Raw genomic sequence first — 72,089 nt, 5'->3', positions numbered from 1 at the left:
GTCACTGGATAGGGTAGTTAAGGTATAACTGATAACAGCAAAGGCGTCAGCCTCTTCCAGGGGGAATGCAGTAAGTGGCTTTATTCATACCCACACACTCTGAGGGGGAGTGGGAAATGATTTAAGTGGTGTCCTCCCCGCCATCATTTACCAGTTAGTCTTAATTCAGTCCTCCTGCAGCTCTCAAGCATTAAGCTCTAAGTATCATGAACAGAAGATCATTATACTCCAGGATTACACATCCTTTGCCTCCACCTCCTCCTCTGCTCATTCCCCAGGTAGTGAGGTATAAACAAGGTCTTCAGTAGCAGCGGGGGGTTGGACCTGGACTCTTATCTCACTCCTCTCTTTAATTCACTGTGTGACCATAGGAAATCATTAGACCTTTCTGAACCTCCTTTTCTTCAACTGCTAAATCCAGGACTTGGATCTGAAAATTCTTGAAAGAAGGTCTTGCTCTAAAGTTCTAAGGCGGGAACCTCCTTGGTGGCTCAGAGGCTAAGACTCTCCCAATGCAGGGGACCCAGGTTCAATCCCTGGTTAGGGAGCTAGATTCCACACGCCACAATTAAAGATACCACATGTGCTGCCGCTAAGCTCCAGTGCAGCCAAAGAAAGAAATAGGAAAGTTCCAAGGAGTCGGCTGCCTGGTTCCAGAGATACTTGGCTGCGCCCAGGTGTTAGCAACCTGTATCCATCCCAAGAGCACTTAGCTCTGTAGGGATGAGGATACAGCTCTTCAAGAGGGTTCCCACAGTAGGACCTGAACGTTCACATTCACTCTGGAGAGCGCATTTGTTCATCCAGACAGTCTGCATGGGGCTCTTACCATGAACAGAAGTGGATGTGTAGCAGAGGGCTTGTAGCCTGGCTGTGCTTCTCACACACTGTGTGACCATGAGGAAGCCAGGTGACCTCTCTGAGCCTCTCTACTTCGCCTGTAAATTTGTCATAATGGTACACTTTAAAGCAGTGGTGAGTCTACAAATTTTATGACTATATTATTGATCTGATTGGAAGATGGCCTGAGGGACTTGCCTTGAACCCGTGATTCTGAAGTTAGCAAGCATGAGCGCAGGGCATGTGTTTAGATTGTTTATCTATTTGAGGCATCTAGAGTGAGAGCGTGGGTGTAGGTGATATGAGGCGGTGGGACTCAGGCTTTATCAAGTTACCCAACAGCACAGTCATTATTCACAGAGCCGCTGGGACACTTCAGTGTGATTCTCTATGCCTAAGTGCCTGGCATGTGTGCGAAGAAATTAAACAGCATGCTGGTTCTGAACTTGAGTCTGCTCTGTGTCAGCTCCAGGTGAAATACACATCACCCTAAAGTCCTCTGTCCTGCAACAAGGTCCAGGAGAGGAAGACAGCATTTCTGTAGGGGCAGCGTGAAAAGAAAATGATCCTCTCGGGAAATACTGTCTTATTCTTAAGATTTGAGGTAAATCACTGAGATCTTTGGAACATATCAGATGGTAGCTGCATGACTCCATCAGTCCTGTTTAAATATGCTTGCAAAGCTGAGGAGTCAGGATTTGCTTATCCTAGTCATGACAACATTTGGGAATTGACTTTGTGCCTGAAGGCTAGCAGGCCTTCAATAAGTGTTCAGTGAATCAATAGATGAGTTAGTGAATTAGTGTACAAATAGGGGGGGAAAAAAAACAGTCACGGACTATTTCATAAGACCACCTCTGGGAATTTTCCATTTCCACATATATACCCAATCCCCAGATTGGTCTATCTGAAGGGAAAAGTCCAGAATATTTTATTCCCATACATTTCTACATGCATAACCTCAAGAGAATGCTCAAAGTATTTTGTAAACTCATTTTTCTTCTGAAAGTGAAAGTGTTAGTCATGTTCAACTCTCTGTGACTCCATGGACTGTAGCCCACCAAACTCCTCTGTCCATGGGATTCTCCAGGCAAGAATACTGGAGTGGGTTGCCATTTTCTTCTCCAGGGGATCTTCCCAGTTCAGGGATCAAATCTGGGTCTTCTGCATTGAAGATAGGTTCTTTACTATCTGAGCCACCCATGGAAGCCTCATTTTTCTTCTAGCCTTGGCAAATTCTACTCTGGGGTTATAGATAGACAGACAGACAGACCATCCTCTGAAATCTAAGCATTTGTGGGAGTTAGCCCCACTATCCATTCACACCTTCCTCCTCAGTAACAGAGACCTGTTTTTTCAGTTTGGACATGTGCCTACATGGGACAAACACTACATTTTCCCACCTCCATTTCAACTAGGTATGGTCATGTGATAAGTTCTGCCCAATAGAATGTGAGCAGAAGTGGTGATGGCCACTTCCTGGAAACGTCCTTAACCAAAGGGAGCTGCCCTTGCCTTTTCTCTTTCCTCAGAAGTGCCAGCTGAAAAAATAACCATCTTGATGATTGAGATGAACTTGGGAATGAAGACTTGTGTAAAAGGTAAGAGATAGGAAGGTGGTCCCTAATATGGGTCCCTTAAGGCTTTCACCTCAAAGAGAAATAAACCTCAATTTGAAAAACAAAAACCATATTTTGGTGTTTTCTTTCCCACAAAGTCAAAACAAATCCTGACTTACATAGAATTGACACTTGGAAATTTTGGAAATGCTATTCATTACAATGTGCTCACAGAAAATGAACACAGGGCTAGAAAATGTTACTGGACAGAGTAAAGTATAACTTTACTCGTGGCAGTAATGAGCATGAGCTCTGGTCCAGCTTCTATCCCTACTTAGCTTGTTGACATTCAATAAACCACTTCCTTTCTAAAGCCTTTGTTTGCCCCTCAGCAGGAAATGGGTATTAAAAAAATATCTCCTCTACAAATTCACTCACCAACTCAATGGACATGAGTTTGAGCAAGCTCCAGGAGATGGTGAAGGACATAGAAGGCTGGCGTGCTGCAGTCCATGGGGTCGCAAAAAGTTGGCCACGACTGAGCGACTGAACAAAACAAATTTATTAGTCCATGATGATTTTTAGAAAAATACAGCATGAGCTCCTGTGTGAAATATCCTGTTGAGCTTAAAGATTTAAGGAAAGAAGAATCTGGTTGTAAACACTCAGTCAATATTTGCTGTGCACCTGACTCATGCCAGGTACTATGCTAAGTAATGGGAATACAGAGCTGACCCAAAGAGAGAGATTAGCAAATATTGATAAATAACTGTAAACAGAAAAAGTTTTGCATAGAAAAAAAGCATATAGCTTATGGAACCAGATGTCAGAGGGACATTACCTAGTTGTAGGAAGAAGAATCAGGAAAAAATACATGAGAAAGTGATATTTAAACTGAAATGTGAAGGCTGAATAGCAGGTGACTAGGTTGAAAGTAGGGAAGAAAGAAAGACACAGAAACATCTATCTTAAGTAAACTTTAAAGGTTCCTTAAGGACAAGTTGATTAAGATCATTGAGTCACACAAAGAGACTCAGATTTACTCTCTCCCAGGCCTGGCCCTGCTACAAACTTGATGCCTCCCAGCAAAATCTCCACCCAATCCTTAATACCCATGACTTCAGCTCTGGAAGGTATTTTTTCTTGAAGTTGCAACAGTGAGAATTTTTAGACTAGATGCTCTCCCTTTCACATATTACAGCAGTTTTAAACTTACTGCTGAATATACAAGGTAGACGGTGTTAGCCTCAATTCCAGGGCAGAAATGGAAACCTGGTGAACTTAAGTGGCATACTTGGGTGTAAGCGATGGGACCTGAATTTTTCCTCTCATCTTCTATTTCCTGGTCCAGTGTCTGCTCACCCCTGTCTTTCTAGTGTAGATACCATTTTCACACACAGGTGTGACTGTAAGGGAAAGAAATTAATTTATCCCTTTGAAAGGAAAATTTGCTACTTAATCCAACAATGCTAGTGAGAGAGATTAAAGTCAAATACTTTCTTCACTCCATTTAGGACCTGCTTCTAAGCCACACAAGAAAGTAAATAAAGACTTTAAATCCCCCTTTGGGTTTTGACCCCAAACATTATTACACAGCTTGATCAGAACCTTTATTCAACAGAATTGGCTCTACATGACACTTGTCTGTTACCAAAGAATCGACTCCACCCTCAGAGGATAAAGATTCAGCACCATAGGGAAGAAAGAACATTCTCAAAAGAATGTGCTATAAGCCCTGAAGGCAGTTCTGAGGAATGTCCAAACATGTTTTGAGCAATGGCATGCCCTCTGAATATCAGGGTTCACCTGGATGAGATCTTTAACTCTGATCAGCAGTTCTTCGAATGATTTGGTTCTGATATACAAAAATACATGGAATGATACACTTGTTAGTGTATCATTTATTAGTGTATCATTTAGTGGGAATTATATCTCAATAACATGATTTTTAAAGTGTAATCTCATTGGTTTGGGCTTTTGAGGTGACTCAGTGGATAAAGAATCTGCCTGCAATGCAGAAGATGCAGGGGACACAGGTTTGATCCCTGAGTTGGGAAAATCCCCTAGAGGAGGGCGTGGCAAACCCACTCCAATATGATTGCCTGGAGAATCTCATGGACAGAGGAAACTAGAGGGCTCCAGTCCATAGGGTCGCAAAGAGCCGGACATGACTAAAGCAACTGAGCATGCACGCATGCGCTCATTGGTTTTTCTGGTACATAATGTTACCACTTGGATAGTTGCTGGAAGGCTCAGAGGAGTAGCTTATACTTAACTGCCTATAGGTTGCAGTTAAGTTGAAAGTGAAACACTTGTCTGACACTGTGCAACCCCATGTACTATACGGTCCATGGAATTCTCCAGGCCAGAATACTGGAGTGGGTAGCCTTTCCCTTCTCCAGGAGATCTCCCCAACGCAGGGATCAAACCCAGGTCTCCCACATTGCAGGCAGATTCTTTACCAGCTGAGCCATAAGTGAAGCAGTTGGAGACACGTAAATCTACCATTACCTTGTTCCTTCCTGCTCATGGAACAGCTGGTGACCTCCCATCACCTCCTTTTCAGTTCCATGAGCTCATCACCTTCATTACTTCACAGGAGCCCAGGGACCTAGATAGAGCCTTCCTGTCTATCTTCAACAAAGATCTTTGCAATGAGAGATTTTACAAGAGAGGAATCTTCGTGTCATGGACCAGCTGCTTTGGAGTTTCCACGTGTTCACAGAAACTCACAAATCTCCCAAGGCTCCTCATGAAAACCATTTCCTCTAGAAGACTCCCTACAGCAGAGCTCAAGGAAGCTGCAGAAAACTCCAATGTGTGAGGGCAGCAAATGAGAAAAAAAAGGTTGGAGAGGTTAAAGCTAATTACTCTGGGGACTGTGTTTGCTCAATGGCCTGAGGTCTCTTAAAACTAGCAGCGGAGTTAACTCCTAATTGGGAGATTCAGTGAAAGGCATTCACACTTTTATATCCAAGGGAACATCCTTATTAGCAAAACACACTAATGATTGAGAGAAACTGGATGAGGAACGCAAGAGTCATGTACAAAGAATTTTACCTAAAACTAACCTAAACACACACACACACACACACACACACACACACACACACTTTACATGTCATTTTGACATTCATGCTATGCATAAAATTCTCTTTATTTTTTAATATATTCTTCCTTTCGTCCTCACTCCTTCTTTCTTTCCCCACTCTCTCGTTTACTCACTCGTCAAAGGGTGCCCCCAGTGCCAAACATGACAGAACAACACTGCCATAGTCCCTCCTCTCACATAATTTATGGTTATTGGGATATGGGCAGATTAAGAATCTAAAACATGGCAAAATTCCTTCTCACACTCCTTACTGCAAGTAGTCCAGCCTAGAGCCATATGCGAAGATGTGTCATTCCTGGGAAATGCCTCCTTTGGTCAAGATTAGATTGAATTTGGTCATCAACAAGTCTTGGGGTTTCCAGAGGCACCGCTGAAGCTTGGACAAGTCATAAATGCCCAGAGACCCAGGGAAATGCTAATTGTAAATATTCTTGGAATAGAACAGGAGGCCCCAGATCCCAGGAAGCTAGGTTTTCAGTATCTACCTGGTCACAAAGAATCCAGGTTTTCTTTAATTCCTCAGAAGCAGGAGAGGCTCAAACATCACAATGAATGATTTAGGAGCAGGAAATATGTCAACCTACCAATGATGCAGGGCCCCAAGATTACTGACACCTATCAGTAAGTAGGCGGCAACACTAAGTACTTTGGTGTTGACTCAAATGCCAGAGGCCCAAGTCACCCAGGAATAGCATTTCCAAGATTTAAAAAAAAAAAAAAAAATCATACATATTTGCGTTCATTTGGACTAAGTTCTACTGTGAGTAAAAGAGACCTAGAAAATTATTACTTAAGTAAAGAAAAAGTTAATTTCATTCTCAAATTTGAAAGCCTTAAGGTAAGGATTTCACAGCTGGTACACTGGCTTCCCTGGTAGCTCAGAGGCTAAAGTGTCTGCCTGCAATGCAGGAGACCTGGGTTCGATCCCTGAGTCGGGAAGATCCCCTGGAGAAGGAAATGGCAACCCACCCCAGTACTCTTGCCTGGAGAATCCCATGGAGGGAGGAGCCTGGTAGGCTACAGTCCATGGGGTCGCAAAGAGTCAGACACGACTGAGCGAATTCACTTCACACTGGCTTCCCATTATCAGCAACCAGGACCCTTCTCTATTTGGTTCTTCAATTCCCAAAATACCCTCATGATCCAAGTTTCTTTCTGAAATTAGCAATTCTAGGAATTTGTATTCTAGGAACTAAAGGGAATTAAACAGTTAAGGACATACCTCTTCTCTTTTAAAGAAAACTTCTGGAAGATGCCAATGCCACTACTGCTTATATAACATTGGTCAAAATTCAGTCACATGATCACATCTTGTTGTAAGGAAAGGTGGGAAATTTGGCCAGCGATACGCTCATGTAAATATTTGGACCTGTTGCTAAACGAAAAGGGAGACTGGATTATGAACTCTGCTACAGATAATCGCTGATAATGTGTTAGCAAAAAAAAAGCAAAAACAAAACTTTTAAGTTTCCTAAGCCTGGGAAGAAAAACTTCTGCCTCTCTGAGCCTTGGTTTCTCCAACTGTAAAATGATGATGAGATTACTGAGGTATCATCCATCTCATCTCTTTTTAAAACCTATTCAACACAGGCCGATTGTGCAGAGAACATTTTTTCCAATTCTGAGACTCTAAGTGTCTTCACAATGATCTGCAAAACCTGGCTCTTTTGGTGATAGGTGTCTCACCAGGATATGTCACATTCAGTGAGAAGACGGATCTCTCAAAGTGTGGCTGAGATAATGATAAGGACGAACAAGGTCCATTCAACTCCAGGTTAACTGCCAGTAAGCGGTCAACTCCCAGTTAAGCAGTTGACTTAAAAATCAGACAGAATTACATTGGTTCTTATTATTTTATTCTGAAACAGTTTCAGTGAGTAAAACTAAATCTTTTCATCCTATTGAAATACAACTGATCCCCTCTTTGGGGAGCCCACTGAGAACCCAGAAGGCAAGGAAAATGAACTTCATAGCATCTTATGCAACTTTCTCAAACACAGATGCTAATTCAGCTTCTGAAAATTTAAACCAATCTGTGTATGCACGCACATGATTACAAGGGGAGAGAAGCTTGTCTCAGAGAACTCTGTATGCCAAGATTTTTCTGGCAATTGACCAGGGAAATTATAATGTTCCTACTGTTGACCTAATATCTAGAATAAACTCTTTAGCTTTCACCTTCACTGCCCTTCAGTCACTGAACATACAGACCTGTCTCTTAGATAACACTAGCACCAAAAGCTAATCCAATTCTAATATATCAGATTCTGAAATGCATGTATTAATACAACCTGTGGTGCCGTTACAATGTTGAGGCTAAGAATTCAATCCAGTTTAGGAATTGGATGGCTGAGGGTTCCTAGTCTGAAGTTTACAAGCTATGTGACGTTGAACAAATGACTTCTATAACCTCAGTTTCCTCGTCTGCAGTATTAGGGATGCTCATGTCATTATCTCTTTATGAGAGTAGGAAGTAAATACAAGAAATCCTGGGATGGAAACAGTGGGTAAATGCTATGCTTTAAAAAGGCAAGCCAGCTTTTCCTCTTCACATTCCACTTCTTCATCTCCACTAAAATTTCTCTTTGCCCTGTTTCCAACTCTAACCCTAAGTCCCTCCCCACTCTCCCAGATCTATCTTTCTTGAGTCCTCTACTAGCTAGAGACCACAGGATAGCTGTTTCAGCTACACTCAGGCAAGTCCCCTCCTGCCTCTTCTTGACCTTCCATGTCATCATCTGCCTTCCCAGTTTCCACCCTCTATTTCCAGGTTTTTGAGTGTAGATAGGAGAAAAATGCTTATAGTGCTAATCAGCAAAACCACAAACTGCCCACCCCAGCTGGATTTCAAACGCTGAGAGGTACCTCTGTTATTCACATCTAGTTCCCACTTTCCACAGTAAGGTTCCCACTTTCACACACAAAGCTGTTATGCCAACCCTGCTGTCTCAGCATGAATGAATTCTTTTCTTCATATGAGTCCTAATTTACTCAATCAATAAATATTTACTCAGTCTCTACCACAAGCTAGATTAACAGTTTCCCAAGAGGCTATTCCCACTAAGGAAAGTCAGGCTCAACTCTTCATTCATTCATTCAAAATGATCTTATCAGAACACCCAGATCTTTATTACATTTCTCTCTTCTTCCTCCAAATTTTCTCCCTAACTCAGTACACTGTCTAAGAAAGAAAAGCTTTTCATTGCTTTGCAAGTCTAGTTCATTCATCTGTTTTCTCTTCCAGTCTCATTGTTTTCCTTTGATATCCAGTTTCACATTTCTTCCTTTCTCCCCTTTGGCTAATCCTTTACTCTTCAATTATTTTGAAAGTTTGCATTCAAAAAGCAAACAGGCATTACTATTTATTTTTTGCTCTCTCTCAATCTTCTTTTCCCTCTTCTTTTTAAATATCCCAAACATATCTAACACTTTCCCAAACACTCTCCCACTCACTCCTGGAACTCAGAGGAACATAAGCCCCTCAGACGGATGGCCTCCTCCAAGGTCGCTAGTGACCATCAATGACAAGTTAAAGGATCCTTCCTCAGTTCTCACGTTACTTCTCTTTCCTTTCTGAAGCATTTAGCCCTGGTGACTCCCCACCTGCTTGAAATATCACTGCTCCTTCATCATTTTATTCTGAGCACTTTCTGAAGCATTTCTGACAGCTTCTTCCCTGGATTCAGGTCTTCTGACCATCTATGAAAGCATCACCCAGAAATCTGCTGTCTCTTCTTCCTTCTGTTACTGGATACCTCCATATAAATGGCTCTTCAAAAACATCTCAAGAGGAATACACAACTTCCATTGCACTCTGTGATACTTCTGCAAAGACCCCTTAAATAATGGTCCATTTCTGGTATCTTGCCAAAATTGACCATAATCCTTAGTGCCCATGGCAACCAAATATATTCTTCTTAAATTCACATATATCATTGTTCCAATCAAACTTCAGAGAAAAAAAAAAGAAATTTAAAATCTTTACTAAGCTAGAACATAAACACCTCAGTGATTTGGGTCTAACTCACCCTATCAGTCTCACTCATTCACCTAGTCAATCAAATATTTGAGTACTCACTATAATCTGGGCATTGTTCCACCTTTCTAGGCATCAGAGATTAAAATAGGCCAAAATGGTAATAATAATAGGAAATTATTCAATAATTCTGTTTTCAAACTAATACAAAATAATTTTGCATTATTGCTTTTGTTCAGTAGCCAAGTTGTGTCCGACTCCTTTGCAACCCTATGGACTACAGCACGCCAGACTCCTGTGTCCTCCACTAGCTCCCAAGGTTTGCTCAAAATCACGCCCATCGAGTCAGTGATGCTATCTATCTCAACCTCATCAAGTATTATTATTATGTAACCTTTATAGAACTCCCATTTTTGCATGAGCTTATCCCCCACATTATGCTAAACTCCCTTTTGTCTGATCCATGCAATTTTGTTTTTCACTCTTTTCTTGCTTTGTCTTAATGCATGGAATTTCTTTTATTTCTTTTTATCCCGACTTTGTTTTTAGAAGATCAGCCATGATCATGAATAAGATTCGAGGAAAAGAGGTTCATCAAAATCTATCACGCGGCTACTCCTCATCCTTACTCTCTCCCACGTACCAAGAAGCACCATGGGTTTCAGAAACTCCAAACTCCGGTAGCTCCTGGAATGGCCATGCCCTCTCCTGCACCTTTGCTGCTGGGCTGATCCCAGTATCTGGAACACTTCTCCTTTTCCTGGTTAACTCCAGAAAGACAACTGAACAGAACAGTTAGAACCTGGATTAGAATATGGCACCATCCACCCTTTATCTCTATCATGACCTGTACGGATTATTTAATCTCTCAAGGTCACAATTTCACCCCCTGTTCAAGGAGGCTAACAATAGCAGCTATATTGTAGAGGGGTTGCCATGACTAAATGAGATAAAACACGGAAAGCAAATGGAGCGCTCTCTGACACGTGCAAGGCCTCAGTAAGTGTTAGCTGTTATTACTGTCACAGTCCTGTTTAGAGATAAACCAGGGGCTATGAACACACTTCAGAAGAACAGTTAATATCACCTTGGGAGGTCTGGGGAGACTGCAGGAATTGCCTCTTTTCATGTGTGTTCACAGACTCTGGTTTATTTCTAACACAGGAACGTGAAATATATTTTAATTGAATATTTACATATCTGTACCCCATTGAGAGGCGGGGAGGGAAGTGCCTTGTCACACTTCTTTTGAATTCATAACACATAATATAGAGACTTGCTTCGTAAAAACTTAATAATGCTGAGTAAATAAAGGAATGCTCCCCATTGAACTTCAGAGTCAGCTTCTCCTCAAAGAGCACTTCTGGTGATTTTCCTGGCAGTCCAGTGGTTAAGGTGGAGGATGAAATGGCAATCCACTCCAGTGTTCTTGCCTGGAAAATTCCATGGACAGTGGAGACTGGCAGGCTACAGTCTGTTGGGTCACAAGGAGTTGGATGTGACTAGCTGACTGCCCACCAGTGGTTAAGAATCTGCCTTCCAAAGCAGGAAATGTGGGCTCGATCCCTGTCAAAGAACTGGGATCCCATACGCCTCAGGCAACTAAGCCCCCACACTACTACTCCTGAGCCTGTGTGTTAACTTGAGAGCCCACGCGCCACATCGAAGATCCCGGGTGCTGCAACTAAGACTCCATCTGCTTGCTAAAAGAATGCCTGAAGAGGCTGGGGTTACTCTTAGACACAGTGGCTAGAAACTCAGTAACTGAGCTGCCGAGCACTGCCATGAGCCTTGAGGGGGTGGCCAGGCCTTGCTCACACTTCCTGCCGTCCCCCAGCACCCCACACTTGCACAGCTAAATGACCCAACTCTGTGTGGCAAAGCTTTGGACTCTGGCTGCTAAAGTCAAAAGAAGGGAGAAGGCAGAGGGGCCAGGGAGTCATTTGAAATGATTGTCCTGAGATCCCGCTTCATCATGTGCAGGCACTTAGTGACACACCAGGAAACCTTTTTCCAGCAGCGACTTTTTCCCCCCTCCACTTGTGGACATGTTGAAAGATCACACATACGTTTTCAATGAAGTCACTGACAATCACGGGAAGCCAGCAGCAACAGCTGGTGGGTGAGTTACCCCGAGGCGATTTAATCTGGTGACCTCACATTGGGAAAGCAGTTTGAGGAAGGTAAAGACTCCATTAAAAAAAAAAAAATTATTTTTTGAAGAAAGAAAGAGATCAAGAACAACAAGGAGAAATTGTGTGACTTGAACAGCTGCTGCTGCTGCTAAAACTGAGAAAGGAGGCAGAAGGGGTCCCGCCCCCTGGATGACAGAGAGGCTTGTTATCAGCAGCCAGGGTGGCCAGGACTAGTGCTCCCGGGAGAAAATCACTTCCTGTGCGGAATGAGATAGGAGAAGATTTCCAATTCCCAGCAGACCAGCCGAGGGGGAATCTGGGATCGGGAACACTTTCTGATTCGGATTGCCTGTACTCAAACAATGTCAGTATCGTTCATGAGACAAGAGTAACAGGAGAGGGACAATTCATGGGCCAGGGAAACCTGGAAGCAGTCATTAAAGTCTTGAAAGATGCGGGCAGCGGTGTGGTACAGCTGTTGAGTCTGTCAATCATGGGTTCTGGGGGAGAATGCCATTTCAACAAAGCCAGCAGTTCTCATCCTGGCTGCCTGCACCACAGGCACGATATCCCACAACAGAGCCTCTTTCCAAAAGCAAAGCAGAGATAAGCACTTTGTGGGCTTCCCAGGTGGCGCTAGTGGTAAAGAACCTGCCTGCCAATGCAGGAGACTTAAGAGACATGGGTTCAATCCCTGGGTTAGGAAGATCCCCTGAAGGAGGGCATGGCAACCCACTCCAGTATTCTTGCCTGGAGAATCCCATGGACAGAGGACCCTGGTAGGCAACGGTCCACAGGGTCACAAAGAGTCGGACATCACTGAAGCAATTCAGCCCACAGGCATAGAGGTCCCCTCAACCACCCATATCTCCCCAATAGTCAAAGTGCCCCCAATGCTCACATATTTCCCACTGAATTTGGAGGGCTCCATGTCTCTAGGATTTCATGATCATATTTGCGTAGATCAGCCAATTAAAGGAAACTATCCTTCAAAGGGAAAGTTTAGTTCCCTCTGAAACGAAGACATTTGTTAATCAAAAGGAATAGCTGGCCAGGAGAAATGACCGCCTCTACTATTACAGTTAATGAGACTGAAACGCAACTGTCAGCATGCACTGATCAGCTCCAAAGGCCTTTTTATACCACATTCACAAGACAAATAAGGTACAGTCACTGACCTCGAGGAATTCAACAGTAACAAGGCGGAGAGCGCCGCGTAAACAGGTGATTTCGATACAGGGGCATATGTGCTACAGAGGAGGTTTGTGAACAGACGCTGGAGAGAGGAGAGGTGAGATCAGGGCTGAATATGCAGAATAAAGAAGAAGAGGAGGTTCGTGGTGGCAATGGGAACAGCAAGGTCAGGCTGCCCGGGTGCACAGAGGTCTCCTTGCCACCGTTTTTGTGCATTTGTACTTGTGTGGTCCTTCACCACTTCTTATATAAATGTTAATTGGTATTCTGTCCCTTTTGTGAAAGTTCTCCAACTTTTTTTCTTCTCAACAATTCCATTTCCAGTTTACTCCATCTTACGATAGGCTTCCTGCCTACTCACACGTGTACCCACTTCATTCCTGACACGCGGTACGCTCTCTCCAGCACTTTCAGTATGTTCATGCACCCATCATTGAAGTCCTATCTTCCTGATGCTCCCTATTTTTAAATTTATCTTTTGGGACCTCCCTGGTGATCCAGTGGCTAAGACTCTGCATCCCCAAGGCAAGGGGCCTGGGTTTGATCCCTGGTCAGGGAACTGGACCCCATAGGCCACAACTAGGAGTTCAAGAGTCCCAACCTAAGGTTCCACATGCCACAACTAGGACCCAGTGCAGCCAAATTAATAAATATTTTTAAATAATCCTTACCTTTCAACACATAGCACAAGGATTTTTGCATCCACTAATTTCTGCTTGTTTGGGCTTGCCTGGTGGCTCAGATGGTAAAGACTTTGCCTGCAATGCAGGAGACTCAGGTTCAATCCCTGGGTTAGGAAGATCCCCGGGAGAAGGAAATGGCAACCCACTCTAGTATTTTTGCCTGGAGAATTCTATGGCAGAAGAGTCTGGCAGGCTACAGTCCAGTGGGTCTCAAAGAGTCAGACACAACTAAGCAACTAACATTTTTCACTTATCTTTCAACACATGGGGCAAGGATTTTTGCATCCACTAATTTCTGCTTGCTTAACAATGCACAAGAGAATAAATATGGTTGTTAAAGATGCCTGTATAAAAGGGGATTCATTTTGGTTTTGCACTGTTATTGCCTCATCACATACTCAAATCATTTCTACTTGAAGTATACAAAAGGGAAGGGGAGATATGTTTTGGGTGACAGTATCTTTTGACTTCAGGATACTGTAGAAGATTTGGGTTGCTCTTTACCCACCACAGTTTTTTCCACTTACCACCACTCGACTCTTTTTGAGCTGGTAAATCATATGGCTCATAGAGTCAGACCATGGTCCAGTCTGCTCAATTAGAATATCTCATTTCCCTGGCCACAGTGACTGACTGAGGCATGATGACATGCCCCAGCATGTCAAGGCCCCCAACATGACAGACCCCAACAAATCAAAGCCACCCTCAGATGTTTTCCTGAAGCCATTGTGGGCGGGGAGGGGGGGAGACTATCTAGATTATCTGAAATAGCTAACATCATGTGAAGAAATGTGGGTAGTAATCTTAGTCACTGTATGGAAAGAGTATGAGTGAGAATAAAGTCAATACAGAAAACAGAGGTGGGACAAAGGAGAAAGAGCAAGGGAGAATGACTTTTCTCTCCTTTGAATTTGGCTATATCCCAAAGGAGAATGTCCATTCTTAAACTTCTCAGTCATGTAAGCTTACTAACTCGGACTTTGCTACTTAAATTAGTGTCCATTCAGCATGTAACTCTTGCAACCAAAAACATTTTTTTTTTTTAAATCCCAGCTAGAAGACCCAGAGGAATCGGGTGGAGAGGGAGGTGGGAGGGGGCATCGGGATGGGGAATATGTGTAACTCTATGGCTGATTCATATCAATGCACGACAAAACCCACTGAAAAATAAAAAAAAATAAATTAAAAAAGTAAACAAACATAAATGAAAAAAAAAAAATCCCAGCTATACTGACATGTATCAACTGAAACATTAATGATAATAGTATCTTGAATGAAAACAGAGTATCATATATAGTTTATCTAGTTGCTTTTGATTTTACTTTTATATATATATATATATATATATATATATATATATAGGCATCCTAGGTATCGCTAATGGTAAAAGAACTCATGCAGGAGACATGAGAGGCGTGGGTTTGATCCCTGGGTCAGGAAGATCCCCTGGAGGAGGGCATGGCCATCCACTCCAGTATTCTTGCTGAAGAATCCAATGGACAGAGCAGCCTGACATGCTACAGTCTACGGGATCACAGAGTTGGACATGACTGAAGTGACCTAGCACCAACACACGTATATATACAGCAATTGGGCCATAAAATAAGCCTCAACAAATGTCAAAGACCTGAAATCATACAGGGTGTATTACTTAATCATTATGGAGTCAAACTAAAACTCAGCAACAGAAAATGACAGTAGGAAAATCTCAAAATACTTAGAAATTAAGACACACACTTTCAAATACCGCATGGATTAAAAACGAAGTCTCAAAGGAAAATTCTTTTAAGAATACACAGAACTGAATAAAAACACAACATATCCAAATATGTGAGGCATATCTTAAGCCATGCTGAAAGGATAATTTATAGCCCCTAAAACATCAGAGATGATAATAGGTATCAATAATCTGGATTCTTACCAAAAAAACAAACAAAAAAAAACCTAGAAAAACAAGAGCAATATAAACACAAAGCAAGAGGGAAAAATAAAGTATCAAAGATAAGAGCAGAAATAAATACAATTGAAAACAGGAAGACAATACAAGAAAATCAGTGAAACAAAAAGCTGGTTTCTTCAATAAAGCTATAAAACCTTTATCAGGACTGACAAAGATACAAGATGAGAACACATAAATCACCAACTTCAGGCATAAAACAGAGGATGTTACTACAGGTCCTGCAGCCATTAAAAGGATAGTAGGAGAATAATACAACTTTGTGCTTATAAGTTTGACAATATTGAAGAAATGGAATATCTCCTTAAAACCCACAAACTACCACCATTCAGTCAAGATTTAATAGGCTGCTGAGGGTTCCTATAACCACTAAAGATTTTTAATTTGTAATATGTGTGTGCTAAGTCGCTTCAGTTGTGTCCGACTCTTTGAGACCCTAGGGACTGTAGCCTGCCAGGCTCCTCTGTCCATGGGATTCTCCAGGCAAGAATACTGGCGTGGGTTGCCATGCCCTCCTGCAGGGGTTATTCCCAACACAGGGATCGAACCCACATCTCTTAAGTCTCCTGCATTGGCAGGCAGGTTCTTTACCACTCACGCCACCTGGGAAGCTCCAATTTGTAATATAAGGCTCCCCCCAAAGAAATCTCCATGCCCGGACAGTTTCAGGAAAGAAATTTGCCAAACCTTTAAAGGAGAATTAATACTAACTTTACATAATCCCTTCCAGAAAAACAGAATAGAAAGAAACCCTTCTCAACGTGTTTTTATCTGGTATTTCTATGATAAATATTAAACCAGATAAAGGACTGTACAAGAAAAGGAAAACTGCATACCAATATTTCTCATAAATTGAGCTACAAAAATCTTTAGTGAAATATTAGTAAACCGAATCCAGCAATGTATAAAAAGAATTACATATCACGACCAACTACAATGTATTCTGGGTATGTATGACCTGGTTCAATATTCAAACATCAATTAATGTAATCTAATATGTCAATTGACTAAACAAGAAAATCATATGATCTTATCAATTGATGCAGAAAAATCATTTGACAAAATCCAGTACTTATTTATGATAAAAATTCTCAGCAAATTAGGAATAGAGGAGAATTATTTTAATTTGATAAAGAAAATACACAAAAAACCCTGTCACTAATATCATTATTTTAAAAGTGAAAGACTGAATACTTTTACCATTAACATCAGGAACAAGGCAAAGATACCTATTCTCACCATTCTTATTCATCATAGCACTGGACGTTCAAGCTAGCCCTATTCAGTCTGTCTAAAACAGGCCTTATATTGGCAATAGGGTTGGGAGTCTGGGAGTTATCACAGGAAAGAAACACACATGCATTTGGAAAATAGCAAGTGGGTAGAACATCTGAGTTGTGTGCAGTACAGAGGTATAAATGGTGGGGGATTTGAGCACGTACTAGCAAACTGGATATGTGCGATAGTCGCTCAGTCGTGTCCAGCTCTTTGTGATCGTATGGACTGTAGCCCACCGGCTTCTCTGTCCTAGAGATTTTCCAGGCAAGAGTGCCGGAGGGGTTGCCATTTCCTTCTGCAGGGGATCTTCCCAAACCAGGGATCAAACCCAGGTCTTTCGTATTGCAGGCAGATTTTTCACTGTCTGAGCCACCAGGGAAGCCCAGACAACTGGAAAGACCAGAATTCTTTCTCCCCATCATGAGGTAACAAATAGGAGACACAAAGCGAGTGTCCCAGGTTACAAGTCCCCCCACCCCCATGTCCCCAGGAAACTGCCCAATGAATCACAGCAGCAAAACTACATCTGAGCAGCACAGCAGAAACGGTGACTCTTTGCACCTAAAGAGCAATTTTAATTTTATCAGGCCAGCTGGAGCTTGTTTTTGCGTCTGTGGAAAGATAGGAAGCTTGCAAACAGGAAGTTGGGATCTGGTTACACTGAGAAATCTGTAATTTTGTTCATGACTTTAGAGCAGAGGAATGTTCTGCTGAGAAGCAGCATTGCTGCAACAAAGTCTAAATTTTATGTATGTGTGTATATGTGTGTGTGTGTGTGTGTGTGTGTGTGTGTGTGTGTGTGTGTGTGTGTGTTTAGGCCAATTTGACTGCTTAGTGCTGGCTCTTATTCTTAAAGTTTGAGTGTTATCTTTGTTTTAGCCTAAGAAAAACCCCGTTCCCTTGTTTAGTGATGCTGTCTTCTTCCCAGGAGGCTTAGTGGTAAAAAAAATCATACTGCAATAAAGGGGTCATGAGTTTGATCCCTGGGTCAGGAAGAACCCCTGGAGGAGGAAATGGCAACCCACTCTCACTTGGAATATTCTCACTTGGAAAATCCCACGGACAGGAGCCTGGCGGGCTCCAGTCCATGGGGTCTCCAAGAGTCACACACCACTGAAGGCACACATCCTCTTCGCTGGGACAGTCTTCAGGATCCCCTTTCAACGTTTAAAGCTCAAAACTCTTAACTGGATCTCAACACCCCGAGACTTTTCAGAAATCTCCAAACCTCCCTCTGCCTCCTCACATATTTCCAACATCAAGTCCCGGCATTTTTGTCTTGGAAATGGTTCTTAAGCAAACGATCTGTTCCCTGTTAGGATAGGCATGACCCCAGCTCAGATCCTTACCATCTCTTATCTGCATCATCTCCTGACTCAGTAAGTCTTTCTCCACCCTGCTCCCAGTGTGACATTCCCAGGACACACATGTGATTGAAGCATTTCCCTGCTGACATCATTCCTGGTGGTTTCTCATCCTCAACTGTGCCATTCAAACTGCGGTCCAGAGGCCGGGGCAGCCAGCCTGTCCATGATAAGGTAAGTGCAGAACTGGAGAGCGGGCATTTGGACACCTTATGAACATTTGACATTGCCGTGATATCTGAGCACGTGGTGAGTGAACTTGTGTCACCGAACAGGTAAATACAGGGTGCTGCTGAACCCACATGATGAGTCGTCTGTATCACAAACCCCATCCTCCTTTTGGCCTGTGACATATCGGGAAATAAAAACCAGCAACTGCCTCTTCACCATAGATGGTTCAAGAAGCCCGGTGCTACATGATAAAGTCCAAAGCCTTTACCCCAAATCCTTCATGATCTGATCTTTGTGTTTCTTCCAACATCTTCTAGACTCCTATACCTAACACCCCTCTTCTGTGAGGCACCTTGACAATTCTTTTAGTTTTATGCACATATTAACTCTTCTTTCTGACATGCCTTTCCCTGCCTTGTCTATCTGGAAGCTTTCTCTCCTCTTTTGAAAAGAAAGTGAAAGTGTTAGCCTCTCAGTCATATCTGACTCTGATCCTAAGGACTGTGGTCCACCAGGCTCCTCTGTCCATGGAATTCTCCAGGCAAGAATACTGGAGTGGGTTGCCATTCCCTTCTCCAGATCTTCCTGTCCCAGGGATTGAACCTGGGTCTCCCACATTGCAGGCAGATCGTTTACCATCTGAGGCACCAGGGAAGCCCACTGTTTTGCTTGACCGAAGAATCCCATGGACCGAGGAGCCTGGTCCTTAGGGCCACAACCTACACAGTCCATAGGATCATGAAGTGTCAGACACGACTGAAGTGACTGAGCATACACGCATCATTGCCCCCTAGAGGCAGAGAGTTCACATCACCAGAACTCACTTCCTCCAGACTCCCCAGAAGATGGTCTTTATTACCCCTCACCACTGCACCCCATAACAATTCCTCAGACTCTAAACACAAAAGTTGACAACCACAGGAATGTATGTTGTTCTGTTTTCCTGAGACTTTTCATCAGGTCTTTCTTGATATCAACATCTTTTTGATGATAATGATCTTTCACTTGCTTGTAGCCAGGTGAATAAAACAGAAATAAAACAAGAATTTCAAACTTGGATTTTTTTCCACTGATGTCTTGTCTAGGTGTTGTTGGGAAATTGAGGTGACAAGAAAAGGCATGTTTCAACACAAACATGGCATATGCTCACAGGTCTGGGAAAGATCATCTGATAGTCATTCACATATAAAACAATAGATCTGGAACATCTCAAATGAAACAAATTACACTGGAAATGAGTTGGTCTTGTGGGTAATCCAGTCCAGTAAGTTCCCATTAAATCTACTGAGGTCAGAGATCTTTCTCTTCTCTCCATTCTATCAGATTTCACAGAAATACAGGTTAAAATATATTGTTCTTTTAGATAAATTGTTCTTTGGTTCTTTTCAGATCAGATGCAAGTCTCTTGTGCCCACAGGACTTCAGAGCAATAGACAGTTCTTTCTAGACATTATCTAACACCCAATTCTCAATTTGGAATAAACAAGTTCTGTTGGATGAAATTATTCCATTGCTTATATTTGACATTGTTAATGAATTTATCTAACTCTCTTTTATGTCACAGCAGTATCACGAGCAGTCCTCATTTTCCACTGCGTGGCTTTCTGGTAAAATGGGCGACATGCTTTAAGAGCACAGTCTCCTTTCTGAACCTTCCTCTTGTCCAAAACACATATACCAGCCCTTTCATGTCCGGCTAGAACCAACTCATCCTTTAAGTTTCAACTTAGGTACCACTTCCCCAGGGCCCCTTTTGTGTTTCCCAAGCTGGGGCAGATAACACTCTTTCTTGTTCCCATAGTATCCTTGAAAACCAATGTTTGAATGAAAAGGGATAGGAATGCAAATGCCAAATTATACCTAACTTGATGGTGAGCGGAGCGACGAGAATGCCTTCATTTTGAGGTTGTCTACCACAGTATGGTCTAATTTTTAGAAGAAAAATATTTAAATTAGCAAAGACTGGAGAGCCTGACATCTTTATTTCCTCAGACAATTCTCAAAAATACTCAACTGAGTCAAAATAGTTCATAAGATGGTCAAAGACTCTGCAAGTATAATTGCTCTACATTTGGGGAGTTGTATCATTGGGAATGCCACAGTTAGGTAAAGTCCTTAAATAGTGTGGTGTAGGTGCTTTCTAAGGAATCAGACATGAATTCATCCAATACACCACTTCTCTTTTAGGGTACCTCACTCCTCTTCTCCCCCCTCCCCTGCAAATAACTCCCCATGAATTTGGCATGTGATTCTGGGGTAGCAATTCTTCACCCCAAGACCACAAGGGAGAATGATCATGCTACTGGTCTGTGGGGCAGACCTTGCAGAGACGTCTGTCACTGCAGAGCGCCTCTGTGTCTGTCCTCATCTTTCAGATTCCTTTCACTTTAATTGACAGTACAGACCCACCCCCTTCCCTGGTGCCATATCCAGAGGCCTGCTGCACGCATTAGTGTTTTCAAATCAATATTCCCAGCAGGAGTTCCCAGAGCAGACTACACACCCAGGAGGAAGGAGATAAAGGTCTGAAAACTCAATTTTAATTGCATTTGGATTTGGGAAGCATGTTTTGATTAACAAGTTACACCGTAACGGCATATCTCTTACGATTTAATGAAAAGGGTTTTTTCTCCCTCCTTAAGAAAGTGAAAGAGGGAGTCAGATAACTCCAAGACACCCCCACCTCTAACCCTCAAGCAATAATTTGATTCACGCTGTCCAAGTTGAAGGCTGAGACTGTGACAGACACCAAAAACCTCCTTTCAAAGTACTCTGGCGCCCTCTGGTGGCGACTGGTGCAGAGACCAGTAACACAGAAAGGTCGCTGTATCGGTGTTACCTCTCTCTTCCGCTCCATTCATTTAATGAACAAGCTGGGGATGAAGAGCCTCGCTCAGTAAAGCTTGTTAGCATGAATTGTATGTGGCCCCAGGACACCGTACCATGTCAGGAAACCTCTTTTTTTTCTTTTAATACTATGCCTGTCTTCAATAGGTATGTCCTTCTACAGATTATTGATTCCCTCCAGTCTCGGTTTCCCATCTCAGCAACAAGACAACAGATCCAATGACTATTCTTTGAACTGGGTTATTTACCTGGTAGTTTTTTGCTGGCATCGTCGTCCTCCTTCTGATCATCAAGATTGTTGGGATAATCAAGTTATCAGGAATGATGGGTTCCTGTTTCTTATTGTTCTGTGAGTTAGGCTAATGAAAACATGGGCAGTTCTTTGGTTGAAGTTATGGAAACAGCTGCTCCTGCAGACATCTGATCTACACCCATATTCATGGGAAATTACAATCCATACAACTTCAGAACTAGCTGAAGTGTAGTTATGGTGTCCACTACCAACCCTCCTGATCAATTAACTAGAATATCACCTTTTTCCTCTGCAGAACAACTGAAGGCCCTCTCTTCTTTTTCTTTGCCTAATTCAGCATCCGTTCTGCCACTTTCTCATCTCAGAAGTAATATGCTGATGACAGGGGGCTCTTGGAATCTCTTTGGTCTTTGAATTAATTTGGCAAAGCAAAACCTGGATGAACTCTGAAATGTTAGAAGGCATGGAGGTCCTCCAGTGTGAACTTGATCTGATAAATTCCTTTTGCCTGTGAAAGCCACTACAAAATTGCTGGCTCTGGTAAAAAGCATTTTATAGACCTTCCTGGCGTTAGGCAAGAAAAGTGCAATAGTTGGATTGGGTATTGGTGGAAAAAACTTTTTCTCCATTGTACAGAATTCTTTTCCTCAAATTATTAAATGTCAGATATACGTGGGCATAAAATATTGTTCTTTTTTTTTTTTAATTTTTATTTTCAGTGGGTTTTGTCATACACTGATATGAATCAGCCATAGAGTTACACGTATTCCCCATCCCGATCCCCCCTCCCACCTCCCTCTCCACCCGATTCCTCTGGGTCTTCCCAGCCCACCAGGCCCGAGCACTTGACTCATGCCTCCCACCTGGGCTGGTGGTCTGCTTCACCACAGATAATATACATGCTGTTCTTTCGAAACATCCCACCCTCCCCTTCTCCCACAGAATTCAAAAGTCTGTTCTGTACTTCTGCGTCTCTTCTTCTGCCCTGCATATAGGGCCATCGTTACCATCTTTCTAAATTCCAGATATATGTGTTAGTATACTGTAATGTTCTTTATCTTTCTGGCTTACTTCACTCTGTATAATGGGCTCCAGTTTCATCCATCTCATTAGAACTGATTCAAATGAATTCTTTTTAACGGCTGAGTAATATTCCATGGTGTATATGTACCACAGCTTCCTTATCCATTCATCTGCTGATGGGCATCTAGGTTGCTTCCATGTCCTGGCTATTATAAACAGTGCTGTGATGAACATTGGGGTGCATGTGTCTCTTTCAGATCTGGATTTCTCAGTGTGTATGCCCAGAAGTGGTATTGCTGGGTCATATGGTAGTTCTATTTCCAGTTTTTTAAGAAATCTCCACACTGTTCTCCATAGTGGCTGTACTAGTTTGCATTCCCACCAACAGTGTAAGAGGGTTCCCTTTTCTCCACACCCTCTCCAGCATTTATTGCTTGTAGACTTTTGGATAGCAGCCATCCTGACTGGCGTGTAATGGTACCTCATTGTAATTTTGATTTGCATTTCTCTGATAATGAGTGATGTTGAGCATCTTTTCATGTGTTTGTTAGCCATCTGTATGTCTTCTTTGGAGAAATGTCTGTTTAGTTCTTTGGCCCATTTTTTGATTGGGTCATTTATTTTTCTGGAATTGAGCTTCAGGAGTTGCTTGTATATTTTTGAGATTAATCCTTTGTCTGTTTCCTCATTTGCTATTATTTTCTCCCAATCTGAGGGCTGTCTTTTCACCTTACTTATAGTTTCCTTTGTTGTGCAAAAGCTTTTAATTTTCATTAGGTCCTATTTATTTATTTTTGCTTTTATTTCCAATATTCTGGGAGGTGGATCATAGAAGATCTTGCTGTGATTTATGTCGGAGAGTGTTTTGCCTATGTTCTCCTCTAGGAGTTTTATAGTTTCTGGTCTTACATTTAGATCTTTAATCCATTTTGAGTTTATTTTTGTGTATGGTGTTAGAAAGTGTTCTAGTTTCATTCTTTTACAAGTGGTTGACCAGTTTTCCCAGCACCACTTGTTAAAGAGATTGTCTTTTTTCCATTGTATATCCTTGCCTCCTTTGTCAAAGATGAGGTGTCCATAGGTTCGTGGATTTATCTCTGGGCTTTCTATTCTGTTCCATTGATCTATATTTCTGTCTTTGTGCCAGTACCATACTGTTTTGATGACTGTGGCTTTGTATTAGAGTCTGAAGTCAGGCAGGTTGATTCCTCCAGTTCCATTCTTCTTTCTCAAGATTACTTTGGCTATTCGAGGTTTTTTGTATTTCCATACAAATTGTGAAATTATTTGTTCTAGTTCTGTGAAAAATACCGTTGGTAGCTTGATAGGGATTGCATTGAATCTATAGATTGCTTTGGGTAGAATAGCCATTTTGACAATATTGATTCTTCCAATCCATGAACACGGTATGTTTCTCCATCTGTTTGTGTCCTCTTTGATTTCTTTCATCAATGTTTTATAGTTTTCTGTGTATAGGTCTTTTGTTTCTTTAGGTAGATATACTCCTAAGTATTTTATTCTTTTTGTTGCAACAGTGAATGGTATTGTTTCCTTAATTTCTCTTTCTGTTTTTTCATTGTTAGTATATAGGAATGCGAGGGATTTCTGTGTGTTAATTTTATATCCTGCAACTTTACTATATTTATTGATTAGCTCTAGTAATTTTCTGGAAGAGTCTTTAGGGTTTTCTATGTAGAGGATCATGTCATCTGCAAACAGCAAGAGTTTCACTTCTTCTTTTCCTATCTGGATTCCTTTTACGTCTTTTTCTGCTCTGATTGCTGTGGCCAAAACTTCCAACACTATGTTGAATAGCAGTGGTGAGAGTGGGCATCCTTGTCTTGTTCCTGATTTCAGAGGAAATGCTTTCAATTTTTCACCATTGAGGGTGATGTTTGCTGTGGGTTTGTCATATATAGCTTTTATTATGTTGAGGTATGTTCCTTCTATTCCTGCTTTCTGGAGAGTTTTAATCATAAATGAGTGTTGAATTTTGTCAAAGGCTTTCTCTGCATCTATTGAGATAATCATATGGTTTTTATCTTCCAATTTGTTAATGTGGTGTATTACATTGATTGATTTGCAGATATTAAAGAATCCTTGCATTCCTGGGATAAAGCCCACTTGGTCATGGTGTATAATTTTTTTAATATGTTGTTGGATTCTGTTTGCTAGAATTTTGTTAAGGATTTTTGCATCTATGTTCATCAGTGATATTGGCCTGCAGTTTTCTTTTTTTGTGGCATCTTTGATGGTTTTGGAATTAGGGTGATGGTGGCCTCATAGAATGAGTTTGGAAGTTTACCTTCATCTGCAATTTTCTGGAAGAGTTTGAGTAAGATAGGTGTTAGCTCTTCTCTAAATTTTTGGTAGAATTCAGCTGTGAAGCCATCTGGTCCTGGGCTTTTGTTTGCTGGAAGATTTTTGATTACAGTTTCGATTTCCTTGCTTGTGATGGTTCTGTTAAGATCTTCTATTTCTTCCTGGTTCAGTTTTGGAAAGTTATACTTTTCTAAGAATTTGTCCATTTCATCCAAGTTGTCCATTTTATTGGCATAGAGCTGCTGGTAGTAGTCTCTTATGATCCTTTGGATTTCAGTGTTGTCTGTTGTGATCTCACCCTTTTCGTTTCTTATTTTGTTAATTTGGTTCTTCTCTCTTTGTTTCTTAATGAGTCTTGCTAACGGTTTGTCAATTTTGTTTATTTTTTCAAAAAACCAGCTTTTAGCTTTGTTGATTTTTGCTATGGTCTCTTTAGTTTCTTTTGCATTTATTTCTGCCCTAATTTTTAAGATTTCTTTCCTTCTGCTAACCCTGGGGTTCTTCATTTCTTCCTTCTCTAATTGCTTTAGATGTAGAGTTAGGTTGTTCATTTGGCTTTTTTCTTGTTTTTTTATGTAAGCCTGTAATGCTATGAACCTTCCCCTTAGCACTGCTTTTACAGTGTCCCATAGGTTTGGGGTTGTTGTGTTTTCATTTTCATTCGTTTCTATACATATTTTGATTTCTTTTTTGATTTCTTCTATGATTTGTTGGTTATTCAGAAGCGTGTTATTTAGCCTCCATATGTTGGAATTTTTAACAATTTTTTTCCTGTAATTGAGATCTAATCTTACTGCACTGTGGTCAGAAAAGATGACTGGAATGATTTCAATTTTTTTGAATTTTCCAAGACCAGATTTATGGCCCAGGATGTGATCTATTTTGGAGAAGGTTCCGTGTGCACTTGAGAAAAAGGTGAAGTTGATTGTTTTGGGGTGAAATGTCCTATAGATATCAATTAGGTCTAGTTGGCCCATTGTATCATTTTAAGGTTTGTGTTTCCTTATTGATTTTCTGTTTAGTTGATCTATCCATAGTTGTGAGTGGGGTATTAAAGTCTCCCACTATTATTGTGTTACTATTAATTTCCTCTTTCATACTCGTTAGCATTTGCTGTACATATTGCGGTGCTCCTATGTTGGGTGCATATATATTTATAATTGTTATATCTTCTTCTTGGATTGATCTTTTGATCATTATGTAGTGTCCTTCTTTGTCTCTTTTCACATCCTTTATTTGAAAGTCTATTTTATCTGATATGAGTATTGCGACTCCTGCTTTCTTTTGGTCTCCGTTTGCGTGAAATATTTTTTTCCAGCCCTTCACTTTTAGTCTGTATGTGTCTCTGGTTTTGAGGTGGGTCTCTTGTAGACAGCATATATAGGGGTCTTGTTTTTGTATCCATTCAGCCAATCTTTGTCTTTTGGTTGGGGCATTCAACCCATTTACATTTAAGGTAATTATTGATAGGTGTGGACCCGTTGCCCTTTACTTTGTTGTTTTGGGTTCACGTTTATTCAACTTTTCTGCATTTCCTGTCTAGAGAAGATCCTTTAGCATTTGTTGAAGAGCTGGTTTGGTGGTGCTGAATTCTCTCAGCTTTTGTTTGTCTGTAAAGCTTTTGAATTCTCCTTCATATCTGAATGAGATCCTTGCTGAGTACAGTAATCTAGGTTGTAGGTTATTCTCTTTCATTACTTTCAGTATGTCCTGCCATTCCCTTCTGGCCTGGAGGGTTTCTATTGATAGATCAGCTGTTATCCTTATAGGAATCCCTTTGTGTGTTATTTGTTGTTTCTCCCTTGCTGCTTTTAGTATTTGTTCTTTGTGTTTGATCTTTGTTAATTTGATTAATATGTGTCTTGGAGTGTTTCGCCTTGGGTTTATCCTGTTTGGGACTCTCTGGGTTTCTTGGACTTGGGTGGCTATTTCCTTCCCCAGTTTAGGGAAGTTTTCAGCTATTATCTCCTCGAGTATTTTCTCATGGCCTTTCTTTTTGTCTTCTTCTTCTGGGACTCCTATGATTCGAATATTGGGGCGTTTCACATTGTCCCAGAGGTCCCTGAGGTTGTCCTCATTTCTTTTGATCCTTTTTTCTTTTTTCCTCTCTGCTTCATTTATTTCCACCATTCTATCTTCTACCTCACTTATCCTATCTTCTGTCTCCGTTATTCTACTCTTGGTTCCCTCCAGAGTGTTTTGGATCTCATTCATTGCATTATTCATTTTTAATTGACTCTTTTTTATTTCTTCTAGGTCTTTATTAAACATTTATTGCATCTTTTCAATCTTTGTCTCCAGGCTATTTATCTGTAACTCCATTTTGCTTTCAAGATTTTGGATCATTTTTATTATCATTATTCTAAATTCTTTTTCAGGTAGATTCCCTATCTCCTCCTCTTTTGTTTGACTTGGTGGACTTTTTTCATGTTCCTTTACCTGTTGGGTATTTCTTTGCCTTTTCATCTTGTTTAGATTGCTGTCTGGAGTGGGCTTTCTGTATTCTGGAGGTCTGTGATTCCTTTTTATTGTGGAGGTTTTACCCAGTTGGTGGGGTTAGATGATTGGCATGTCAAGTTTTCCTGATTAGTGAACCTTGCGTCAGTGTTCTGGTGCATGAATCTTGATTTCTTCTCTTTGGAGAGCAATGAAGTGCCCAGCAATGAGTTTTGAGATGGGTCTATGTGTTAGGTGTGACCTTGGGCAGTCTGTATGTTGACGTTCAGGGCTATGTTCCTGCGTTGCTGGAGAATTTTCGTGGAATGTCTTGCTCTAAAACTTATTGGCTCTTGGGTGGTGGTTGGTTTCAGTGTAGGTATGGAGGCTTTTGGACGGTCTCTTATTAAAGATCCATGTAGTCAGGAGTTTTCTGGTGTTCTCAGGTTTTGGGCTTAAGTCTCCTGCCTCTGGATTTCAGTTTTATTCTTCCTGTAGTCTCAGGACTTCTCCAACCATACAGCACTGATAATAAAACTTCTAGGTTAATGGTGAAAAGTTTCTCCCCCGTTAGGGACACCCAGAGAGGTTCACAGAGTTACATGAGGAAGAGGAGAGGGAGGAGGGAGATAGAGATGAGCAGGAGGAGAAAAAGGGGGACTCAAAAGGAGAGAGACAGATCTACGCAGTTGTCTGTTCCCAGAGTGTTCTCCGTAGCCCAGACTCCCAGAAAGATTCACAGAATTGGATTGGGAAGAGAAGGGGAAAGGAGGAAATAGAGGTGTTCTGAGGTAGAAAACAGAGAGTCAAGATTGGGAGAGACTAATCAACACACTCCTGAATAAAAATGGGAGCTGAATATTGGATTCTTAAATGTTCACAATTTATATCATATACTGAAAAACAAAAATTAAAAATCTAGAGTAGAGGTTAGACTCTTAAAAATACTATATTAAACACAAAAACCAAAACATAAAAAAAAAAAAATTTTAGAAATATATATGAAGTTTGGTTTAAAAACAGGGCTTCTCTTCTTCTTTTTTTTTTTCCTGTAAGGTTATAGTGTATTGAAAATGTAAATTAAGGAATAGTAAGAGGAGTACTAGAGGACTTCAAAAGAAATAAGAGAAAAAGAAAAATAGAAAATAGAAGAGAAGAAGAAAAAAGAAAAGAAAAAAAAGAAGAAAAAGAAAAAAAAAAGAGAAAAAAATTGTTTTACCTAATTAAAAAAATCGTAAAAATCTATGAAAATGAAAGTTAAGGAGTAATGGGGGAGTAATAGGGAATTTTAAAGGAAAATAAAAGAGAAAAAAGAAAAAAAAATTTTTTTTCCTACTTAAAAAAAAAAAAAAGAAAAAATATATCTAGGAATTTCTCTGGAGCTGTTGTAGTCAGTGTGGGTTCCGCTCAGCTTCAGATATCTCCTCGTTCCAGCTTACACTTCTCGATATCTACAGGCCCTTCCGGTGTAGTCAGTCGGTGGTTTCTTCAGGGATTTTAATCTGTTGCACCGGTCCCTTCTGAAGCGGTTCCCTTTGTTTATTTGGCTTCTGTTGCCGGTTTCTTCCGCGCCTAATTTCCGCCCTGACACAGGCGGGCGGAGGTGGACTCTTATTCAGGTAGCTAGTTCCGTCGCGCTGTGGGGAGGGGCTGGCGCTGCAGGGAGGGGCTGGCGCTGCAGGGAGGGGCTGGCGCTGCGGGGAGGGGCTGGCGCTGCGGGGAGGGGCCGGCGCCGCGGGGAGGGGCTGGCGCTCCGCGGAGGGGCCGGCGCTATTTTCTCCGTCTGGGCTGCTCAGGTTCCCGGCTGCTCTGCATGGAGCGCGCCCCACGCTGCGCGCGGTTCCAGCCCTCGGGTGATTCACAAAAGCATGGTACACAAAGCTGCGCCTGTGTTTTGTCCCTACGCCGCCCGAGTGGCTCAGGCAGCCAGGCACTTGTCGGGCGCTCTCTCCCCGGGTGCGGGGCGTCTTCTGCCCTGCGCTATCCCAGCCTCAGTTTCCGCTGCGCCAGTCGGGTGCGTGCGCCTTCTGCCCTCCGCGTCCCCAGCCCCAATCCCTGCCCGCACCGGTCGGATGCGTGTACCGTGTCTAGCCTCGACCCTCCCGGCGGATGTCGACCATCCAGAATCTCGGGAGGTCTTTTATTAGAAGGCGGAGGCCCGTTTGCAGTGTGGTAGGGGATGTGATCCTTGGGGCTGAGCCTGCCCCCTTCCCCTCCCCGCTGCCTCCTGCCTCGTGCGGGGCTGGGCCGGTCTGCAGCCTGCGAGCTCTTCTCAGGACTTTCTTGGTCCCTTTGTTCTGCGAACGGCTGGCAGTGTGTTCGGGCCGGTTAATTTTCTCTCTCTCTTTTGCTCTCCCACAGTTCAAGCTGGGAACTCACACAAGCTCCCTCCGATTGTCCTCAGGGCACTCAGGCCCGGACCCTGCCCCAAGCAATGCCGCCTGCTCCTCTCCGTTCTGCCCCCACTTGCTGGTGGCGGATGCGGGTGTCTGGGGTACTTTTCTGCTGGGAGTTGCTTTTAGGCTCGTAATCTGTGGGTTTTATTTATTGTTTCCCTCCCAGTCAGATTCAAACTCTGAGATTCAAATGCTTCCCCCAGGCCCGCCAGTGCGAGGGTTTCCCGGTGTCTGGGAACGTCCTCTATTAAGACCCTTCCCGGGACGGATCTCCGTCCTTAGCTCTTTTGTCTCACTTTTTATCTTTTATATTTTGTCCTACCTCCTTTCGAAGACAATGGGCTGCGTTTCTGGGCGTCTGATGGCCTCAGCTAACGATCAGAAGTTGTTTTGTGAAGTTTGCTCTGCGTTCAGTTATTCTTTTGATGAATTTCTAGGAGAGAAAGTGGTCTCTCCGTCCTACTCCTCCGCCATCTTGGCTCCTCCCCTCAAAATATTGTTCTTAATATAGGATGGGGGCTTCCCTGGTGGCTCAGATGGTAAAGAATCTGCCTGCAATGCAGGAGACCCAGGTTCAATCCCTGGGTTAGGAAGATCCCCTGGAGAAGGAAATGGCCTCCCACTCCACTACTCTTACCTGGAGAATTCCATGGACAGAGAAGCATAAAATATTGTTCTCAATATAGGGCACATAGGGAACAAGAGAGATTGGCCATGGCCCCACAAAGCTATTGTCCAGTAGAAAGAATGGCTGTCAGTGACGTATCATTTGATTATTTTTTTCCTTGTCACCATAAACCATTACTACTGTTCGCAGTAACTATGTGCAGAGCTGGCCATAAGCTATTTCCCTGTGATTTTGCTATTAAATATTTTCAATCTGCATACACATATTTTAATGACTTTGAATATACACACAGAAATAAGTAGTAAATTATAGCAGCTGTCCCAGATTGTAACATAATATGCCCTAGACATTATATGAATGTCCCAGATATTCTAACACCCCAGTCCTACTCCTCTGGATGGTCTTCAACAGAGGGAAGAGTCTAAAAATGAGCATTCTTATGTCTCAGTTCCTGCATTTCTGATTCTGTACGTGTGAAGTAAAGTCCAACATTCTGATGTGTGTGGCCTACAGACAAAAGTCTGAGAAATCCTGCAGGGCAGCATGGAGATTTCTAACTATTCAGCAGTACTTTCTCAGCTATGACTTTGGGAGCTGCATGTTTGTTGGGTTTATTGGGTATCTTCTGTATGCCAGGCACCCTGTGTGGCCCTTGACCTTGGCGATTCAGAGTAGTGCATGGGCTCAAGTTCCTTTAGTCGTGTTGGGCTCTTTGCAACCCTATGGACTGCAGCCTGCCAGGCTCCTCTGTCCATGGGATTCTCCATTCAGAATAGTGGTTGAGAGTAAAGAAGGCAGACCCGCTGGGTTCACCTCACAGCTCACTTTGCCACTCTGTAGCCATGTCTCATTCACAAAAGGAAGATAATGATGATACCTTCAACGGTAATTGTGATGATAAGAATGACAGACAGCAAAAAGCCCTATGTGAGTTTAGAAGAAACATCTCCATCCTCCTTGAAGAATTTATCCACTGCCTGGTGAACAAACAGATGTCTGGGTTTAGGTGAGCTGGGATTCCAAATTTCCAGACACCCTGGATTCAATGAGAGCAAAATGGGAAGTTGTGGCTTCTAATAAGCTAGACAGCATAGAGATCTCTGGGCTTCCCTGATAGCTCAGCTGGTAAAGAATCCATTTGCCAGTGCAGGAGACACGAAAGACACGGGTTCGATCCCTGGGTTGGGAAGACCCCCGGAGAAGGGAGTGGAAACCCACTCCAGTATTCTTGCCTGGGAAATTCCATGGATAGAGGAGCTGGTGGGCTATAGCCCATGGGGTCACAAAGAGTCGGACACAACTGATCCTTGCCAGGTTTACGTCTGAGAAGTGGAGCAAGTCCATTCTGTAATGATTTCTCACACTTGAGTGTAGTCAGTCTCATCTGGTTTAAAAGGTCTTTCCTGGAAGTAAAAGGAAAATCTGCCTGGTGGCCACCAAAATTCTTTCATCCCCTTATCATCATCGGAAATGAAACTCCCAGGTAAATCACATCACTGGTTTAAAAATACGCATATATTTCTCAAAGGTGGTCAAGAAAACGATACTTGGTGTAACCGTTGAATCAATGAGTAATAAAACCCACTTTTATTTTTGTGCTCCATCTTTTGACAAGTACTGAATTAGACAGATGAGGGTTTGGATATAGTAGCATTTTCTGACAATTCTGTATCACTCAGCACACACACATGCAAATAATGTTTCTCATATTAATGGTCTTTTATTTTTTTTAAAATCTATAAATTTGATTCTCCAAAGTTGAGACATCGAAATCATCAGCCTTGGCATTCAAATCTGTTTGTTGATGGCATGTTAAAGATGATTTCTACATTTGAATATTTGAACTTGTTCTTTCAAACAATAAAGTTCTACAAAGAGTAGATGTCACATCTCCCAACAACAGTTTCTCTCTAAAAGAATGTGCAAATATGCATTGCCCATTTCCATTCACATACAAATTAATTATCATCCCCTCTAACACATTCTACTGCTTTCTCATCTGCTGGCTCTTTTCTAGATTACTTAATTCTCTTTCCACTCTCGCAACCTTCATAGCTTCCAGATGCCACCATCATGATTTTGTTTAACGGTTAGCAATTGTAACGGCCATGACTAAATTTAACCAGTAATTGTGCAAAAGTCTGATATCCTTGTGTAATCCAAAAGTTATCTAGCTTTATAGACAAAAATGCAAGAAATAGGATATTCTGAACAACAAACGTGAGGAAACAAGACTTTCTTTGGGTTTTTTAAATAAGGCGATAGGGGATTTCAGCTAAATGAGGGAAGAGTACAAGAAAGGGGGTCATACCCCAGTTGGTTAGAAGGAATTCCCTGAGATTTAGTGGACAGGAATGGAATGTGCTATCTGGGCACTATGATACACAGAAGAAAATTCTGAAAACAGAAAAAAATCTCAGTTTTACTCTCCAAGTTATTATCAGTACTCTTCTATGCAGCTAAAGATAGAGCATGGATTCAAGAGATAGTATATGTGTAGGTGTGTGTGTATATATGCACATATAGTATACTTGTGTACATGTATACATGTGTATATCTGTATTCACATACACAATATACATATACATGCTTGTAGATGTAAGACTACATAATTAAATGAGACAGTAGAACATGTACTGACTTCATGCTCTGGCAAGATAGATACAGTACAACTATCAGAAAATGAGAGGAGATGGAAGCATGTACAGAATGTAGATTAAACTTGCTGATGGTCTTCTACAGTATTTGGGGTAAAAGTAGTATTTCAATCCAGATGCTGAGGAAAAGAGGCATCAGCTAATTTAAACAGTGTCCTAGGACAAAATCAATAACAAAATTGATGAATAATACCTGAGAAAAGGAAGATACTAAGGAAAAGGAAGGCACTAAAATTCATACAAAATTATGAATACAAAAGGAAATCATTATCACAAATAAATTGGATTGGGTTGTGCGTGCGTAGTCATGTCCAAGTCTTCCATGACCCCATGGACTGTAGCCCGCCAAGCTCTTCTGTCCATGGGGTTTTCCAGGCAAGAACACTGGAGTGGGTTGTCGCTCTTTCCAACCCAAGGGTCAAACCCATGTCTCCTGCATCTCCTGAATTGGCAGGTGGATTCTTTACCACTGAGTCACCTGGGAAGCCCATATCACAAATAAATACACCTTACTAACTAACGAAAGTTTTATTGAAAGAGAGAGCAAATTAAATATACAAAGTACTGTATATTTTCTATTTACTTATACATAATTACATATCCTACATATGCAAATATGCAGGGCTTCCATGGTAGTTCAGAGGGTAAAAAATCTGCCTGCAATGAAGGAGACTCAGGTTGATTCCTGGGTTGGGAAGATCCCCCGGAGAAGGGAATGCAACCCACTCCAGTACTCTTGCCTGGAGAATCCCATGAACAGAGGGGCCTGGTGGGCTACAATTCACGGGGTCAGACAGAACTGAGCGGCTGAGAACACACGCACGCAAAGGAGCGTTGGCTTAACCTTAGTCACCAGCTGTGCTCGCCCCTAACAAGACAGTCATCCTGTCCCTTGAAGGTCTGTAGTCAAGCATTGATTTCTCCTCTAGCTATGAAAGTCATAGATGGCATCTTCTTCCAGCATAAGGCTGTTTCATCTACAATGAAAATCATTTTTTTTTCATTCATTCATTATCTTAGCTAAATCTTCTAGGTAACTTGCTGCAGCTTCGATGAATATATCACCACTTGCCGTTTCACCTGACACGTTTATCTTATGAAAATGGCTTCCTGAAAACTCATGAACCAACATCTCTTTTGGTCTAAGCTTTTCTTCCACAGCTTCTTCACCTCTATCAGCCTTCACAGGACTGAAGAGTCAGCGTCTTGCTCAGGCTTTGGCTCAAGATAATGTTATGGCTGGTCTGATCTTCTGTCCAGGCCACTCGAATCTTTTCCATATTAGCCATAAGGCTGCTTTGCTGTCTTATCACCCGTGTGTTCACTGGAGTAGCACTTGCAATTTCCTTCAGGAGAACTTTTCCTCTGCGTCTACAGCAACCCCGTGCTGAGCACGTCTTCGCAGACTGGTTCAAAAGGCTTAGTTTTCAACCTGTGTCAGTTTTCACCATGCTTTCCCCACTAAGCCTTATCATTTCCAGCTTTTGATTTAAAGTGAGAAAGGTATGATTCTTCCTTTCATTCAATACTTAGAGGTCTGATAATTGGTCTAATATCAAAATAGTTATGTCTCAGGGACTAGGGAGGCCCAAGGAGAGGAAGGGAGATGGAGAAACAGCTGGGCAGTAGAGCAGTCAAAACATATATTTATACAGATTAAGTTTGTCATCTTATAGGGCATGGTTTGTGGCACCCCAAAAATGACAGCAGTAACATCTAATATCACTGATCACAGATCACCATAGCAATTAAAATAATTACGAAAACGTTTCTAACATTGTGAGAATTACCAAAGGTTGACACAGAGACAGGAAGTGAGAAAAAGGCTCTTAGAAAAGTGGCACTGACAGACTCGCTCAACACAGGGTTGCTGAAAAACTTTGATTTGTAAAAAGTGTGATACTTATGAAGTGCAATTAAGTGAGGCACACCTGTGTAAAAAAGTTAAAATTAGAATCACTGCCTACAACAGAATATATTGTATAAGTGCAAAAAAGATTCAAGTATAGAAAAAAACGACATGAGTTCAAGGAAAAAACATGAGTAGGTTTTTTCACAAATGGGGGAAATCTTTCCTAATTATACCTCCAAATCCAGAATCAAAATGGAAAGTGGTTGGTATATTTGATTAAATAAAAATTCAAAACATTTGTCAAATGCCAAAACACAATAAGCCAAGCTAAAAAACTAGGGAAAATAATTACAAACTTGTAATTTCCCTATTGTATAAATAACTTGTAGAGAGAGATAAAAGGCCAAAACCCTACCAAAAGGGAGCAGAGGTAAGCAGCGATCTTGTTGATTCACAAACCCAGAGGCTTCCTGGGTAAAATCTGAAACCTACCCCCATTCAGAGAGGGTAAGGAGTGCCCGCAGAAACAGACAGGGCAGCCACTCCAAATTGGTAGGTGGCAGGTTTAATAAGCAAGGGAACTTACACACCAGACCCGTTTTGGGCAGACACGGACAAGTAGATCTTGGTATCCGCCCACCGGAATCTTACAAGTTTATGTAGCGGCTTTAACCGGGTTTGGTCAGGGACACTTTCCAGAGGGTCTCAACACCACCCCACCCTCTCAGGGCTGCCTCCTGAAAAGAGCCCCCACAGTGGGAATGGAGGGCAGAGAGTACATCCCAAGGGCGGAGGCGGGGAGGAGCCGCCAAATGCCTGGCCGAGAGCTCAGGTCAACGGGAGTCACATCCTTCAACAGACGCAAAGTGTTCACAGAGAAAAAGAAATGCAAATGGCTCTTCAATGCATTAAAAGACCCTTATCCATGCTCATAGTGAGAGAAATAACAGTTAAAACTACACTGCCTGACAAAGCAGACTGTGGGAAGACAGTTTTTTAAAAAAATATCTGTTTATTTATATGGCTGTGTTGGGTCTTACTCGCGGCACACAGAACCTTTTTTAATTTTTTTTTTTCATTGCAGCATGTGGAATCTTCAGTTGCCGCATGTGGGATCTAGTTCCCTGACCAGGACGGAACCCAGGCCCAGGCCCCCTGCATTGGGAGCACAGTCTTAGCCACTGGACCGCCAGGGGAGTCCCAACAATGCCATGTATCGATTCTTGATTTTTCAAAAATGGTTTTAATGTTTAAAGTACTATGAAGGAGAATTTGGTGATATTTAGAAAAATTACATGTGCACTTAATCTGTATCCCAGTTATCCCACTTCTAGGAATGTATTTCAATGATACATTGACAAAACTTTACACAAGACTGCAATAGATTATATTTCTCTCCAGCCTTCCTAGTACCCACAATTCTTCCATGGCCTCATCGTGGGTGCAGCAATTCTGCATCTTTGATGTTGGGCTTGACCTGGAGGCTTCTTTTGAAATGATGCCATGTCAGTGGAAATGGCAGTGTGCTAGACCCAAAGCTGGGGTTTAAAAGACATAAACAATAAATGGTTATTTTTATATTCAGCTAAGTCTTGACAGTTGTTTACTACATGGCATTTGGAGCAAAAGCTGATACAAAGGAAACGTTGTTTGTTATAAATAGCATGTCGCTGGAAACAACCCAAATGTCCATCAATAGATGACGGAATGAATAAACCATGGACAAACTACACGAAGGATTATTATGCTTTATGCTTAAATTTTTTTAACAGCAAGAGTAACTGCCGTTTAAGCAGATCAATTTAAGAAATGCAATTATTTCTTCTGAGAATCTTCAAGTTTTATGTGTACAGAGCATTTACTTACAGTAACATTGGTGTTGATCAAGGCACCAGCCCCAAAGCACTGCTTTCAGCCTTAGTGAATCAGACCTGTGAGTATCAAACCTGGATTGCTCTTCCCAGGAAAATCATGAGTTACGGCGGGCCAGGAGTCTCGGACTGTGCTCATCAAAAGTGATCTCAAGGTCCTAATGGGCACCGCGCATGAATGAATAGGGAAGGATTGTTGGAGGGATAAGTTGCTGACTGTGCGTGGTAGCTGACTTTAGGTTTTTCCTTGATTGCTGTGGGGAGCGACATACCATGACACATAAGATGACAGGTTCGAGGTCAAACACCCGAGCTCTAATCCCTGACATTTTGAAGTATGACCAACTTAGTTATTGTAAAACTCAAGTCTCTTATCCATCAGTCACGGTTAATAGTACCTACCATTGAGTTTCGATGAGGATGAAAAGAGGGAGCAAATATACAAATTGTGCACAGTGTCTGAAAGATAATAGACACCCAAATATATTTGTACAACCCTTCTCATCAAAATTGTGGAATTTTGAATGTAAATGTGAGCTCTGAAATCTTAATTTAATCTTAATCTTAAATTTAAGACACCCCTTAATATTTTTATATAAATTATTACAATACTCATAAGGCAAAATTCACTACGTCTGGTGTCCGATCAAAAATGACCAGGCGTGCAAAAGCAGTGTGATTATCTACAATGAGGATATAAATGAACAAACCAAAACTGACTCAGAAATGACAGAAAATGGAGTTTGTTTTCATAATCTGAGAGACTTTGATTTGAACTTGAGGCTAACAGCTTTGGCTTTAAGATATCTTTGTTGGGATGTTTGGAAATTTTGTCTCTCTTGAATTTAAGATCAATAACATCTCAAATCAATGTTTTTTTGTTAATCTACCCAAGATTTTCCATGTGTTTAGAACAGTAAAACAGATCTTTCAAGGCATCACCTTCCACAGTAGTGCCTGAAAGTCTTGATTCATTTGTTTATTGTGTCAATACATCTCGGTCCTTGAGAATGTTGAAGGACATGTTTTATCTTAAAGCTGCAGAAAACTAGTCTCCGTTGTATTAGTCATGTTAGTGACAAGCAACCAAGGAAGCTGGGTCATGGAGATGCGTGCTCAATAAGACCACTAGATGGCGCAAACCTTCACATCTCATTAGCAACACTGCCGCCCAGAAGGGAATGGAGTCCTTGCCGAGGGACTCTTACGGAAAGCTGTCCTAATTTGTCATTCCAGCTGCCTGCCTTACTTGCTGGTGATCTTCTGAGAAGGAACTGAGTCTAATACATCTTTGCTTTGCTTTAACTTGAAAGAGAGATTTCTATTTTTTTTTTCTGTTGACGCTGTCGTGAGAGTTTGAGTATTTTCAAACACAGATCATGAGATGAATTCTAATTCTCCCATTCCCCACCTCTGAACACAGGCTGCCTGCCTTCCCGTCAACCTTGACCCAGATTCCAGCATTCTGCAAGGTCTAGGGTGGCTTCCTCTCCTGTCATAAGCCACCACTGATCTTTCTAGCCTATGAGCATCTATCTTTCCTAAATTCTTATAATACTTCTGTTAGTTCCTTACTAAACACGACACTATAACATTGGGAAAGTCACCTAATCTGAGGCTCGGTTTGTTCCTCTATATAATGGGAACCTCTGTAGTACATCACTCATGTCTAATACACACAAATTCTCATAAGCATATATAGTTATGAGTCTTTAGTATAATATTAGGTATGATTTCCCATGTCCTGTGCTTTAATGATATGGTCAGTATTTCCTGAACATGGACAATTTTCCAAGCAACTGCTTACTGCTACAGATGGAACAGTGAATAGAATGTATGCAAGCCATGGTCTTACAAGCCTTATGGTAGAGGAAGGAGGGTGGGGTAAATCATCCGAGTAAGATCTACAGTGGACTACGGAACATGCAGCAAAGATAACTTCTCTTGTCAGCTGGAATTAGGAAAGTCCCTTTCAAGGAAGTGTTATCTAAATTTAAGCTGATAAAAATAGCAGTGATTAGCCAAGTAAAGAAGAGAAGGGGGTGGGGTTTTTTTTAATTTTTTTATTTTTATTTTTTATTAGTTGGAGGCTAATTACTTCACAACATTTCAGTGGGTTTTGTCATACATTGACATGAATCAGCCATGAAGTTACATGTATTCCCCATCCCGATCCCCCTCCCACCTCCCTCTCCACCCGATCCCTCTGGGTCCTCCCAGTGCACCAGGCCCGAGCACTTGTCTCATGCATCCCACCTGGGCTGGTGATCTGTTTCCCTATAGATAATATACATGCTGTTCTCTCGAAAGGGGGTGGGGTTTTAATGTAGTGTGTGCAAGTCCAAAGACCAGGGCCAAATGGCTTCACTAGTGAACTTCACCAAATATTTATTTTTAAAAATAATGCCAATAAATAGATAAATAAAAATTTTAAAAATAATGCCAAAACTTTACAAACTCTTTCAAAAAATAAAACTATTTTTTTATTTTGAAAAAAAAATTCCAACTCATTCTAGCATCACTCTAATATGAGTATGACTCTAATATCAAAACCAAACAAAAACATTACCAGAACACTACAGACCATTGTATCTTATGAATCCATAAACAAAAATTCTCAACAAAATACCAGTAAACCAAATCCAGAATGTATATAGAGAGTTGTAACGACCAAATGGAATTTATACCAGGAATACAAGTTCTGCTTACAATCTCAAAATCAATTAATAAAATATACCATATTAACTAAATTTTAAAAAAAAACTACGTGATCATCTCAATAGGTACATTTGACAAAAATCCAATACCTGTTCATGATAAAAACACTAAACAAATAAAAATAAAAGGAAACTTCCTCAACCTGATAAAGGGCATCTATTAAATACACACAGTTAATATCAAACTTAGTAATAATAAAAAAAAAAAAACCTGAATATTGTTACCCTAAGATCAACACGCATCACTTCTATTCAACATTGTACTTAATGGAAGTTCTAGTCAGGACAATTAGGTGAGACAATGAAACAAAACTCATACAACTGGAAAGAAAGAAGTAAAGCTATCTCCCTTTACAGATGATTATCTTACATATAAAAATCTTAAGGAATTCACTAAACACCTATTAGAACTAACAAGCAAGATCAGAAAAGGTGCAAGAGAGACGGTCAAAACATAAAAAACAAGTGTATTTCCTAAACACTTGCAATAAAAATCCAAAAATAAAACTAAGAAAATAATTTGCTTACTAGAGTCAAAAATAACAAAATGTATAGCAATATATTTTAAAAAGTACAAAATATCATGCTCTGAACCCTATAAAATGGTGTTAAAATCAATTAAAAATAAATTAAAGAAGTTTTAAATAAATGGAAAAAAAAAAAACTTTGCTCTATGGATTGGAAGATTTAACATTGCTAAAATGACAACACTCCCTGATCTACAGACTAGGTATAATCTCTGTCAGGATTCTGGTTGGTTACTTTGTAGGAATTGACAAACTGATCCTAAAATTAATATGGAAACTCAAGAAACACAAAATAGCTTAAACAATTACAGTTGAAACTCACACTTTCTGATTTCAAAACTTACTACAAAGCAACAGTAATTAAGATATAGTGTTGCAGGCAAAGATGGAGAAACTCTATACAGCCAGCAAAAACAAGACCCAGAGCTGCCTGTGGCTCAGATCATGAACTCCTTATTGCCAAATTCAGACTTAAATTGAAGAAAACAGGGAAAACCACTAGACCACTCAGGTATGACCTAAACCAAATCCCTTATGACTATATAGTGGAAGTGAGAAATAGATTTAAGGGACTAGATCTGATAGAGTGCCTGATGAACTATGGACAGAGGTTCATGACATTGTACAGGGAACAGGGATTAAGACCATCCCCATGGAAAAGAAATGCAAAAAGGCAAAATGGTTGTCTGGGGAGGCCTTACAAATAGATGAGAAAAGAAGAGAAGTGAAGGCAAAGGAGAAAAGGAAAGCTATACGCATTTAAGTGCAGAGGTCCAAAGAATAGCAAGGAGAGATAAGAAAGCCTTCCTAACTGAAGAATGCAAAGAAATACAGGAAAACAACAGAATGGGAAAGACTAGAGATCTCTTCAAGAAAAGTACAGATATCAAGGGACCATTTCATGCAAAGATGGGCACAATAAAGGACAGAAACGGTATCGGCCTAACTGAAGCAGAGAATATTAAGAAGAGATGATAAGAACACACAGAAGAACTATACAAAAAGATATTATGACCCAGATAACCACGATGGTGTGATCACTCACCTAGAGCCAGGCATCCTGGAATGCGAAGTCAAGTGGGCCTTAGGAAGCATCGCTATGAACAAAGCTAGTGGAAGTGATGGAATTCCAGCTGAGCTATTCCAAATCCTAAAAGATGATGCTTTAAAGTGCTGCATTCAATATGCCAGCAACTTTGGAAAACTCAGCAGTGGCCACAGGACTGGAAAAGGTCAACTTTCATTCCACTCCCAAAGAAAGGCAATGCCAAAAATGTTCCAAATACCAACTGTAGTCATCTCACATGCTAGCAACGTAATGTTCAAAATTCTCCAAGCCAGGCTTCAACAGTCTGAACCAAGAACTTCAAGATGTTCAAGCTGGATTTAGAAAAGGCAGAGGAACCAGAGATCAAATTGCCAGTATCTGATGGTTCACAGAAAAACCAAGTGAGTTCCAGAAAAACATCGACTTCTGCTTCACTGACTAAGCCAAAGCCTTTGCGTGTGTGGATCACAACAAACTTGAAAATTCTTCAAGAGATGGGAGTACCAGACCACCTTACCTGCCTCCTGAGAAATATGCACACAGGTCAAGAACCAGACAAGGAAAAATGGATTGGTTCCAAATTGGGAAAGGAGTACGTCAAGGCTGTATATTTTCACCCTGCTTATTTAACTTAAATTTAGAGTACATCATGGGAAATGCCAGCGTGCATGAAACAAGCTGGAATCAAGATTGCTGGAAGAAATATCAATAACCCCAGATATGCAAATGACACCACCCTTATGCCAAAAATGAAGAGGAACTAAAGAGCCTCCTGATGAAAGAGGAGAGTGAAAAAGCTGACTAAAAAAGCTGGCTTAAAGGTCAACATTCAAAAAACTAAGATCATTGCATCCGGTCCCATCACTTCATAGCAAATAGGTGGGGAAACAGTGGAAACAGTGGCTGACTTTATTTTTGGGGGCTCCAAAATCACTGCAGATGATGATTGCAGCCATGAAATTAAAAGACGCTGACTCCTTGGAAGGAAAGTTATGACCAACCTAGATAGCATATTAAAAAGCAGAGACATTACTTTGTCAGCAAAGGTCTGTCTAGTCAAAGCTATGGTTTTTCCAATAGTCATGTATGGATGTGAGTGTTGGATTATAAAGAAAGCTGAGCGCTGAAGAATTGATGCTTTTGAACTATGGTGTTGGAGAGGACTCTTGAGAGTCCCTTGGACTACAAGGAGATCCCACCTGTCCATTGTAAAGGAGATCAGTCCTGGGTGTTCCTTGGAGAGACTGATGTTGAAGCTGAAACTCCAATACTTTGGCTACCTGATCCGAAGAGCTGACTCATTTGAAAAGACCCTGATGCTGGGAAAGATTGGGGGCAGGAGGAGAAGGGAATGACAGAGGATGAGATGGTTGGATGGCATCACCGACTCAATGGACATGAGTTTGGGTAGGCTCCAGGAGTTGCTGATGGACAGGGAGGCCTGTGTGTTGCAGTTCATGGGGTTGCAAAGAGTCAGACATGACTGAGCAACTGAAATGAACTGAAAAGCACAGCATTCAAAAAACTAAGATCATGACTTCTGGTCAAATCACTTCATGGCAAATATATGGTGAAACAATGGAAACCGTGGCAGACTATTTTCTTAGGCTCCAAAATCACTGCAGATGGTGTCTGCAGTCATGAAATAAAAGACACTTGCTCCTTGGAAGACAAGCTATGACAAACCTAGACAGCATATTAAAAAGCAGAGACATGGGAGAAGGAAATGGCAACCCACTCCAGTATTCTTGCCTGGAGAGTCCCAGGGACAGAAGAGCCTGGTGGGCTGCTGTCTATGGGGTCACACAGAGTCGGACACGACTGAAGTGACTTAGCAGCAGCAGCAACAGTTCAGTTTGGTTTTGAATGATCCAAAATAGTTTTAAGAGTTAGAATAAGATCTAGATTTTCATACTTACACTTGGTTTTGACATAAACTTAGCAGATCTACTTAAAATGCTCCTGATAATAACAATTTGTGTTGTGTATCCCATGCATGCATATGATAGGAAAAGATTTTTAAATGGAAAATGTGAATGAATACTTTCACAGCCCCGGTGGACAGGAACCTTTATTACTGATTGCAGGAACATCTCATTTCTAACATTCTTCATGGCCCTCTTCAGTAAGATAAAGGTGACCTTCAAGTTGTTGAAAAACTCAGGGATGTATTAGCTATGTCACTGCTGAAAGTGAACAGTGCAAAAGATAGGGCCATTTACACTTTGCTGAAGAATGATAATATTACTGTCATTATTACACATGGGAAAAGGCAAAGATAAAGTGGCTTCTGTGTCCTGCATGATTCATTTTTTATATAAGAAATTGACAATTAAAGCAGAGGAGCAAAATTCTACTGTTGATTTTTTAAAGTATATGATTCATTGTGACAAAACCTGCATTCTTATTTTTATGTTTGAATAGCTTGTGAACTATATTAAAGCAAACATTTTCCAAAAAAAAAAAAAAAAAAAAAAGCAGAGACATAACTTTGACAGAGTTTGGCTGGCGTCATTGACTTGATGGACATGAGTTTGAATAAACCCCGGGAGTTGGTGATGGACAGGGAGGCCTGGTGTCCTGCAGCCCATGGGGTCGCAGAGTTGGACATGACTGAGTGACTGAAGTGAACTAAAATGAAGAAGTTTCTCTTTCAGAATCAACTTATGAATATATTGCTCATACCAACCATGGGGATTCTGAGTTCCCTCGCCTGGGTTTTTCGTTCTTTTATTTTCGCCTGGTTTTAAAGAGGATCAAGTAACCATAAGATGCATAAGGAAGCTCAGGAAATTGTAGATATACTGCCAGGTTTAAGCCTCAAGTCAACAACAGACACGGGCTGTCTATACTAGTTGAGGAGAAGGGTGATGGACAGCTCTACAAGACCCCTGTTCTGCTTCTCTGATAACTACCAACCTAGACACTGCAGGCAAGTATGCACTGAGATTAAATGCCCTGCTTCTGAGAGAAAAAGCATCCAGAGCCTGTATTCTGAAGGATATTGACTTGGATTTGAGGAATTAGTGGAGGAAGGGAAATACACCAGAACAAATAAAAGGAGAGAAAAATCTTAAGGGAGAAAGAAAAGTGAGTCCAAGAGTGTTTAGCCAATAACTCAAGGTTTATTTTTATCCCAAATTACTCACAAAGTACCACTTCCCATAAGATTCCCATAAGCTTCCCATAAGCTTTTCTTAAAACCTCGCTTAATATTTTAGCAATATACTGGGGATGAAATCAGTTGTTCATATTTTATAGAGCCAAAGAATTTAAAATGACTTGATAAGAATCAAGAATGATTCAAAATACCAGAGGTTTTGGAGTTGGCAGTGGACCTTCCATAAATCTTATGGTTCAAATGCTTGATCTTGGATAAATAACGTTTAATGTGATAGTGTAATAATGATAGTTGCACAATTGTGTCCAATTCTTTGTGACCCCAGAGACTGTAGCCCACCATGCTCCTATGTCCATGGAAATCTCCAGGCCGAATACTGGAGTGGGTAGCCATTCCCTTCTCCAAAATAATTTCAATTTCCCCCATTTATAGATTACACAAGCTTGTTCTAGGCTAGTGCTCATTTTCCCCACTCGTCTGAGGGACCAAGAGGTCAAGATAACACGATGTACTGAGAAATGATCGGGTCCTTCCAGGGTTTACACGTCCTCAGAGTAATAGGTCCAGAGGACCCCTGACTCCTGCCAGGACCCAAGTACGACACTCGTTCCAGTGTCTCCCCACAGCCTGGAGACGTCCCTTCCCCACCAGACCGAAGCTCCATGAAGACAGAAGAGCACTGACTCTCTTCGCTGTCATGTCCCCAGTGCATAGCTCAGAGCCTTTCCTGTCAGGCATTCTCAATAAATATCCAGTGGATGGAAAATCTGCTTCTAGCCAGTGGTGTAACTGGAAGCACTTTTGTCTCCCAAGGGACATTGGACAGTGTCTGGAGGTTTTTGTCATCACACCTCATGAGGAGGTGGTGGAGAGGACCGATATTATGGTCTATCCGGTAGAGGTCAAGGATGCTGGTAAAACCCTAGATACACAGGACAGCCTCCATAATAATTTCGCAAAGTATCAACCCTGCTGAGGTTGAGAAACTGCTCTAATCCACTGTATCCCTTTGATTAATGAAAAACCTGAGAACTGAAGAGGTGATATTTGTGACTCAATCTTGCCCATCAGAACGGTGGCAGAGTCAGACCCGGGGCCTGACCCCCAGTCTAGGCTCCTTTCCTCACTGATTAATACCCCAGAAATCAGGACAAGTCTCTTCAGAGCATTCGTGTGGTTTCTCAGGCCAAATAGGCTCATGTTAAAAGGAGAATCTTAGATTATAGCATGACTTCCTGCTGTCTACTTTCACTTAAAAAAAAGAAAACTATATATCTTAGTGTATATAAATAAGGCAAATGTTGCATATATGTGTAGATTTAACTGCTTTGTCCTTCTTTAGTTTTCTGCACTGCTGAGACATTGCTTTCTAATCGCTCGTTTTTCTAAAGATGGGTTAATCGCTGGTTGTGTGCTGAGCTAAGTGGCTTCAGCTGTGTCTGACTCTTTGTGACCCCCATGGACCATAGCCCATCAGGCGCCTCTGTCCATGGGATTCTCCAGGCAAGGATACTGAAGTGGGTTGCCATTTCCTACTCCAGGGGATCTTCCCGACCCAGGGATCGAACTTGTGTCTCTTATGTCTCCTGTATTGGCAGGTGGGTTCTTTGCCACTAGTGCCACCTGGGAAGTCCAATGGTTGGTTAAAGGGTGATAAATTAAGGACAAGGAGGTGACTCTTGGGCTGTCTCTCTCTCTCATTCTATCTTTAAAGGGAGTAATCTGAAACAAACAAGGAAAAGTTAACTCTGCTAAATTTGAACAGTAGTGGCATTAACAACTTTTGTATTTTTCAAACTCTAAGGAACAAGACCTGAGCTCAAGCATCTCCTGAAGCCACTGACCATCCCCAAGATGACCATGTTGCCACAAGTCCTCTCTTTGATAAGGAAGATTAATATCACCTTCTTTAGATAACATATTTTCCAAAGCACTTATCCTTGCAATCCTAATACATGTACTTTGATGATGTCTACATTGGTCTTTAATATAGAACCATATTCCTGTGTATTGTGAAGGGGTAGGCTTCCTCTAATGCAGTTCCTATTATCTCACTTCTAAGAGTGAGTTCACTTGGCTAAGAGGAAGAGAGAGGGCTGTGCTGGTGATCTCTAAAGACTTCTGACCCCTTTTCACATTCCTCCAGGCTCTAGTCTGACAAATTCTCAAATTCACTGTAGGACAAGGCAGTGGGAGATGGAAAAAAAATGAGAACCACTGGTGTAAGACACATGGATTGGTGTTCGGCTGACTACCCCCCCAAAAAACTAAGACTAGCAAGATTAAAATAACTTCAACACTTCATGTGAAAGAGGCAAGGATGAGTGCGCATTAAGGCAACACAGTAAAGAACACAGCACTTTTCAGTACAAGCAGCCTGGTCTTGAGAGCGTTGGCCTCCCGTAGGAGGAAAGAAAGAAAACAGGTGGGAGCGAGTCATGCCTGTCCCATCAGTGTGGAGAACAGACTTCGTCTGCTTTTGAAAACTGGAGTTTCTCTTCCCTGACGCCATGGCCCATAGCAAACACACTCAGCAGCATGCATCAATCCCTCACTATGGACCAGTTTCTGTGTGAGATCTTACAAAAGGTAAGATGATTAAACCATCATCGTTGCTCTCAAGTGCCTGGAAGTCTGCCTCAAGAGCCTGAGAGAGAACAAGAAAGATCAAGGCAATATGACCTGTAGATGAAACAAGGATAATCAAAACCTAGATTTTGTACTTCAGGTCTAAGCAGGGGGCCAGAGCAGAAAAGACGGCTCAGTTTAATACAGCTCTTAAGAGCTAGGGTGAAGATTCAAAGTGCCATTGGCATTAGCAAGCAGAGTCGGGGATGCCTTCTCAAAGCTAAAATTTCACAAGGACTTCACCAGGCTGAAAGATCAGGCATGGAATTCTAGGCCAATGGAAAAATATGCCAGAAAGCTTATTGGTGGGAAAGCCCAAGGAATGTGTTCGGTACAGTTCTGTCACTCAGCCATATCTGACACTAGCAACCCCATGGACTGCAGCATGCCAGGCCTCCCTGTCCATCACCAACTCCTAGAGTTTACTCAAACTCACGTCCATTGAGTCGGTGATGCCATCCAACCATCTCATCCTCTGTCGTCCCCTTCTCTTCCCGCCTTCAATCTTGCTCAGCATCAGGGTCTTTTCAAACGAGTCAGTTTTTTGCATCAGGTGGCCAAAGTAATGGAGCTTCAGCTTCAGCATCAATCTGCCCAATGAATATTCAGGACTGATCTCCTTTAGGATGGACTGGTTGGATCTCCTTGAAGTCCAAGGGACTCTCAAGAGTCTTTTCCAACACCACAGTTCAAAAGCATCTATTCCTCGGCACTCAGCTTTCTTTACAGTCCAACTCTCACATCCATACGTGACTACTGGAAAAACCATAGCTTTGTCTAGATGGACCTTTGTGTAAAGTAATGTCTCTGCTTTTTAATATGCTGTCTAGGTTTGTCATAACTTTTCTTTCAAGGAGCAAGCGTTTTTTTTATTTCATGGTTGCAGTCACCATCTGCAGTGATTTTGGAACCCCAAAAATAAAGTCTGTCACTGTTTCCATTGCTTCTTTTAGGAAAAGGCAAATATACTTATGCACTTTTAAATCCCTAAGTCATGTGGAGTCAAAGGAAGGTCTTTAACCATGAAAATCACACAGAACCGATCACAGTGGGACCCTCCGGGCGCCGTGCAGGGGAGCTGCAGAAGTGAGCACAGAGGCAGGAGAGCTGGTGAGACCAGTCACAGGGGAGGCCGCGGCTAGGGAGTGTCTTCAGAGACAGAGAAGAGATGGTGGGCTTGGCAGATATTTTGGACAAACAGCTAAATCAAGGTGTACCACAGTCTTGAGTAAATATTTGAATATCATGCTGTGCTAAAATTGGGGTCCCAAAAATTAAAGGAAAGGACGGGCCCTAATATCTCCCAATATAAACATAAGAGAACTACCATGAAGAAGAGTCACTTCATCCAGGCATTTGTGCTCTGCAAAGATGCCAGGACAAAACTAAATACTTTATTTCACTATGTATTTATGAAGCACTTCACTCATCCCAAATTTTCATTTGGGATGTATTACACTCTCTACATACATAATCTCATTTGCTACTTTAAAAAAAGTTTTTAAAAGCAAGTTATATTATTTTACATATTTTTAGACAATAAAGCCAAGTTTTATTTTTTAAGTACCTTGCCCAAAGTCACAGTTAATAAACTGTTGGCTTACACATACAGGGGAACAAAGCAAGAAAATATTTCAACAATATTCAATTGATTTTTAAAATGTCTGTATCCCAGAAGTTTATGTGGCCCAGCCTCTGACCATTAAATAAATTCCCGAAGGAGACAGTTTCTTTCAAACATTGCTGGTGGAAATGAAAATTGGTGTGCTCCATCTGGAAGGGAATTTGGAGATACTTAACAAAATTTCATATTCACCAACATTCTGACTCAGCAATTTCACTTCTAGTAATTTATCCAGCATCTACACCTCCAAAAATATGAAAATAAATATGAACATTTTTTATTGTAGCATTGCTTGCATATACAAAATACTGGAAACAACCTAAGTGTCCATAAATTGAAAAGTTATTCAATAAACTATAGTCCATCCATACACTGGATGCTAGGTAGCCATTAAACAAGGGGTGGGGGGGGGGGGAGACAATTTCCCTGAATTGGTATGGACTAACTTTAATGATCTGACTTTTAAGTGAAAAAGAGCTGTTTAAACTGTTTTCTGTAGAGTATATTATAGCAAGAACCTTGTTAGGTCACTTTAGTCAGACGCCCCACCGCCTTACTCTTTGGCTACAAGTTCCCATTGGCCCAGGTCGTACGCAGAGCTGAGCCCCATCTCATGACTCCGCTGTAAAACCCCACCACAGTGGTCCCTCCACCTGCCGTGATGGTCCTGAACAAAGTCTGCCTTACAATCTTTAACACACATCATTGAATATATTTTTTCTTTAACTTTAGTAAAGTTGTATTTGATGCATGGGTATGAGTTAGAAATTCAGAAATTATTTCACATGTATACTTGGATTATAGTAAGTGAATATGAGGTGAAAAATGAGGGCCAAGTTTCTCCCGGTTAGAGAAAGGAGTTATAAATAAGGAAAGGAAGAAACTGACAATAAATCTAGTGATGTGGGACTGGGATTAAAACTTAGTATGAACTCATAGTTTTAACATGTGTGTGTGCATAGATAGAAACAGAAATAAATATATATGCATATCTTACATTAATAAGTAAATACATACTTTTAAAAGTTATCTTTCCAGAGAAATCTTAGAAGCACTAACATCTCAGCAGCAAAAACATAGGATATCTAGTGGACATCTTTCGGTTTCTAAGTATATTTGATAAAAGGAAATAGAGCTCCTTGAAGATGTAGGAAATTGGAGGACAGGAGCATTAAAAATTACAGTACTTTCAATTGTGTTCGCAGCCGCCGCCGCGCCGCCGTCGCTCTCCAACCCAGCGCCACCTCTAGCTCGCCGAGCTCCAGCCGAAGAAGGGGGTGAGTAAGGAGGTCTCTATACCACTGCTCGTACAAAGCAGACTGCCCGCAGATCGACCAATGGTAAAGCACCGAGGAAGCAACTCGCTACAAAAGCCGCTCGCAAGAGTGCGCCCTCTGCTGGAGGGGTGAAGGAACCTCATCGCTACAGGCCTGGTACTGTGGCACTCCGTGAAATTAGACGTTAGCAGAAGTCCATTGAACGTCTGATCCGCAAACTTCCCTTCCAGCGTCTGGTGCGGTAAATTGCTCAGGACTTCAAAACAGACCTGTGCTTCCAGAGCGCAGCTATCGGTGCTTTGCAGGAGGCAAGTGAGGCCTATCTGGTTGGCCTTTTTGAAGACACCAACCTGTGTGCTATCCATGCCCAACGTCTAACAATTATGCCAAAAGACATCCAGCTAGCACGCCGCATATGTGGAGAACGTGCTTAAGAATCCACTATGATGGGAAACATTTCATTCTTTAAAAAAAAAAAATTCTCTTCTTCCTGTTATTCGTAGTTTTGAACGTTAGGTTTTTTTTTTCCATGGGGTCAAAAGGTACCTAAGTGTATGATTGCAAGTGGAAAAATAGGGGACAGAAATCAGGTATTGGCAGTTTTTCCATTTTCATTTGTGTGTGAATTTTTAATATAAATGCAGGGACATAAAGCATTTAATGAAAGTCAAAATATTTCAGTGAACAAGTTTTAGCAGTTCAACTTTATAACTATTATCAATAAACCTATTAAATTTTTCTGGACAATGCCAGCATTTGGATTTTTTAAAACAAGTAAATTTCTTATTGACTGCAAAAAAAAAATTACATGTATAAGATGAGCCTGAAATATTTATGGCACCAAAAATTAAGAAGGAAATATTCAATAAATGATGTGAACATGTTGAGAAAGACACATGGATTAAATTGAATAAGCTCCCACTGACTAAATCTGGGACAGTTTGAGCAAAAAATAAATAAAAGTAGTAACAGATTATAACACATAGGCTAAAATAAATATTCATGAATCCATACTAATACAAAAAATAAATGAATAATAAATAAGTGGAGATGAAGGACTTGCTCTTCCTTACAGCAGAATTCAATTAATAATTTTACAAGGAATGATAAAAATTAAAAATGACCATTAGTAAACACCACAGTGAACATTGTTGCAGAGAAGTAATCATTGAAGGATGCTCAAGTTAATGGGCAAAAGTGAGATGAGAAACAGGACATTTGAATAGTCTCAAAGTATCTCCCCACAAGGTATTTATTCATGACAAATGTGAAAACACATTTACAGTGGATAATTCTATCATTCAGCACCTTAATCAAGTGATACCATAACCATAACCAAATCGATATCATTAGTGGCACAAACTGCACACATGCACCTTCTGGAGTGATGCACAGAGGAGGACAAAGGTCATAACCTCACTTCAGTAGTGATCTTGCCAAAAATGCTTTATCCCTTCTAATCAGACAAATTCAGGCTGAGGGATATTTGATAAGATAACTACTAGGTTGTTGTTGTTTAGTTGCTAAGTCATGTCCAACTCTTTGCAACCCCATGGACTGTAGCCCATCAGGCTCCTCTGTCCATGGCTTTCCAAGGCAAGAATACTAGAGTGGGTTGCCATGTCCGTCTCCAGGGGATCTTCCCAACCCAGGGATCAAACCCACATCTCATGCATTGGCAGGTGGATTCTTTACCACTGAGCCATCAGAGAAGCCCAAAACTACTAGGCAGTACTCCTCAAAACTGTCAGTCATTGGAAAGAAGGAAAGAAAGAAAGGTAAAAGGAAGGACAGAAGAGGGAAGGAAGGAAGGGAGAAAAGAAAAAAAAAAGGAATGAAAGACCAAGGATTTCACAGAGAGACTAAAAAGACAGATAACCAAGTTTAAGAAGTAGACTGGATCCTGGACTGGACAAAAGACTGATCCAGTCCAGTGGAATAACTGGTAAAATTCAAATATGGTCTATAATAACTAGTACATCAATATGAATTACCTGATTTTAATCACTGTTATGTGTAAGATACCCACATTAGTAGAAGCTGGTTGAAGGTACATGGGAATTTTGTGCTATTTTTCAAGTTTCCATAAGTGGAAATGGTCTTATTTTTGTTGTTTAGTCACTAAATTGTGTCTGACTCTTTGAGATCCCACGGACTATAGCCTAACAGGCTCATTTGTCCATGGAATTTCCCAGGCAAGAATACTGCAGTGGGTTGCCATTTCCTTCTCCAGGGATCTTCCTGACCCAGGGATCAAATCCACATCTCCTACATTGGGAGGCAGGTTCTTTACCACTAAACCACCAGGGAAGCCCATGTTAGTACCATACCATCTTGATTATTACAGTTTTGCTTTAAGTTCTGAAATTGAGAAGTCTGAGCCCTCCAACTTTGCTCTTTTTTTAGATTGTTCTGGCTCTCCTGGGTCCTTTATATTTCTATATGAACGTTAGGTTCAGCTTGTCAATTTCTGCATAGAAGTTAGGGTTTTGATAGGCATTGTGTTGCATCTGAAGATCAATTTGCTGTCATGTGAATAATACTAAGTTTTGTGATCCATCAATATATGATGCATTTTCATTTATTTAGTAGGTCTTCTTCAATGTCCTTAAAACTTTCCTATGGTTTTATACTTTTCATTTTTTAAAAATCTTCCCTCTATGATAAACTGCCTTTGAACTTTGAACTCATTTAACATGGGTCTGTTTCTGTACTCTAATTATACTCCATGACTCATGTCTATTTTGAGTCTACTCATGTCTACTCAGAACGCACTGATGCTGCTCTATTTTACTGACAACAGCTTTGCAGGACCCTCTGACATCAGATAAGGGAAGACTTTCTATACTTCCAATAATTTGCTTTTCTCAAAATCTCTTATCCTTACTCATTCTCCCATATAAATGTCAAAATTATCTTACGTTCTGAAAAAAAGAACTCTAAAGCACTCTGAATGGGAAATACCTGTTTAATTTCATTTAATGGAATAGGCTCCATTACAGCACTGAGAATACCTTTATTTGTTTGACTTTTCTGTTATTTATGTTTCAACATGTGTTATATTTTCTTTATGGGTCCTGTGAGGGTTAATTTTATGCATCACTTCTCAGCCATACCTGATCAGGTGACATTTTAATGAGACTTTGGACTTGGAATCAATGTTGGAATGGCTTAAGACTTCGAGGGATGTCGAGATGAGGGGAGTGTATTTTAATAGCACATGAAAAGGACATGAATTTGGGCGGGGGGTGCAAAAGATGGAATGTATAGACCAAACTGTGTCCACTCAAAATGTACATACTGAAGCCCTAACCACTAACGTGACTGTATTTGCAGGTAGGGTCTGTAAGGAGGTTAGTGGTTAAATGAGGCCAAAGGGTGGGGCCTTAATCCAATACGAAGTGTCCTTATAAAAAGAGGAAGAGACATCAGAACACTCTCTTTTTGTGTGCACACAGAGAAGAGGTTATGTGAGGACGTGACAGAGGAGCCTGGTGGGCTACAGTCCTGTCCATGGGGTTGCAGAAGAGTTGGACATGACTGAAGTGACTTAGCACATGTGCACACAGGCTATTGCTAATACAGGGTCTGCACATTTCATAAAAATTTTTACTGGATATTTTTTACTATATTATTCAAGGTGGTATCTGCAGTACGGGTTCTGAGACCTTACTGCACCTATTGCTAGCGTTAGCTATTGTAGCGCTGACGTTAGACACCCTTCAGGATCACGGGCGTTTGGGACTCACTGGTGGTTGGGCGCATGCGCTGACGTTAGGCACCGCCTCAGACGTCGCGTGCGGTTTGGCGCATGCGCTGAACTTCGACGCCGTTGAGGATAGCTGGCGGTTGGGAGACACTGGCGGTTAGGTACATGCGCTGGAGTTAGACATCCTTCAAGGAGGAAAAGCATTCAAGGAGAGCTTTCTGGGAGGAACGCATTTCAGCAAGAGAGAAGAGCCAGGTTACAGAAAGCAGAGAGCGTTGGCATGTAAGAAAAACGCTTTCCCAGGAGGGCGGATTCTGCAAAGAGGCCTAATATGACTGAAGATAAAAGCAAACAGGCTTAGAAAAGAGAAATGTACCTGTTTTTTTTTTTTTTAATTTATTCCATATTATTTCGTTAATCCCCTAGGCAGATGGAAATCCTCAAGATTTTGGAGCAGTATGGGATACAAACTGAGAAATGTGCTTTCCAGACGGTTCTTTGGCCAACTCTAGGAAGAACAGGTGAGTCGATTGGTTCAGGGCAGGGAAGAGACTGTAAGAACATAGTGAAGCTCTTCAACTGAGACGAGTTCATTTTCTCCTTGGTTTGAATTAGAAGTAGGCTCTGGTGTTTGGAAGGGGCCTTAAAGGTCACTTGGTGCAGCCGTGGACCCTGTGTAGACAGTCATGGGAGGGTCACTGGGACCCAGAAATGACCCAAGGTGTGAGTGAAGAGCTCAGCCCCGCAGCAGACAGGTGCAGGGGAAAGACCTCGGGCCCGGGCACCAGTCCCTGCTGCCCAGGGAGCAGAGCAACTCTCTGGGTCTTGGTGCCCTTCTCTGTGAATATTAACTTTCAGTGGACAGAGACGCAGTGATACAAAAGTATATCTCCTACCCACTGTAGCCTGGGCTTCCTAGGTGGCGCTGGTAGTAAAGAACCCATCTGCCAATGCACGAGACATAGGAGACATGGATTTGATCCTTCGGTCAGGAAGATACCCTAGAGGAGGGCATGGCAACCCACTCTAGTGTTCCTGCATGGAGAATCCCATGGACAGAGGAGCCTGGAAGGCTACAGTCTATATGTAGCGCATGCACCCACTGTGGCCTAGCATGAGAGGCACACACTGCACCTCTTGGTCACAGCCAAAATCTTCCTCCTCTCTTCACTCATTCATAGGACCAGATTTCATCTCCTGAAAACACATAGGACATGTTTGCCACCAATTTCCTAAGACAGATATTAGAAGGTAGAAACCATGTTGCCACAAGTCTTGTCTCTGCTAAAGAACATTTAACATCACCTCCCTCAGAAAACACCTTTTCCAAAGCACTTATCTTTGCAGTTCCTAATACATGCACTATGATGATGTCTAAAAATGGTCTTTAAAATAAAATCATATTCCTGTGTACAGTGAGGGTTAGGCTTTCTCTAATACAGTTCTGAGTATCTCACTCCTTCTACAGAGTATGAGTTCATTTGGCTAAGAGGAAGAGACGAGGCTCTGTTGCTGACCTCTAAAGACTTCTGAACCCTTTTCCATTCCTCCACACTCTAGTCTGACAAATCCTCAAGTATACTCTGGGACAAGGCATTGGGAGAAAAAAAAAAAAGAGAACCACTGGTTTAAGACACATGTATCAGTGTTCAGCTGACTTCGCAAAATAAACTACGATTAACAAGATTAACATAACTTCAACACTTCACGTTAAAGAGGCGGGGATAAGCTCTCGTTAAGGCAGCGCATAAAAGAGCAGAGCAGTTTTCAGTACAAGCAGCCTGGTCTTGGGAGCCTTGGCCTCCCATAGGAGGAAAGAAAGAAAATAGGTGGGAGTGAGTCATGCGTGTCCCATCAGTGTGGAGAACAGATTTCTTCTGCTTTTGAAAACTGGAGTCTCTCTTCCCTGACCCCACGGCCCACAGCAAACACACTCAGCAACATGCGTTATTGACCCCTCACTCTGGACCAGGTCTTTGTGAGGTCTTACAGATGGTAAGGTGATTAAACCATGACTGTTGCTCTCAAGCAGCTGGAAGTCTGACTAAGGAGACTGTTAGAGAACAAGGAAGATTAAGGCAATATAACCTGGTACATGAAACAAGGATAGACAAATCCTAGATTTTGTACTTAAGGTCTAAGCAGGGGGCCAGAACAGCTGTTAAGAGCTAGGGTGGAGATTTCATTCCAAGTGCCATTGGCCGTAGCAAGCAGTCAGGGACACCACAAAACAAAACTTTCACAAGGATTTCACCAGGCTGAAAGATCAGGCAGGGAATTCCAGGCCAATGGAATGACATGCCCCAAAGCCTACTGGTGGGAAAGTCCAAGGATTATCAAGGAAAAGGCAAATATACCTATGGGCTTTAAAAATCCCTAAGTCATGTGGAATCAAAGAAAGGCTTTTAACTATGGAAATTACACAAAAGAGATAGATTACAGTGGAATTCCCCAGAGCTGTGTAGAGGAGGAGCTGGAGGAGCAGGTCCAGAGTCAGCGAGCGCTGTTAGAAGACCCGAGACCAGGCCACAGATGGGGCCCTGGATTAGGGCAGCGTCTTTAGGGGTAGAGAAGAGATGGTGGGCTTGGTAGGTATTTTGGACAAAGAGCTAAATTGAGATGTGCCGCATTCCCGAGTAAATATTTGACCATGATGCTGTGCTACAATTGAGGGCCCGACAATTAAAGGAAGGGACGGGCCCCAATATCCCCCAGCACAGACACAGGTGAACTACTGTGAAGAAGAGCCGTTTTATTCAGGCATTTGTGCTGTGCAAAGCTGCCAGGAGAAAATTAAATGCTTTATTTCACTATGTATGTATGAAGCACTTCACTCATCCCAAATTCTCATTTATTGCCAGGCACTGTAATACACTCCCTACATACGTAATCTCATTTACTATCTTAAAAAAGGTTTTAAAAGCAAGTTTTATTATTTTACATATTTATAAACAATAAAGCCAAGTTTTATTGTTGAAGTACCTTGCCCAATGTCATAGTTAACAAACTGCTGGCTTACACATACAGAGGGCAAAGCAAGAAAGTATTTCAACAAATATTAAATTGAATTTTAAAATGTCTGTATCCCAGAAGTTTATGTGGCCTGGTCTCTGACCATTAAATAAATCCCCAAAGGGATACTTACAAGAATAAGCAAAGTTTCTAAAGACGATCCCCAAATCTGAGATCCCAGACTTTGGGAATTACTGTGAAGTTTCCCCTTCCCTCTCTTCTTTCCTCTGCTAGGTGACTAATTTAGGGAGAGATCTGAGTCCTGGAATGAAAAGAGATTTATTCTTGGTCATACTTCACATAAAAAGGGAGTTCAAAGGGAATTGACATTGGTTGATTATTTGCTATGCATCAACTGCTTTATCCACAGCTTCTCAATTTATTTCACTTAACAACCTGTAACATAGTCATTTTATTACTATACTGATTTCACAGATGAGACAACAATGCATTATTAGAAGTGACAAAGTGCAGACTCAAACCCAGATCCAGGTAACACAAAGCATAGTCTCTTCCCACACTATCCCATTGCCTTGCCCCATGAAGGCACTGGGAGCCTTTGATGAATGCTGTAATTCCATCGTGTCAGCCTGGGCCACCTTCTAGGCATGTGAATAAGATCACTGATAGCTCTTCTTGGTTTCTTTTTTCCCCCTTCTATTTTTTTGGCTGTGCGCAGCATGTGGGATCTTAGTTCCCCGACCAGGGATTGAACCCATGTCGCCAGCAGTGGAAGCTCTGTGTCTTAATAACTGCACCACCAGGAAAGTTCCTGGTTTTTGTGCCCAGAAAGGACCCCACACTTCCTCCGCACTCTCCCACCCCTGCTACATTGTCAGCTATCTTGCAAATGCACCACCTTGGTTGTTAGGCAGATAGATGAGTGACGCTACAACTGGGAATCTAACTCAGCCAATTCCCTGGTGCCTGTGGGGTCACTAGTGCCCTTGCTGACCATGAGAATAAGCCACCACTATTCTTATCCCTGCTTTTCAAGGGGAAGAAAAGCATTCTGTAAGGACCATTCTTATCTCATCAGCAGTGCCCAGAGTAACAAACAGGCTTGAGGAGTGCAAGGGTGCAGAACAGCATTGGATGGGGGTGATGATGATGACGAAAGAGATGATGCACACTTTAGACAAAACTGGGTGTGCATGAGTATGTGTCTGTGTTTTTCCTGGCTCCAAAAATGATGATGTGTATTTCTGAGCGGGCTTCCCTGGTGGCTCAGTGGTAAAGAATCCACCTGCCAATGCAGGAGACGTGGGTTCAATCCCTGGGTTGGGAAGATCCCCTGGAGAAAGAATTGACAACCCACTCCAGTATTCTTGCCAGTCAAATCCCATGGACAGAGGAGCCTGGTGGGCTACAGTCCATGGGGTTGCAAAAGAGTTGTACATGACTTAGCAACTAAATAACAGCAAATATTTCTGAGCAGCTCTGAATAAAGAAATCTAGTGTTTAAGTTTTGCCTGCATCAGACTCTATCCACAGAAGATAGCCAGGAATGGTTTTCAGGGTGTCTGAGAAAATGAGATGTGCAGATGGTTTGTGCTGGGGCATGGTTTCAAATTTTACAAGGATTATGGCTCATGAACCCTAGAAATGGGGGGTGGAGGTGTGAATCTTTGAAATTCTAATTGCATACCAGTCTAAGGAGGTATGTACTTATCTGGGCACAATATCTCATTGTTCACATATTCCTTTCTTGGCCAGGGGAGATGGGGAGGAGGAGCAGATACATAACATAATCTTCAAATGAAACTGAAACAACAGTTGGTGGCAGCAGTTTGGACTCTGGTGAATTCCATCAAGAAAGCAATCCCCACTGTTTACCATCACAGTTAGCTTAGCTTGTTGTAATAATCTTTATTCCTTGCCTCTGTAGAGCTGAGGGCAGACACAGACTCAGCTCCAGGTGGGAAGGATCTCTGTGGTCATTTTGACATACGCATCCCTTTATTTTATTGAAGTGAGGGCACTAAGACCCAAGCTGACAGCATCAGTTATCAGGAGAGAAAGCTCTGGAATCCAGACCTCCTGGAATTGAGGCAATTATTCACTGACTCCAGGCTTTTTAATAACAACTCATATTTATGAAGTGTTTGCTCTAAGCCATGCATATGTGACAGAAGGAGCTACCAGCCCAGCAGGGATGACAGGTATTCGATGACAACTTGAAAGAGAGTGAAAAGTGGAAATAATGCAAAACCAGAGTCTCAATTGATTTCTAGCCTAGAGGATGGCCTTCTTGGAGTGGTTGGAAGGCTGAGTGCTGGGTGTTAGAACCTCAGCTGCTGCATGGGGGTAAACATGGGGTTACTTGAGGCTCTTGGAGCTTAATGAGCACAAGCTAGTAGTGGACATAGTTGTTCCCAAGTCACAGAACCTTCTCGATGCAGGATGACCCAGTTAGTATATGGGAAAAGAGGTAGGGTTTTTTTCTGGTGTCTCATATTCTGTCAGTAACAGCATGTGAACAAGTGACCTCCAGGTGTGGGTCTTAAATGCCATCTGGCAGTCTCCCCAAAACCTCAACCTTGGTGTGTCCCAGTGCAGACTTTTAATGTAGAAGGAGGAGAAGTGTGTACCTGTTTGTTCCTTTGTTTTTTAGGATGCCTCTCAAAACTGACGTCTCAACACTTTGCCAGAGCAGGGTCTTTGTTCCTGTATGCTGCCTCACCAAGGCCTTCTCTCGTTAGCTGCAATGCTTGCCTTCCTGACATTAATCAGCGCTTCCCCAGAGACACAGCGCAGGTTCAGGACAGCCAGCACAGGCAGACAGAACACCCTGAACGTGTACAAAGGCTCTCCTGGGCACAGAGCACCTTCTCATCTGTTATCATTTACCAGCCTCATGGGGCTAGCGCCCTCTTCATTCATGTTCATGGGAGGCAACAGAAGGCCAAGGTCCCATTGCCACCAGGATACCTGCAGAGGCAGCCCCTCATTCTGGTTTCTTCTTTTTATTGTTTATTTGGCTGCATCGGATCTTAGTTGTGGCACACAGGACCTTTGATCTTTGTTGCCCCTGCAGCATCTTTTTAGCTGCGTCTCAGAAACTCTTTCCTTTGTGCCACGTGGGATCTAGTTCCCTGACCAGGTATGAAACCCAGGTCCCCTGCACTGGAGCGGGGATGTCTTGGTCCACCAGGAAAGTTCCTGGAATGAAGTTCCTTCATTCTCTCTTCTGCTCTAATGTCACTTTGTCAAGGAGGTTTTCTCTGCTCATTCCTCAAACCGTAGCTCCTGCATCACTTGCTTCCTCTGTATATACTTCACTTTATATTACACGTATATTGCTTGTCTGTTTCCCTTACTACTGTTGTGGAAGAGTAGCGGCATTGTCTGTTTCCGAATCTCCAGCGGCAGGAGGAGGGCGTTAGTAAATAGTTGTCAGCAGTGAGCGAGGAGATGCAGTTTTCATTTGACAATCACTCCCGGGTCCAATGCCCCTCCCTGCCAGTGGGCACTCTGTTGTGGTTTGGGGAAGAAGGACCAGAGGACAGATAACTGTACAAGATCGCAGAACTCAATCCCAGAGGAGGCCCGAGGGCTAGCCTTCTGCCCAGGTTGGTGAATTTGGGACTTTATGAGCCGGCTCCAGTTGGCTCCAATTATAGGAGCCAATCGTCAGGCGCTTCCTAAGGGCCTAGTTGGTGTTTGTTTCTTTTTTTTTTTTAAACCAATTTGATCCGCAACCAATGGTGAGAAATTAAATGGATTCTTTGGGCTAAGTAGACTGAAGAAAATAGCCATCTGCCAGGGCTGAGGATGAGCAATCTGTTGGTAATTTTTCCGCTGAAATTTGGCATCTACTTAGCATTGTACACCATTTGCACCTCGGGAAATGCCTTTTACACCTCTTCCCCTCCTCTGTCCTTCGCGTTAAAAACAATAACAACGACAAAAGCCAGTATAAATGAAAGATTAGAAAACGGGGGTGGGGGGGGAACCTTCCTATAGGGTCTTTACTTAGCACTTCAGCGGCTTCAGCAAACGGCACAAAGCTAGCCGCTAGTGAGCGCCCTGCCAAGGGAGTGAGGGGCCAGAGCCGGCGGGCGGGCAAGCTGCAAGCCGGGCCCCAGAGGCCGCCGCCGCGCGCCCCTCTCGCCGGGCGCGACCCGTGCAGACAGAGGCGGCCCTCCGGGCCTCGCTTCCTGCACCCACACGGGGCTAAAAAAGAACGCGCACAACTTTTTTTTTTGGTTCCCCTTCTTGCGAAACGCTCGCGTAAGGAGCTCGCCCAAGTAACCGCTCCGGGGGCGGCTCTGGGAACGCGGGCATTCGCCACCGCGAGAGCCGCGCGGCCTGGGCCGCCGGTGGGGGGGGGGACCCAGTCCGAGCGCTGCGCGCGGGGCTTGGTGGGGGGGGGGGGGGGGGGGCAGGGGCGGGGCCTGGGCGGGGCTGGGGGCTGGCGTGGGCGGTGCGCGGCGGCGCGTGCGCAGAGCACTTCCTTGTTTGTCGCGTGACTGTCGCGGCAGCGCCGCCAGCCCGCCTGCCGCCCGCCCGCTCTCGGGAGCGTGTGTTCAGTCAGTCGGTGTCCGCGCTGTTGCCTGTCAGAGCGTGTGAGCAGGCAGCCCCGTGCCGATCGCTGATCGCGGCCGCCGCCGCCGCCTCCTTTCTCGCCCGCCGGAGCTTCCTCGCGCCGCCGCCGGGATCGCAGCCGCGCCAGGCCGGGCGGCGGGTGGCGGGCTGCGTGCGGGGGGCGTTCATGAGCCGCCGGCCGGCCCGCGGCCCGGGAGCCTGCGCCGTGACTCACCCCCCGCCCTCGCTTGTGTCTCGCCCCCTCCCCCGGCAGGATGCCGGACCAGATCTCCGTCTCCGAGTTCATCGCCGAGACCACCGAGGACTACAACTCGCCCACCACGTCGAGCTTCACCACGCGGCTGCACAACTGCAGGAACACCGTCACGCTGCTGGAGGAGGTAGGTCGGGCCGGTGCCCTCCGCGCGCAGCCCCGCGAGGACCCCGGCCCGCCCGCCGGCGCGCCTCGCTGCCTCGGCTCGCGGCCGCTGCCTCGCAGTTGGATTGCGTCGATTTCCGAGCCGGCGAGGAAGGGGATGTAAGGGGCCTGGGGGAGCCACACCCCCACTGCGGGACTTCCCCAAGCCCACCCCGCGGCCAGGTGGTGGGCGGGGGACATGGGACGCGCAGCCCCCAGCTCCGTTTTCCCCTCGAGGCTAGAGGTGGGGAGAGGGTTGAACAGGCTGTGGACAGCCCTGAGAAGAGGGAAGTCCTCTCCCTGGCTTGAGCCCTTCTGGGCGCTTTCCACATCATCCTGACCCTCTCGTAACCCGCCGAGTAGATGGTGTCAGGCCCCCGAGGGCAGAGGGAGGCAAAGCAACGTGGCCAAGGTCACCAGCAAGGGACTGGGAGATGGTCAATTAATGGACCTCTCCACGGCCCGGCTTGGCCAGGCAGGCTGAGCTGCATCGGCTAGGACTGGTGGAAAAACCCCAGAGGAATGAGAGGGAGCTCTGGCCGGGACTGCCTCCACCCTGGGATTCCTCCTCCTCTCTTGTCCTAAAGCCCTGGGTGGAAAGAGCTATCTATGCAGACTGGTCCCCACCCGGCTCCCCTGGCTGTCTGGTTTGGTAGAGTCAGGCTGCTGCGCCAGCAGTTCCTGCCCACAGGGCGCTCCTAAGCTGTGAATGGATCCCCGAGGCCGATGCTGCCCCAGGGAGCTGGAAAGACAGGAAGAAGGGAGGCCTGAGATGCAGAAAGAATCGCTCCTCTTCTCTAGGTCTCCGGGGAAAGCTTGTGGGTGCCTCCGACAGCGTCAAGAGCTTAGCAATTTGCTTTAAAATTTTAGGTGCATTAGTGATAGGGCTGAGTAGGTACATAAGGAGGAATCTGCAAGCCTGGGAGCTGGGAAGCCTCTGAACCTCCTCAAAAACGGGCTATTTGCCCTGGAACTCTGCCCCATATGTAAGTGCCATAAAGTGCCGCTCCCTTCTCAACCCAAAAAAAGATAGCACTGGAGGAAGTTAGGAAGGCAGATCGTCTTCCCTGGGTGGATTCTTCTGTGGTTGGTTTATCTGAGGTTTGGGGAGCTCTTTCTCATCTAAGCTCCCCGCGGCTCCTCCTCTGTAATGCTAAGAAGCTTGGGCTTCTGTGAGCAGACTGCTCTTGATGCAGGCTGTGATACTTGTTCCTGGGCCAGGTTACACCCAGAACTGTGTGTGTACTCAGAAGCACCGGGGTCCTACATTTAAGGAGGGGAGAGGTTTCTGCTAGTGCTGGGTCCTGTTTTGCCGACCTGATGCTGCAAATGAGTCTGGATGTTTTAGGCCAGTTGAGGTTGCTTCTGGATTCTCTCTGAAGTTAATGTTGGGTCATTGAACTGAATTTTGAAATTCAGGTGGAGAAGCACCATCTAAGTAGGTTTGTTGGAAAGCCAGAGGTAAATGACTCTTTTTTCTTTGTTGTGGTTTTGTTTCTGTCAACTGTCTTGTCTGTTGAACCAGCCTGATGCCTGGTGCCTGGGATTAAGTGGACTTGCCAGGCATTCAACCCTATGACCAGTCTGTCCTTCACTTAATTGTGATGAACTGAAACATGCTGATGTGGAAGCATTTTGCATCCTTTTTCTGTGCCTACTGTATATGCTTCTAAAGGATGTGATATTGGTTAGACTGAGGGGCTATTTTCCTTCTAGATAAGTCCTTCAGGGCCTGCTGATGGAGCTGTCAATTGCATTAACTTTTCCTTTGCACATTCAGATAATGTTACTGTATTCTGTTTGTGTGGGGTCTGATAAGGGTAAGTGTACAGTTGGTGATGCTGTTTGTAGGGGTATGTGCCCATATTATATGGCCACACTGGAGGATAGGGTTAGTGTTTTCAAATTATATGCAGCTGCTCTGGATCTTTGTTTGAGATTACTAAATTTAAAGGCAAATGCAGCTGATACATTTTTTGGTGGGCTCTGCTGTTTTGCAAGGTTGGGTAGAAAAACAGACCCAGTCCTATGAACTTGAGAAGGAATTGGAACCAGGCTAGAAGTTCAAAAGTGCCATGTTAGAGTACATTGGTAATACTCAGGGTGGGATAGGGGACCGGGATGGGGAATACGTGTAACTCTATGGCTGATTCATATCAATGTATGACAAAACCCACTGAAAAATAAAAAAATAAAAAAATAAATAAAATAAAAAATAAAAAAAGAATACAATAGTGATTGTTTCATCAAGAGCGGCACAATAATTTTGTAACTGTTTTTTCTGACTTTGGTACAGTCCTAGTCAAGAAGTCATTGTCCCCAGTCTCCATCTTTTAATTGCTTAAAAAAAAATTTTTTTTAATTTATCTTATTATTATTTGTTTTGGCTGTGAGCAGGCTTTCTGATTTGTGGCGAGTGAGGTCCTATGTGTTGCGGTCCTCGAGGCGGGGTCCTCATTGCGGTGGCTTCTCTTGCGGAGCACCGGCTCTAGAGTGCTCGGGCCTCAGTAGTCGTGGCACTAGGGCTTCGTTGCTCCATGGCATGTGGGATCCTCCCGGACCAGGGATTGAATCCATGTTCCCTGCATTGGCAGGCGGATTCTTAACTGCTGGGCCACCAGGGAAGTCCATCTTTTAACTCCCTAACTGAATTCCATGAGGTCGGATTCAAGAGGGATTGCCTTTAGCCTAAATATGAAATATGTCGTTTGGTTTCTTAATTGATAGATAACTACCACGGTTGAACTTTTAATCCCACCCCCCTGAAGCTTGTATGTGTGAAAGAGGTACATTTGTAAATATCTTACATTTTACATTATATCAGCATTCAGTTCTCAAAAATTATGGGGCTTAAGGTTATTACCCTCAAAATATAATGAAAAGTTTTGGGGCAAACCACAAAGTCTTGTTGGCACAGGCTTCACAAGTGAAATAGGTGGAAACTTAAGACTGCTGTTTGGGTTATCTTGTGGTTATTCGTAGGAGGAGAAATTTTGGGTACTTTTTTGGTGATGTGGAAACTCAGGAATAGGAATTGATTTGGGCAGCTTGGATTTTTTTAAAAAATATTTTTCTAGTTTTGGCAATTGTCTTCCTATTTATTTATGGACTGTTTTGCTCTTTGAATTCCAAAGTAGCATGCGTAAATGTCACATAAAAAGTTGTGTTAGATCTCCTAACTTGGCACCCCAAATTAACCCACACACTCCCTTTTGGTTTGTCCTCTTGGCAAAGAGTTCTATGCTTTGCAGATGTTGCTGCTTTTATTTTGACCTATCACTGATGAACACTTTAGGAACTGGGTCAGACATCCTTGGTTAAAAAACAAAGAAAAGAAAAGAATTTACTTCCAGGCTTCAACTTTGGGGGCAAAGGGTCCCGCATGATTCTGGAAGTCATGGCGGGGCTGGCACACAGTGAGTGGCTGCTTTTGAGAGGCAAGAGTGGATGGGCTGCCAAGGTTTCATGCTGGTGTGTGAGTGTTTTCCAAGCAAGAAGCCAGTGTTTTGCTTATTCAGCAGCCAGAGCACACTGACGTGTGCCGTTTCACTCGTGACCGTTTGGAAATTGTGAGTAAATGAGGAGGAGAGGGCTGAGCTTTCCCAGGAAGGGAGCAGGCACCACTGAGGGAGACAGAAGGAGAGGCTCTCCACGTAGAGACTTAGATTGGTGCATGCATAGTGTTGGCTGAAAGGGAGAGTCCAGTGTGATATGTGAAGGTCAGCTGGGTTACTGATTGAGTAGCGCTGGCCCAGCACTTTCATCTTTGGTGATGATGGAGGAGGCATGCTCTGCCCATTCATTAAGCAGCTAGCTGCTTGGTACCAGGACTTTGAAGGCACATGGCATGCCTGAGGACACTTTACCCTTACAGAGGCTTTATGGAGGAGGAACAATTGTTAGCCCCATTTTACAGGGAAGAAAACTGAGGCCTAGTGAGATGAAGTGATTTGTCTCCAAGATCAGGTGGCTAGTAAGTAAGTGGTGTTAATGATGAACTCTGCTGCGGCTAAGTTGCTTCAGTCATGTCTGAATCTTTTCGACGCTATGGACTGCAGCCTGCCAGGCTCCTCTGTCCATGGGATTCTCCAGGCAAGAATACTGGAGTGAATTGCCATGCCCTCTTCCAGGGGATTTTCCCAGTCCAGGGATCGACCCTGCCTCTCCTGCATTGGCAGGCTGGTTCTTCACCACTAGCGCCACCTGGGAAGCCCCTAAGTGGAGTTGGGAAGCCCTTAAATAGTTAAGACTTAAAAGAGATGTTCTAAATGTCTACAAAGACATACTTCAGTGGTTAGTGTTTTGTGGAAGCGTAGGAGGCTTCACTCTTATTGTCTGTTCTTGTTTTGGTACCATGAATCAGGTGGGTAAGTTCCTAGGTGGTTTGGTTTCTCTTCACGTTCAAGTTACAAGGAGCTCTTCATGTGGTTGCTGTTGTTCAGTCGTTAAGTCATGTCTGACTCTTTGTAACCCTGTGGACTGCAGCACGCCAGGTTCCCCTGTTCTTCACTGTCTCCTGGAGTTTGCTCAGATTCATGTCTGTTGAGCCAGTGATGGTCTCTAACCACCTCCTCTGCTGCCCCCTTCTCCTCCTGCCCTCACTCATATCCAGCATCAAGGTCTTTTCCAGTGAGTCAGCGCTTCACGTCAGGTGACCAGAGTATTGGAGCTTTAGTTTCAACATCAGCCCCTCCAGTGAATGTTCAGGGCTGATTTCCTTTAGGACTGACTGGTTTGATCTCCTTGCTGTCCAAGGGACTCTCTAGCGTCTTCTCCGGCACAAACATCACCTCTTTAGCACTCAGCCTTCTTTTTGGTCCAACTCTCACATCTGTGCATGACTACTGGGAAAAAAATCATAGCTTTGACTGTATAGACCTTCATCAGCAAAGTGATGTCTCTGCTTTTTAATATGCTGTTTAGGTTTGTCATAGCTTTCCTTCCGAGGAGCAAGCATTTTTAATTTCATGGCTGCAGTCACTGTCTGCAGTGTTTTGGTGTCCAAGAAAATAACTCTCACTTCCATTTTCCCCCCTTCTCTTTGCCATGTAGTAATGGGACTGGATGCCATGATCTTGCTTAGTTTTTATTAATGTTGAGTTTCACATCAGCTTTTTCACTCTCTTCTTTCACCCTCATCAAGAGGCTGTTTAGTTCCTCTTCAGTTTCAGCCATTAGAATGGAACCATCTGCATATCTGAGGTTATTGATAGTTCTCCTTGAAATCAAGGCAATCTTGATTTCAACTTGTGCTCCATCCAGCCTGGCATTTCGCATGATGTACTCTGCATAGAAGTTAAATCAGCAGGGTGATAATATACAGCCTTGACGTACTCCTTTCCCAGTTTGTTTTATTTATTTATTGTTTTTTCTTCTTATTTCTTCATGTTTTCATTTCCCAATTTGGAATCAGTGCGCTGTTCCATGTCTGGTTGTAACTGTTGCTTCTTGACCAGCATACAGGTTTCTCAGGAGGCAGGTAAGATCAATTGTGATCTTAAAGAAAAATAAGCCTCAGGAAAGGTTTAGGTAAAACCAAGACTGGTTCCGTGCATTATTACGTGCAAGAAAGTGTGCTTCCTTTGTCCCTGAACTCTTGAAGATGAAACAACAAAAGGTGAACAAGGCTCCTGCTGCCACCGTCCCATGCTGAGTTCTGGGCTCTGAGGCTCCACCCTCAGTGCGGAGGTACCTACCTAGGGTGAGTGTTCTCTGGACTTAACCAGATAAGGCCAGTGAATGAAGAGTACATTTGCCTGCAAAAGCAAAGAGAGAAGGCTACTTCCTTTCTGCAACAGAACTCATGCTTTTTCTAAAACAGGGCTCAAACCTGTTAGTGAGCTAGTCTAAGCTAATCCTGTTTGCCTTTTTTATATACATCTTTATATTTTAAGAAACATTTTTACCATCTAATAAAACCCCTGTCTGGTAGCATTTTTATTATTCTTTTACATACGAATAAACCTCAGTGCAAGCTTCCCTGGTGGCTCAGCTGTAAAGAATACGACTGCCAATGCAGGAGACCCAAGAGGCGTGGGTTTGATCCCTGGGTTGGGAAGATCCCCTGGAGAAGGAAATGGGAACCCACTCCAGTATTCTTGCCTGGAAAATTCCATGGACAGAGGGTCCTGGCGGGCTACAGCCCATGCGGTCGCAAAGAGTCAGACACGACTTAGAGGCTAAACAACAACAAACCCCCGCTCATAGAGGTAAAATGCCTTCTCCAAAGTTGCACAGTAGTGAATGCTCTGAATGTGAGATCTCAGCATCTGAAAGCCTTTGTGTTTCACCTGTAGTTCACTCTTGTGTTTCCTGTCTGCTGTGGGTTGGTTGTTGTTTTTCTGTCTTGTAGATATCTACAGGTTATTTTTCTTATCTTCACTTAATTTCTAATGCCAGGGAGGAGAGAGTTTGGGGTAGAGAAGGAAAGGGGGAGTTCTGTGTCTCTCTTCTTCTGGGACCTCTTGTTGGACCTCTCTCGAAGTCTCTGCCTTTGGTCCTCAGAGATGGTGCTGCCCGCCGCCCTGCCTGGGCTGAGCGGAAGTGGACAAGGCCCTGTGGTTTCCAGCCCCACCCTGGCATACTTATGGGACTGTCGCCCAGCCTGCCCTCGCCCGGGAGCTGCCCACAGCCCTGGCTGAAGAACCTGCAGCTCTGGGTGGAGTTGCTGCAGGGCTCCATGGCCGGCTGCCTTCTGGCTCCCTGCCCGTCCAGCCCTGCCTTTGGGCCGGCTGCTGGCAACTCTGGACATCAGAGCTGACGGGGCCTGGGAGAGAATGGAGGCTGGTGCTCGCCAGCCCAGGATCCTGGTCTCTAAGGGACCCATGAAAGTCACGATGTGGGTCCAGTAGCCAGTGGCCCAGAGGAATGAACAGACACCTCTCACAGCGTGGTTCAGCGTCTTTCTCAGGCCAGTCGTCTTTGGTTTTGGCCGAAATACATCAGCTCAGTGGTGTCACACTGGTCATCTCCTGCTGACCAGATACTTGGATCGCCGGTTATAGATGACTAAAATTGGAAAGCAAAGGTTTCTCTCATTCTCGTGATTGGTTTGCCAGCAGAACCTTCGAGTTCGGTATTCCTGTGGGAGAAAGCTCATGAAGAAAAAGGGCCTACACAGATCTGGTTTAGTCCTGCTGTTTCCAGAGGTGGGGACCGAGGCCTGAAGATGGGAAGGAAATGGGGCCAGGATTTGAGTTTCCGTCTCCGGACTCCCAGCCCGGGCTCTCTGCGCCCTGCTCTCCCAGAGGTCTACGGAGGCTGTTTATTTGCGGGTGGAGGGGTGGTGGTGGGGAGCCTGGGGCTTGTCCAGTGCCCTTCCCCAGAATGTGCTTAAGACAGGAGGTGGAGAGTGAGCCTGAATTAAGGAGCCTCGATCTTGCCGGCCGGTCTGCTGGTAAGTCCTGGTCTCACATCACGTGCCCAGTGAGGCCACAGCGGCCCTCCTTGATGTGGGGCTCGGAAGCTCTCATTAGATGCCTGTGTGGTGTTGGACGTTCAGACGCTGCGCAAACCTTTGCATTTGTGTCTGGGCGTCAAAAGGAGCCTCAGAGGGGTGGTTTCCATTTATGTAACCTAGTCATTTGAGGACTGGAGGCAGACCTTGGCCTCGGCCATTCCCGCGTGTATTATCTAAACATGAGTAAGCGATGGACTCGATGGGGATCACTTGGCAGCTCAGCCTCGTTCTCCTCGTTTGATGAATAAAAGAAGTATTAAAGGGGAGAATGCACGTGCGACACCCATCCGGTGACCTCACTCCTGGCAAAATGTGCACACCAGGGGCTGCCCTGGCAAAGTAGTCAGCCTCTTCCCCGTGGGGCAGGGCTCAAGGAGGTGAGAGGCATTCCTTGGTGGGGAGCTGGGCAGGGTTCTTGCCACCACGGACCGACAGGTGACATTTGGGTCGGCAGGAGGACAGAGTTCCTTTGCCGGGGTTAATGGAAGCCCTGTTATCTTCTTGTGTGTGTCGGGCGAGTCCCTGAACCTTCTTGCATCTTCGTGAGCTGCCTCTTCACCGGTCGGTGTATGCGAAGCGCTCGGAGCCCTGCCCGCTCAGATTTACTATGTCCGCAGCCTTTGGCGGCACTGCCCTGAAGTAAGGGGACCGGTTACCAGCGCTGCCTCCTCGGACCCAGGCTAGCCTCACGGGCTCTGCGGGCGCTGCCTCGCTGTCTGGGCTTCCTTGAGTCGCTGCTGTTTCTTTATTTCCTTCTCCCAGCCTCCTCCTGCCACGTGCCCTCCATCAATGCATCAAAGCTGGGGCGCTTGTCCCTTTTGATTTTCACTGGAGCTTTGGAGTAACGAGTCGCTTTCTGTGTTCCATAATGAATGCAGGTGTTGGGTTTGGGCCGGGCTGTGGGAGACGCTGGGGGAACATTTCTGCCTTGGCCCCAGGCGGACAGAGCGTGGCAGGTCGGTTGTTTGCTTTCCTGATTACAGCTTGAAGCCCTGAGACCACAGGGAATTCTATTTTGGCTTAGATGCAGGCGCCTTCAAAGGAAAGGATCTGTCCTTGAATTTGCATTTCTGTGTGCCTCATAACTTCTTTTCAGCCTCAGTAAGATGCATTTTCCTGATCTCTGGGGCAGGGCTTAGGTCAGACCTGGACGCCCTTGACCCTGCCTGGTCTTAGCAGGATGTAGGCGTTCACGGTGGGCTCTCCCGGCCCAGAGCTCATTCAGAGCAGCCCAGGGTCCCCGTGGGCTTAGTGTTCACGTCCGTAAGAACTGAATTTTAATGCTAAGGCCCCGGTATAATTTTCCCTCAAGGACTGGGATATGTGTGCCTTTGTTAAGACAGCACCCAGTTTAGCCACCCAGAAGCTAGGAAAACAAAGTCAGAGCCACCGGTCCCAGGGAGGTAAATAAAGCCCTAAAGATGATTGCATTGCATGTAGCAACTATTCCAAAAAGCAGAGTTGGCCAAGTCCAGCCAGACCGTCTCTTTCCCCACCAGATGTGATTTGGATGGAGAAGAATACAGGTTCTTCCAAGCTCATTCTGTTAGTAATAAAGCCTGGGTGCCTTGCCTCTGTGTGGCGTTGTGCTCAGGGACTCGGGAGGACAGCCATGTCCTCCAGTGTCCTGTATTACGTGACACCCTCGACAGACCTGGTAGACCATCTACTCAGCTCCTGCTTTCCACGGACGAAGAAGCTGAGCCCAGAAAACCCAGGCGTCTTAGGCTCTTTTGTTGGAAGTAACAGGCTCCGCCTTCCCGCTACAAAACAGAATACAGCCTGTCCAGGCAAAGTGAGGGTTGATTGTAAGGTCTCACAGGGGTATTTTATAGAACATGAGGGTCCCAAATGGTGGGAAAGGAGAATATTTTCCTGAGCAAATGATAGAGAGGGGACATCCCTGGCTCCAGTGTCCCCACCAGCTAAGTCTCCATGCCTGGTGGGGACACCTGGGGTCAGGGGTGGGGGGTGGGGTGGATCAGATTGGCGCAGCTGGGGTCAGGAGACCACCGCTAGGGCAGTCAGCTTTGTTGGGTGGGTGGGGCTACCTGACGGGGTGCGGGTGTGATGGTGGTCCTCAGAGCAGGGGTAGGGACTAGGGAAGCACCTTCTTCATCTGGGATCACACAAGGGGATGGGACTGGGATCTTCTGGTCCCATCATCCTCCAGTGGAGCGAGAGCCGGTTGGAGACATTGGTAGCTCGCAGGGTGGTCCAGAGAACCGGCGCGGGAGGTGAGGCAGCCACATGCCTTGCACAGCCCTGGGGATGTTCGTTTCTCTGCCCTTCCTTCTGCAAGTCTCGCCTCCCCGTGACCCCTCCGCCTGTGTTCACTTGGGACATTCTGAAGGGCTGTGGTCAGGGCACCGCGCTGCCTAGTTGTAGCTTTCCTGATGTGGTCAACATCCCACACAGGGTGTGGGCAGAGTAGCAACACCCCACCGCCGTTTGAACCCGCAGCGATGACACGGTGCTCAGAAGTCACCTCTCGTGGATACCCAGGACGTTTGGGAGGCGCAGGCCACTGGGGAGTGTCCTGGTGTGACTGCCTCCTCCCAGTGTCGGATAACAAACCACTTAAAGGTCTGACAAGGGCCACAGCTTTCTTCCGTCCAGTGGCTTCACTGACCAGTTTACACACCAGATAAAATTCGAGTGTCTTGGCTGTTTTGAAATGTGAGGAGTCTTCCTTTGTGTTTCATTAATCACTTTTTTATTTTAAAAAATGCAACCCATTTCCTTTTCCCTGTGATGTTTATTCACATTAATAGCACTTAACCTAAAATTAGATACTCCTTATTTCCAGGAGGTGCAAATCAAAATAAGCGTTCACGGCTGGCCCAGCAGCTGCTGCTGCTGCTTTAATAATAGTAATATTTTTCATAGAAATGCAAGTGAAGACGCTGCCTCCCAGTAAATAAAGTGATGCCAAGGCAAAGAGTGCTGTCACTGTCCCAAGGCTCGTGCGTTCTGAGTGAAAGAGTTTGAGCAAATCCCGGATCTGCCAACACTACAGTTAAGCACCTGCTCTATGCTGGGCTCTGTGCTGGGTGCCTTAGTCACAGCATGTCACTTAATCCCTCCTACAGCTCTGGGTTGGGTGCTGTTGCCCCAATTTACAGATGATGAGCTCGGCTGAGAAAGGATTCAGGTCAGTCCATGCTCTTTCTCCCTCAGACTTATCCTCAAGACAAAATGTTTTATATTGTGAATGGGATGCTGATGAAATAGAACCATCAGGAAACAGGCTTCAGCTGAGGCACGTGATATTTAGGTTAGAGTTGAATAACAACTCCCTGGGCTTTCCTGGTGGCTCAGTGGTAAAGAATCCGCCTGCCAGTGCAGGAGACATGGGTTTGATCCCGGGTCTGGGAAGATCCCACATGCAACTAAGCACGTGGGCCACAACTGTTGAGCCTGTGCTCTAGGACCTGGGAGCCTCAACTACTGAAGCCCGTGTGCCCA

At 43.4% G+C, this 72,089-nt stretch overlaps 1 pseudogene; it reads left to right on the top strand.

Moving 5' to 3' along the window:
• Nucleotides 1-47,617: 47,617 nt before the first annotated feature.
• On the top strand, nt 47,618-50,176 carry LOC136144746 (histone H3.3A-like; annotated as a pseudogene).
• Nucleotides 50,177-72,089: the final 21,913 nt, after the last annotated feature.

Source organism: Muntiacus reevesi, chromosome 12, assembly GCF_963930625.1.
Source record: "Muntiacus reevesi chromosome 12, mMunRee1.1, whole genome shotgun sequence".
In the NCBI taxonomy this organism is placed as follows: Eukaryota; Metazoa; Chordata; class Mammalia; order Artiodactyla; family Cervidae; genus Muntiacus; species Muntiacus reevesi.
The sequence above is the reverse complement of the archived record's forward strand: the minus strand, read 5'-3'. Positions and strand labels throughout refer to the sequence as shown.